Consider the following 72,089-nt stretch of genomic DNA (forward strand, 5'->3'; position numbering starts at 1 on the left):
ACCGGATATGAGTCAAACCGGTGAAGCGAGAAACCGGAGGGAGAAGGGAACGAGAGCATACATGAAGGCTTTCATTCTGAACCAGAGGGACGCTTGTCCGGAGCTAATCGGGGGGACCATTTGGTCCGGTTCCTTCATCGCCGAGTTGGTCGAGGTCGTTACCCCGAATATCCGTGTCGTTGGTCCGGTACAGCCGTTGCACACAGGCCACGTGTCAGTAGCGTCCTGCCATGGTCAACAACCAACCATGCATGTGTCAAACCGTACGTCCAACCTAATCCCACCAAATCCGCTCAGAGTTGTCCTTATTATTATTATTTCAATGATTTGTATTGTAGGAGGCCCATAGAGGCAACACTATAAATAGAGCTCATCCCCCTCCTTGGAGGGGGTTGGCTTCTCCATTTTCCCAAGAACACTTGTAATAGCAATACATATATACAAAATATTTCTCTCTCAATCATCTGCGTTCGGTCATATCTATTGCATTTATTTCTAGCATTATTACGATTGGGTAACATTCATGCATTAGAGAGCATACAAACAAATCGCAAATCACCGATTATCATTGCTCTCATCTTATTATATACACGTCTATACCTTTCTCTCATCAAGTGGATCTAGACTAAAGCCACATATCTTATACCCATTCACAAATTAAATTGATTATCCAAATTCGGGGTAAACAGACGACTGGTGGAGAATTCCTAAGTTTTTGTCCATTGAATTTATGACTTTATTCAGGTTTTGATTTGACTCCGAAGCAGCGCCGATGGCAACGTTATGATGCGATGAGTCCATAGCTTAAGAGAATTGCGAATTGGAGAGGGTGCAGTGATACAGATGACACTGCGAATTACAAAGTTATAACCTAAATGAACATAAGAGGTTGTGTGATCTGTTGTTCTAGCCGGGTAAGTCTTTTATAGACTTTGAGGAAAGCCTAGTTTGTGTAGGAATAGGAATCTAAAGTTTCCTAAATTGTCCTGGTTTAGGAAACTTTTAAAATAAAGGAAAGTATGATAACTATAGAAGCCTGATTTGTGTAGAAATAGGAATCTCAAGATTGGTAGTATGTTCAAATTTTAGAAAGTTTTGAAATAAAGGTAAAATTGGTAATTTGAGAAGAAGCAACAGAATTGTGGTCTTATGAAGTACAGTGTATACTAATGTAGCAAAAGGGACTTCAAGATTTTAATTTAATGAATTCAATCTTATTTTTAGCTCGGACTCCATTACAATTTAAAAATTATACGTTCAAATTTAATAAAAATTATTGAAATTTTTGTGAATGTTTATATTAAAATCTGTAGGTGATGTACAAGAAATGTTGGATCCGACCCGGTAAGGTTGGCTGTGAAGAATAAATTGGAAGAACAATTCATAAGGCAGATTTTCTTATTCTTCGAAATATTTTTTGTATGTGAGTGATCAGTTCCAAACCTTGTTGCTTTACCCTTTATCGCCTATGTTTTCCAAATATACTCCCATATTTTTTTCAGTGTAATTTATGTAAGAATTAGTTACTCTAGCTTGACCTGTTAAACATTTCTAATTCAATAAACCAGAAAAGTGAAAACCAGCAAATAGGTCTATCAATGCACTTGTTCTGTTTTTTGAGCTTCATTTATATAAGATGGAGAAGTAAAACTCTCCCTGCCGAGAATTGGTTTACTACATGCTACGAGATTCTCTCATCTGGGTACCATGTTAGTGGTGTAGACTTAACAGGCTTGTATCCCCCATCACACATTGAAACATTTTGCAGTGATTAGTGTTCTTCAAGTTTTTCCAGTGATTGATATAGTGGGATAACGTTGAAAGTATCAACTCATGTTGCCTGCTGATCGATTTGCTTATGATAATGTAACATGCTTTTCTGTATGAAATACACCTCATATGCTTCTTTAAATTTGCAACTTTGTTTTCGTTTACAATTGTTAAATATCAGAACCCTGTCCACCATTGCCATTTACTAGAAATTCTGTGCAACAAGACAAGCTGGTAGACACTCAGAACGTCCCTAACGTCTAAGGGTAAAGACTTAGCCACACAGTTGGTGCTTGCATCAAACAAATATTTGCATCTCTCTTTCATACATACATTTGTCACTTAACCATGGTTAAGTGCTAATGCCCCTCTCTAGAAAAACAGAAAGTGGCAAATAGCTATAGCTGTGGATGTGCCTTTTCCCCAGAATCTGACTCTGGGTTGCTGCTGAAATCCAGTAATCGGTTGATTCTCCAACATCCGCTGATATGATACCAATATATAAAAAATTTGTGATCATGGTATCGAGATTTATGACCAACTTGTATCACGCTCAGCAATGCAAGTTGCCCTAGACTATGTCCAAGAGGTCCTTCATCTTGACAAGGGACACACGTTTGGAGTCAACCTCTTTGAAAAGGCAGTTGAAGGGAAGCACCCTTGTATACGGAGGTGGGTCTAGGATATAAACTTCATGGGTTTGGAATGTCACTTTTCACTAACCATTTGGCCAACATCAAACATTTGACTGATGCAGGCAGCTTCGCCGGCAGAACATGAGAGTGAGTTCTTTCACCTCTTTGCTTTTACATACTACTCCATCTTTTTCAATTTATTTGTCTGGTTTTGACTTGGCACAATGTTTAAAAAAATAGAGAAGTCTGTTGAGTCTTGTGATCTTAAACTAAAGATAATTTAATTTTGTGGTCTTAAATTTGTCATGTGGAAAGATGTAATTAAAAAGTTACCAATAAAGGAAAGAGGCATTCTTTTTAAACGGGCTAAAAGGAAAGTAAGACAAATAAATTGAAGCAGGGGGAGTACCTTCTAACTAGAGTACTGCAGAGAAGGGTCGAGACCTCGAGAAGCATTTTCAGCTAGTTGAAGGATAAATTAATACAAGTTCCTCATGTGGTAGAACACAGATGCAATCCTTGTTCTCGGTCTCTCATAACGCTGCATTATTTTTGGCCATGTTATCACCATTGGTGGAGCTTTCCTAGCCTGAACCAATCAATTAAGACAAATTGTCAGCCATAAAGAAGAAAACTTCGGATTCCTTGCATGTAAATTTGCTATTGTCCCGTTGTGTGTTCGACACTGAATTCTAGAGAGAAAAAAAATGGGACAAGTATGATTACATTGCACCATCACAAAGATATCCTCTCTGTCCGCTCTACATATATTCTGCATAATTTAATTGTTAAAGCTACAATATTATGGCTTGCTGTATTATACTCTGGTAATAAATTAAATTATCTGATCACAAACCACATGAAATTTACAACTTGTATATAAACTGTTTGTGGCATCTACAAGTTCGTTTTCTTGGTCAGCCATTTTGTAAAGTTGACGATGATAATAAGAAGGTGCTTTGGTACTAAGGAGGCATTGGATGCTTCTAGAAGAAGATGAGATTAGTTCAAAACACAGCTGATATTGTTTATTTAACTCAAATGGCAGATTAGGATCTTGAAAAACTAGAAACATGTTCCTTGTGAATTGCAGATTCCAATTACATGTGAGACAAAAGTTTTTTCTACCTGAATGGGCGCGTTTTGCTGGATTATAACAAGAAAATGAAATATAACTAAGTTTGGACCCCCTTCCTGGTCCCCAGGGCCAGGGTGGCTACAATAAGCGATGGGATCTTCTTTCCCATTGATTCCATCATATGAACAGACAAAATTGACGGTAGTTCTGCTAATATCAATAACTCGCAAAAATCAACTGATGTTGGCCTTTACCTAATCATAATCATTACTTTTATGAAGTTGCCACACTGCACATGTCAATTTTCTTTTCAATTTGTTGCATGTATCAACGTGCAAGAAGATGGTAGTCTCAAGTTATGTATAAATACACCAGTACCAAAGTGTTACCTTGAAATTGAGTGCAAAAATTGAAGAAAATGGATAGTAAAAAATTGGAAGGTAAAATTGCTGTCATCACCGGAGGAGCAAGTGGTATCGGCGAAGCCCCGCCACGTCTCTTTGCTCAACATGGTGCTAAGATTGTGATTGCTGATATCCAAGAAGAAAAGGGTCGATAAGTTGAGGAATCCATCGGGCCCAGTCACTGCGCTTTCATCAAATGTGACGTCACAGACGAGAAACATGTTGGTCCATTCCCTTATTTTGAGGAAGAAAACATCTCCCCCATTTTAAGGAAAAAAACATCTCCCTTGTTTTGAGGAAGAAAGCATATTCTTTGTATTTGGCAAATTCACAAGTGCTTACTTGAGTCACTAATGACATCAATAGGTTCATCTCATCCCTATAAATAGGGAAGCTTTCTCATTTACTAGACACACCAAAAATTGAAGAAGACAACACATCCCAAAGAGAGAAAAAAAATCTAAGAGAAATACTCTTAGTGAAAGGCCTAAGTAAGAGAGAATTTTTTTTTTGAGAGAATTTTTTTTAGTAAAAATTTTTTGAGTGTAATTGGAATTGGGGTTGTGAGGTTGAGTGTTGTAAACACTTGTAATATTTCTTCTTTAATAAGATCTGCAGCAGCAACGTGGACGTAGCTCTCACATTGAGGGTGAACCACTATAAATCTGTGTGTGTTATTTATTCTTCGCTTACATCACAGCGTAAGTAGGTTCTGTCTAAGGAGGTTGGTATTTAAGTGGTCCAGCTGTGACCCTCCAATCTTTCCTGGGAACCTGCTTACAAAGGTCGGATTTGGGATTCAAATCCTAACAACTGGTATCAGAGCAACAGGTTGTGTTGTGATTTAGAAACGATGGGAGGCGAAGATGGTACGACGCACGGCATCGGTAAATTTGATGGTACAGATTTTGCGTTCTGGAGAATGCAAATTGAAGATTATTTATATGGCAGAAAGCTTCATGAACCTCTGAGTCTGAAACCAGAGGAAATGAAGCAAGCAGATTGGAAATCTCCTCGACAGACAAGTTTTGGGAGTCATTCGGCTGACGCTGTCGAAGAACGTTGCTCACAACGTGGCAAAGGAGAAGACCACCGCAGATATGATGAAGGTATTGTCTGACATGTATGAGAAATGTTAGATCCCGTATTTTCATACGTTGAGAAGCGTGCGAGTTAAATGATATTAGTAACAGACACGAGGTTGTCCCCCAAGCTTATAGGTGATTAAAGTGATGGTATGCATGTATCGTAAGGATTTGAAGTTAAACCAATTGAAGAAAATAAGTTTCGTCGAGGTTCAAAATTTATTTGAATGAAATACGGTGCAAGCTATAATATCCTGAATAATGGACCTGGAAATTTGACCATCCAACATGAGCAAATTTATACGAACCTCGAAGATTTGGTCATATTTAAGTATGGGAATCAAGAGATCAATGTGTAAAAGGAATGACGTCCCGAAATTATTTAGGACTCGAAAGTGGAATGATGGTGATTGGAAATAATATTTTGTGTGTACCAAGAGGGACTATGGACTACTGCTATGTCACATGATCATGATAATGAATATGGAGTGTATTAAAAATAATTACTATTTAAGTGATTTGAGATCAAGAAATTAGTTATGTTGATAATTGGTTATAGTTGAAGACAAAATGATTAATTAAAGTAATTACTTGGACAAGTGTCTAGATAGACATGCACGTGGAAGTTTGTAAGGAGAAACATCATGAAGAATCTGATATACACATATATCATTACATAAAATGACTAGGTGTCTTTATCTAGTGCAAAGGATAAAGGGAATGGACCCCACATCTATAAATAAATATTATGCACCTTTCCTTTTAAGTTAAAACAATTCTTAAAGTGTAGGACTCATATTCCATCTTCAGAATGTTCCCTAGCGTGTTCAAATGGAAATAAAAATAGGACAAAGTTTTGGGCAACAACAACGAGAAAGAAATCACGATTTGAAAACTATTCACATATCGGTTTCGTAATTCTATCACGATTTCCTCTGGATCATAGCAAATTGGAGATTTCTTTTTCTGAATTGAAGTAAAGTAGAAGAAGATTATCTCTTGACATATAAGGTAAGAATTATTCTCTCCTAGGTATATTTAAACTCATTCCGATTAAAGCTAAATTGTGAGATGAGACCTACGAAAGTTATATTGGAAATCGGATAAATTATTATTGTTATCATGTGGGCTGTTTGGTGGTTGTTATGAATTATTTTGTGGGCTGAAATATCGTGGGATTGGCTGTAGTTGGTGTTATTATGTTGTTGTTATATTATGTATATACCAAAATAAAGAAGTGTATACAAGTATTGGTATACGGATGTATATTGGGTTGTTTTGGAAATGATTTAAGAATGGATTTAATTCTGGTTTGATATGAAATTATTGGTATTGTTGTTGGTATTGCTGTGTCAACAGGACAGCAAATGGAAATTTTGGATAGGTGAAATACTGGGGAAGTGCTGCCGGATTTTCGCTAAATTTTAGATAATAGAAAATCTTAAACGAGAATATGTATAAGCTGGAATATAGGTTCGATAAGAAATAGGCTATGGATTTGTAAACTAGATAATATAGTTACTAACGATAACGTTACTTTTATATAAATAGGCTAAAAGAGCGACGAGACGAACGGGTTACGAAGAGTCGCTAACAAGGTATGTAAAGCCTACCTTTCTTTCTTTTGGCATGGCCTTTATGAAATGAACAAATGACACTTATGTATGCTTCTAAAGAAAATTATGTTCTTAGAGCCACTAGGATGGCCGATGTCTTTGACCTCCATAAGCTATCCCATATGGTTCGATACGCATTTATGATGTTCGAAGATTCTAGTTGATATGTTTCCGAATGATGTCCGAAAAATATTTGATATGGCTAAAGTTATGGATATATATATTTTGATACGTACATATGATCTTAAAGGTTCCATTTGATTTGCTCCATAGTAATGGTTGAAAGTTCCCCTAATATGAATGTCACTTGAATTTTCGAAAAGAGCTTCTGAAATGCTTTTAGAAAGTTCTGTACTTCAAAAGTTTGTAACTTTCGTATACTGACTCCGATTGACCCGAAACTGATTTCTGAGCCTTCGGATGTCGTAAATATATTTGCTCATTGAGTTTTGAAATTTATTTATTTATATGCATATGGTTTCCGCACTACTCCGCTCGTGCCTACTATTATGATATCGTTCGCCGGTTCCCGGGCTGGTTTTATGATCGTGCGCACTATGATATATTCGGTCGTATGCTGTGTTACGGTTCCCGAGACCTCGCCATAGGGCCGGGTACCGTTTATGGAGTTATGCTGTGATATGGCTTATGATATGATTTGATGATGTGATATGTTATGTTCGGAGATGTACGGAGATTTGAAACCTTCTGGAGTTATGCTGTGTGTGGCACCAGCGTCGGAGTGGTGACCACGTTCCTGAGCCTTATGCATGATTTTTTACTTGCACGATATATATATATATACATATGCTTTCAGCACAAACTCTGATGTACTGATTCGGTAATGTTTCTCTGTACCTTTTTATGTCAGTTATGGTTTGTATTTCTGTACTCTATGCGTTACATACTCAGTACATCTTTTGTACTGACCTCCTTTCTTCGGGGGGCTGCGTTTCATGCCCACAGGTACAGAGGTTCGTGATCCGTCAGAGTAAGCCACATATTCTGCTATCACAGAGTGCTCCTTTGATTCGGAGCCCATATGTTGGTACATATCTTTTATGATGTATATGTCTCCATATATTTGACTATTTGGGGTACGGCGGGGCCCTGTCCCGTCATATGATTCCGTTATGATTTGTAGAGGCCTGTAGTCATATATGTGGGTCATTGGTCAGGTGTGTATGTTCGTTTGTTTATGATCTGCGTCTTAATGCGGTCCTGTTTGCTATTATGGCCAAAACGACCCAGTTGTCTGTGTACGTGTATGTATCTGGCGATGTATATTCCGCCAACCTATCAGATTTGGATACGGCCAAAATGGCCTGTATATTTGTGTATGTATATATATTCGGCGATGTGTATTCCGTCGCCTCTTTTGGTTCTGATATGATAATTTGTACGCGCAATCGCGTAAGATAATATTTGTTTTTTTTTTTACCTCTGCTTAAAATGATGAATAAGCTATAATATGATGATTTGGTTTGTATGTCCGTTTGGGTGTCCAAGTAGGGCACCAATCGCGGCCCACGGGGCTGGGTCGTGACAAGAAACCTTCGGCAAATAATAAGGTATTTCTCATGAAGAAACTATTTCATCTAAAGATGATGGAAAATGTTCATGTTGTTGCACATGTAAATGAATTCAATACCATTGTAAATCAATTGTCATCGGTAAAAATTGATTTCGATGATGAAGTGCAAGCTCTAATTTTGTTGACATCCCTACCAAATAGCTGGGAGCCAATGAGAGCAACGGTTAGTAATTCTGTCGGCAGTGACAAACTAAAGTTCAACGATGTTAGGGATCGTATCCTTGCTGAGGAGGTGCGCAGGACAGATTTTGGAGAGGCATCGACGAGTTCTGCTTTTAATGTTGAAAACAGAAGAAGAAATTATGACAGAAACTACAACCGAAATAGGGGCAGATCGAAGTAAAGGAATGGCAGGGGTCAATCCAGACCAGGACGAACACTTGAGTGTTGGAACTAGGGGTGTTCATGGTTCGGTTTGGGTCGGTTATTGGTTAAAACCATAACCAAACCAATTTAGTCGGTTTTTAAATGTCTAAAACCATAACCAAACCAATTAAAATAATAACCACCGGTTTGGTTATTGTCGGTTTGGTTCGGTTTTTCGGTTTATGACTAGCCGTGACAATTCAAATATTCTCTCTCTACGTTCTTCAAATTTCTTATGAAGCTCTTTTTTCCTCACGGCCCACAAGGGTGAACTTTGCTGCATATTGAGGGAAAGACACGCTGTTGGCAAATCAGGTGGACCAAACTTGCAACGCAGTTTAGATTCAAAAGAACAAGTCAAACAGAGATTTCAAAATACAAACAACCCTTATGCTTACGACTTATTAGAGTTGGGCTTGGATTGTTGGACATATTCTTTTAAGACATAAATAAGTAGACCAAAATTAAATTAATAATTAAAAGGTATAAATATCTTTAATTATTTATGAAAAGCTAATATTATACATATAAATAATTATAAATTTTATGTATATAATTATCGGTTTGGTTCGGTTATTTATTCGGTTATTTTTTATTATAACCATAACCAAACCAAATATTATCGGTTTTTCAAATTTAAAACCAAACCAAACCAAACCAAACCAAACCAAATGTCGGTTATTTTATTCGGTTTGGTTAAATTTTCGGTTTGGTTTTGGTTTTAACCAAAACTGTGAACAGCCCTAGTTGGAACTGTGAAAAACCAGGTCACCTCAAGAAGAACTGCAGGGCGCCAAAGAAAGAGAACAACAAGGGGGCTGGAATCAACGCTGCTACAGAAGACATTGGCGATGCGTTATTGCTATCGGTTGACAGCCCGATAGACTCTTGGGTGCTTAACTCAGGAGCATCCTTTCATACCACCCCACATCATGATATAATGACAAACTACGTGGCTGGGAATCTCGACAAAGTTTATTTAGCTGATGGAGAGCCGCTAGACGTTGTTGGCACGGGAGACATTAATTTGAAGATGTCAAATGGATCCTCGTGGAAGATTACAAAATTTAGACATGTTCCAAAGCTGATGCGAAACCTGATCTCAGTAGGTCAGCTTGATGATGAGGGATATGATCTCAACTTTGGTAATGGGTCTTGGAAGGTGGCGAAAGGTGCTATGGTAGTTGGCCGAGGAAAGAAGATTGGCACTCTCTACATGACGACGAGCTGTCGTGATACTATTGTTGTGGTTGACAACACAAAGAAGACAGATTTGTGGCATTGTCGGCTGGGGCATATCAGCCAGAAGAGGATAAAGCTGTTGGTGACAAATGGCTTAATTCCGGAGCTGAAGACAGTGGACATTCATACGTGTGAGAGCTGCATTCTCGGAAAACAAAAGCGAGTAAGCTTCTCAAATGCAGGCAGGGAGTTGAAGGTCGAGAAGCTGGAATTGGTGCACACAGACGTGTGGAGACCTACCACTGTCCCCGTTCTTGGAGGATCACACTACTACGTGACCTTCATTGATGATTCAACCAGGAAGGTATGGGTTTACTTTATGAAAAATAAATCTGATGTGCTTAGTGTATTCAAAAGATGGAAAGCCATGGTCGAGAATGAAACAAACCTCAAGTTGAAGTGTTTGAGGTCCGACAACGACGGAGAATACACCGATGGTGATTTCAAATGGTACTGTGCCGATAATGGGATCAAGATGATGAAGACTATTCCTGGAACGCCGCAACAAAATGGAATAGCCGAAAGAATGAACAGAACGTTGAACGAGCGTGCTCGGAGTATGAGAATACACTCTGGACTGCCCAAGACATCCTGGGCAGATGCAGTCAATACCGCGGCCTTCTTAATTAACCGAGGACCGTCAGTTCCCTTGGATTTCAGAATTCCAGAAGAAGTTTGGAGTGGCAAGAAGGTAAATCTTTCATTTCTGAAAGTGTTCAACTGCTTATCATATGTTCATAATGATGACACGGCAAGAAGCAAGCTTGATCCAAAATCAAAGAAGTGTTACTTTATTGGCTATGGTGACACCGAACTTGGTTACCGATTTTGGGATGAACAAAATCGGAAGATCATCCGAAGCAGGAATGTTGTCTTCAACGAAGAGGTACTGTACAAAGACAAGTTGCAAAAAAATTCAGAATGTCAGGACAAGGAATCGGAAATAGTCGATTTGAGGGACTTCCCGACACCTGAGCCGCAGCCAGGTACAGCCAAGGCAGAGGAACAAACAATCTGAGAAGGTGCTGATGAAAGTGCTGATTCTGAAACAAATAAACAGATGTCAATCACAGAACTGCATAGATCATCCAGGATCAGGAAGCCGATTCACAGGTACTCTCCATCCCTCAACTACATTCTACTCACTGATAGAGGGGAGCCGGAATGTTATGAAGAAGCAATGCAAGTCGATAAATCGACTAAGTGGGAGCTGGCAATGAAAGATGAGATGGATTCACTATCGGAAAATCATACATGGGAGTTAGCCGAGTTGCCAAAGGATAAGAGGGCATTGCAAAACAAATGGGTTTATCGGATAAAGGAAGAACCCAATGGAAGCAAGCGTTATAAAGCAAGGCTGGTTGCAAAGGGATTTCAACAGAAAGAAGGCATCAAACTCTCACAAGAAAAATATGTGAGGAATGTTATCAAAAGGTTCAACATGCATGATGCCAAGCCAGTCAGCACTCCCTTGGCTGGACACCTTCGGTTGTCAAAGGATCAGTCGTCGACAACCGAGGATGAGAAGAAGCAGATGGACAAGATACCTTATGCATCTGCAATCGGTAGTCTTATGTATGCAATGATATGTACAAGGCCAGACATTGCACATGCAGTGGGAGTTGTCAGCCGATTTATGAGCAATCCGGGAAAGCAACACTGGGAGGCTGTGAAGTGGATATTCAGATATCTGAAAGGTAGCCCGAGTTCAGCTCTGTATTTCCGAAAATCAGAAACATGATTGCAAGGGTATGTTGATGCTGACAACGGTGGTGATGTTGATAGCAGAAAGAGCACATCCGGGTATGTTTACACCTTCGGAGGTACTGTAATCTCTTGGGTTTCCAAGTTGCAAAAGATAGTAGCTCTCTCTAGTTGTGAGGTTGAGTACGTTGCTGTGACGGAGGCCACAAAGGAAATGATGTGGCTACAATCTTTTCTGCGGGAATTGGATCAGGACCACGAGGTAAGTGTGATATATTGTGATAGCCAAAGTGTCATTCATTTGGCAAAGAACCCGGTCTACCATGCTCGAACAACGCACATACAACTCCGGTATCATTTCATTAGATCAGCTTTGGAAGATGGAGCGTTAGTGCTTGAGAAGATCGCAGGGAGTCAGAATCCAGCAGACATGCTGACAAAGGCAGTGACGATAGACAAACTGAAGCTATGTTCAGCTTCAGTTGGCCTGCACGAAGTATGAAACTAGGAAAGAGCTGCTGCATCGATCAAAGTGTGAAGACAAATTAAAATTAGTCTTCAAGTGGGAGATTTGTTGGGTCCATCCCCTTATTTTGAGGAAGAAAACATCTCCCTCATTTTAAGGAAGAAAACATCTCCCTTGTTTTGAGGAAGAAATCATATTCTTTGTATTTGGCAAATTCACAAGTGCTTGCTTGAGTCACTAATGACATCAATAGGTTCATCCCATCCCTATAAATAGGGAAGCTTTCTCATTTGCTAGACACACCAAAAATTGAAGAAGACAACACATCCCAAAGAGAGAAAAAAAATCTAAGAGAAATACTCTTAGTGAAAGGCCTAAGTAAGAGAGAATTTTTTTTTTTTTGAGAGAATTTTTTTTAGTAAAAATTTCTTGAGTGTAATTGGGATTGGGGTTGTGAGGTTGAGTGTTATAAACACTTGTAATATTTCTTCTTTAATAAGATCTGCAGCAGCAACGTGGACGTAGCTCTCACATTGAGGGTGAACCACTATAAATCTGTGTGTGTTATTTATTCTTCGCTTACATCACGGCGTAAGTAGGTTCTGTCTAAGGAGATTGGTATTTAAGTGGTCCAGCTGTGACCCTCCAATCTTTCCTGGGAACCTGCTTACAAAGGTCGGATTTGGGATTAAAATCCTAACAAAACAGGTTCAATCGTTGGTGCAATCGAAGGTGGAGATTCACGGTCGGGTTGACATCATGTTCAGTAATGCCGGAATTGCTAGCACACACGAGCATGAACAAGATATCCTAGGATTTAATCTGGATGCTTTAAACAAGCTACTTGTGATCAACGTACGCGGGTCAGTGGCGTGTGTGAAATACGTGGCGAAGGCCATGGTGGGGAGTGGTGTAAAAGGGAATATAATATGCACAGCGAGCTTGACGTCCACGATGAGGATAACAAAGCAAATTGACTACGCAATGTCGAAGCATGCAGTACTTGGATTGGTGAAGTGTGCAAGTAAGGGAATAGGTAAGTATGGTATATGTGTGAACTGTGTTTCTCCTGCGGCAGTGGCAACACCTTTGTTAGAGAAATCGATGAAGATGAGTGTAGAGGAGTTAGAGAGACTGTTCGAGTCTTTCAATTGCTTGAAAAATGGGACTTTAAGAGCTTCTCATGTAGCTGATGCAGTCTTGTTTTTTGGCTTCGGATGACTCTCAGTTTGTCACTGGCCATAATTTGGTCATCGATGGAGGCTTTCATCCTCCTGTGTGATTATTGTTGGGGCTTAGGTTTGGGCTCTAGTGGAAGATTTCTAAGATTGAGTGTCTGGCTTGGAAATTAAGATGCAGTCTGTTGGCTATGTAAAATTGTCCAAATTCCAATGTTTTGATTACATTCATGATTTGGCAAATTGCAAGTTACAATTCGAGTAGTAGGCAGGCATGTTGATACTAATGGTTAGTGCCCTGTACGACCAGTTTGGCTTACGAATCCATGGTCCATAGAGTGTGTTTTAGTACAGGTCTAGAGGGCAATAATTTAACAAGCATATAAAAGCAAGTGTAAAGTGCTCTACAAGTCCTGAAACTTTAGAAACCCAAGCATTGAACCCTTCAAACTATTTATAGAAATTATATTGAACTTCTTATTAATTCAAAGTTAGTTTCTCAAACTTTCCATAGGTTCGACTAGGTAACCCGTTAACTATTGAATACTAAATTTTTACTGATAGACAAAATAATTCTTGGGTGTTTTAGATAATTTTAAGGAGAAAATCCAAATATTAAATATTTCAGAAAAGATTAGTATTTGGTTCGATTTATATGCAGATACTAATATTTTGTCTATTCTTTGTGCCTAATGCAGTCTTAATGGAGTTGTCATACTTGAGTTGTTAAACTTGTAAACAATCATCGAATTGAAGTGTAGAGAAATATAGCAGAAGAAAAGTAAATTGGGGAGACTTTCTGCTAGCCCAAGATCGTTAACTAAGATCGGAAGATTCAACTAAAGAAGATGAAGTTATAGAAAGAAGAACTTTGAAATGGAAGAAGACTCTTGAATTGGGTTGAATGATTTTCAATTGGGTTAATTAGAAATGTACAAGACCATCCCTATTTATAGTTGTCTATGGATGATTCTAGATACTCTTCTAGATAAATCTACAAGAAAATTCTAGCAACCTTTATCTTCTAGTAATACTCTAGAATATATAGATATTTCTATAAGATAATCATCCAAGATGCTACACTAGACCATTCTAGATATTCTTTTAAATATCTATCATATTTATTCTTCCAAAAAATTAATTTTAATATTTCACACCGGGTGCATGAAGAACCTGGTCTATTAAAAGATACTCCGTATAATCTTCAAAACCAAAGTAATTGTGCAGAAAAGAAATTGCATGAAACGTATGTGAATCTCTGACACGCTAACTTATTATAAAAAAGGTGTATAAAGATGAATTGGAGTTGCAAGTGTAAAATTGAAATGCCTATAACGAGTATTGCAACCATGTGGCTTAAAGTCTAGAAAATACTGGATGAAACTAAAAACTAGAGTAGTAATCAAGATTATATATAGCAATTCTTCTCCTTGTAACTTTCTTGGTGCTGCTTCGTAAGTTAGATACTGTGCTAGGCTCCCTGTACCTTATACCTATATAGGGTTTAAGACAACCCTGCATCGGCATTCATCTTTTGGCATTTAGCCGTGGGCTCCTCCTCCTCAATCTCCGGTCTCCGACCAAATTTTCTCTCGTACGCAATGGCTGCGTCTCTGGGATCCCAACTAGTAACCGCAATGCCAAGAACAATAGGAAGCAGAGGGCGGCCCAAATTGGCAGGGTGAGACATAATGGTCCGAGCAAAGGAAGAGACGTCTCGGATGACTGGCAGCATTGATGAGTTGAGACGCATACCTACAGAGCTTAGTATTTCACCAATGCTATCATCAGCAGCATCGTCATGAACCACAGCATTACTCCGCAAATAGAAAGATTTCACAGTAAATGGACCTCGAGGTTCCTCCACGATGGAATTCCCTTTCTCTAGTAGATATTGAAGAAATTCTTGAACCCGAAGTTGATCAAGAATAAAGGAGTAGTAGAAGCGTTGTTGTTGTTGATGCTCTTCAAGTTGATCGTCTTTGGAATGATAAAATCGTCCGTCCAAACTTTCCACTCATAGGAGGTTTGTAGATTCTCCATCTTCAATTTTTGTTGGGACGATGCAACAGAGGACATATAGCGAATGAGGAAGGGTAAATGCAAGTTACTAAATGAACAGAAGAGGGTGTGTGACCAGTTGATCCAGCGGTGTAAAGCTTTTATAGACTTTGAGGAAAGCCTGGCTTGTGTAGGAATAGGATTCTCAACTTTTCCTAAATTGTCTAGGTTTCCAAAATTTTCAAATAAAGGAAAATATGGTAACTATAGAAGCCTGCAGGTTTGTGTAGAAATAGGAATCTCAAGATTCCGATATTGTCCAGGTTTTGGAAAGTTTTGAAATTAAAGAAAAGTTGGTAACTTGATTTGCAAGTAAAACAATTGTAACCTTACTAAGTATAAGCGTACGAATAATTTTCTCAAGAATAGAAAGGAAGAAAAAAAAAATCTAAGTAATGATTTCCCCATCATGTTTTCTTGTTGTTTTGTAAATAAATGGCTGTGGAGCAAAAAGAGAAACATGTATTTACGTTCTTTTTACTCTGGTCCACTTAATTTAATGGCGAATCCACAATTTAAGTTCTATTAGTTTAACCTTTAAAGTTCTGACAATGACCTTATTATTATTTAAGGGTTCATACCTATTATTTGTTAAACTTTAATATAAACAAAAAGTTATGCTATGCGTTAAACGTATTAAGTTTGAATGAATCTAATGTTGCAAGTCTGCAACGCTACACCCGTCTCTGAATTAATTGAAATCATGTGTCTTGTTATATCTGACTTCAAAAGGCAACACCACCACCTGTTGGTTTAATCTTGTTCTTGTAAACGACATGAAAATTATGAATGTGCACCCCACGGTTGAAGCTCCATGGAAGACAAAAGGTTTATGCAGTATTCTTGCTAAAAAATAAACAACATTCATTTCAAGAAAATGAAAATACTTTGTTCATTTATTAGGAAATTAATGAGGATGCATATATGATTTTTGTTCATAAACTAGGAAATAAAAAGTCTAGGATTAAATTAAGATATATGTATCAGAGTAGGTATATGCTAAAAAAATACTTAAATACCAAAACATTATAACCATTTAGAAGCAAGTTTGAGTGAAACAAAGAAAATCATTTCCTAATGCATAATACTGTGGGGTCCATCCCCATGATTGCAAAGAAAGAATTTGGCACAAGCCAAATTGCAAGTTTTGTCAAAAATAGATGCAAAAGTTGAATTTGGCACCAACCAAATTGCAACTTTTGTCAACAATAGTTGCAAAAGTTGAATTTGGCACCGGCCAAATTAAATGCAAGGATGAAAAATGGCACATTTCATCCCTATAAATAGCAAGCTCTCCATCATCTTTAAACACACCAAAAAAAAAAATTATAGAGAGCAAGGTATTTCATAGACTGTAAGAAAATAGTCTGTGAAGAAAAATAGAGTGTGAGTGATATTGTAGTGAGGTGAGAAAATCAAAAGAGTGTTATTTCTTTTGAGGGTGTAGTGATCTTAGGAGTATTTGTACTCATTACTACACATTGTAAAATTACTTGCTATAGTGATATCAGTTGCTCCTCTTGGCCGTGGTTTTTCCCTTATTCAGAAGGATTTCCGCGTAAAATTCCGATGTCATTATTGCTTCATTTTATTCTTGCTGACTTAACCATAACTTAGTGTTCCGCGTTTATCACTAATACCGTGAATATTATTTTTGCGGGGCTATTTTATTCCCAACAAGTGGTATTAGTGCCAAAGTTCTGTCTGAGTATGCTCTGTGGTTGCAGCACAGTCTGAACTTTCACATCAGAAAAGAATTACTTTGGTCTCTGAATAAATAGTATTTGTATTTGTGATAAACGATGGAAGTCAACACTAGTAGAATGGTTACTTTGAGTGGCGTAAATTATGTCATTTGCAACAGCAAAATGGAAGATTTGCTCTATGTCAAGAATTTTCATCAACCTGTATTTGCCACTAAAAAGTCTGATAATAAATCAGATGAAGAGTGGAATTTGTTGCATCGGTAGGTTTGCGGCTTTATTAGACAGTGGGTTGACGATAATGTGTTGAACCATATTTCTGGGGAGACACATGCTCGGACCCTATGGGAGCATCTTGAAAGTTTGTATACTCGGAAAACTGGTAACAACAGATGTTTTTGATGAAGCAAATGTTGGGTTTAAAATACCACGATGGTTCCGCAATGACAGATCATCTGAGTATTTTTCAGGGGATCATGAACCAGTTATCTGCTATGGGCATTAATTTTGATGAAGAAATTCAAGGGTTGTTTCTACTTGGTTCCCTACCAGATGCTTAGGAAATTATTAGAACTTCATTATCAAATTCTGCTCCGGATGGTGTGATCTCTATGGATCTTGCCAAGAGCAGTCTTTTAAATGAAGAGATGAGAAGAAAATCTCAAGGTTCCTCCTCATCAGATGTCTTGGTGGCTGACACTAGGGGGAGAGGCAAAAATCGTGGTTCCCAAAATAGAGAACATCGTAGAAGCAAATCCAGAAGCAGACTTAAAGATATTGAGTGCTATCATTGCGGGAAGAAAGGGCACACAAAGAATTTCTGCCAGATTTTGAAAAAAAAGAATAGAGAAAAGGAGGAAAAGAAAGAAGATGGCAATCGTGTTACCGCTGTCACTACAGAAGATCGTGTTGCTGTCCTTGATGCGGATCTGATAAATATTGCTTGTGATGAGTCAAGCTGGGTTGTGGACAGTGGTGTCGCATCTCATGTGACATCAAGGAAGGAACTTTTCTCATCCTATACTCCGGGTGACTTTGGAACTTTGAGTATGGGTAATGAGACTGTATCTAGGGTGGCTGGTGTTGGAACGATTTGTTTGAAAACTAGTATTAGAACTAAACTAGTTTAAACAATGTAAAGCATGCACCTGATGTTCGTTTGCACTTGATCTCTATTGGTGTTTTGGATGATGAGGGATATGTCAGTACCAATGGTGCTAGAAAGTGGAAGCTTACTAAAGGTTCCATGATTGTGGCTCGTGGCGAAAAGCGTCGTGGTCTATACTAGACTACGGCCTCTACCTGTGTTGATATGGTGAATGCAGTTGAGAGCAATAGCTCTTCAACGTTATGGCATAAGAGGCTTAGCCACATTAGCGAGAAAGGAATAAATGTTCTGGCCAAAAGGAAATTATTGTCAAATTTCGAAAGTGCTAAATTAGAAAAGTGTGAGCACTGTTTGGCTGGAAAACAAAATAGAGTTTCTTTCAAGTCTCATCCTCCTTCAAGAAAGACAGAGTTGCTTAAGTTGGTGCATTCAGATTTATGTGGTCCAATGAAGACAAGGACCTTGGGTGGTGCACTTTATTTTGCTACCTTTATTGATGATTGCTCAAGGAAACTTTGGGTCTACGTCTTGAAGACTAAAGACCAAGTGTTGGGTGTCTTTAAGCAGTTTCAGGCTTCAGTTGAAAGAGAAACTGGAAAGAAGCTGAAGTGTATTCGTACTGATAACGGTGGTGAATATTGTGGACCGTTTGACGAATACTGCAAGCAACAGGGTATCAGACACCAGAAGACTCCTCCTAAGACTCCTCAGCTTAATGGTTTAGCAGAGAGGATGAACGGGACCTTGATGGAAAGAGTCAGATGTTTGCTTTCTGAAGCAAAGTTGCCGAATTCCTTTTGGGGTGAGGCTTTATTGACCGTCGCACATGTTATTAATCTATCCCCTGCGGTTGCTTTGCAAAGTGATGTTCCAAACAGAGTTTGGTATGGCAAGGATTTTTCCTATGACCACTTGAAAGTGTTTAGTTGCAAAGCTTTTGTACATGTGCCTAAAGATGAGAGGTCAAAATTAACTGCCAAGACAAGGCAGTGCATCTTCATTGGTTATGGCCTTGATGAGTTTGGTTACAGGCTATATGATCCAATTGAGAAGAAGCTCGTAAAAATTCATGATGTTATCTTCGTGGAGGATCAAACCATTGAAGATATTAACAAAGCGGAGAAGATAAAATCTTCAAGTTCTGAAGGTTTAGTTAATCTTGATCAAGTTCCCCATAAAAATGCTGATGAAGTTGGTGGGCTCGATGACGATGGTGATGCCCAGAATCATGTTCCAGATCAGCATGTTGATGATGATAACGATGCTGCTATTGATGACGTAGATGCTCCTACTCATGAAGTCGTGGATGAGTCAAATATTCCACTTAAAAGGTCTACTAGACAGCATGTTCCTTCTTCCCGTTATTCACCTAATGAGTATGTATTACTCACTGATGGGGGAGAACCTGAATGTTATGAGGAGGCCATGGAAGATGAGCACAAGGATCAATGGATTGAAGCCATGCAAGATGAGATGAAATCTCTGCGTGAGAACCATACTTATGAGTTGGTGAAATTGCCTAAGGGCATGAGAGCTTTGAAGAACAAGTGGGTGTTCAAAGTTAAAGCCTAAGAACACGGCTTGAAGCCCAGATACAAAGCTAGATTGGTTGCTAAGGGATTTGGTCAAAGGAAAGGTATTGACTTTGACGAAATATTTTCTCCTGTCGTGAAAATGTCCTCCATTCGGACAGTTCTTGGTTTGACTGCTAGTCTTGATTTGGAGATTGAGCAAATGGATGTGAAGACTGTTTTTCTTCACGGTGACTTAGAAGAGGAGATTTATATGGAACAACCTGAGGGCTTCAAGGAAAAAGGTAAAGAAAATCCTGTATGCAAACTTAAGAAGAGTCTATATGGATTGAAGCAAGCTCCTAGACAGTGGTACAAGAAGTTTGAATCTATTATGGGGGAGCAAGGCTACAAGAAGACTTCTTTAGATCACTGTGTGTTTGTACAAAGATTCTCTGATGATGACTTTATCATCCTTCTACTATATGTGGATGATATGTTGATTGTAGGCAGGAATGCTTCCAAGATTGATGAGTTGAAGAAACAGTTGAGTGAGTCTTTTGCAATGAAAGACTTGGGTCACACTTAGCAGATTTTGGGCATGAGAATTACTCGTTCGAGAGATGAAAAGAAGCTTTATTTGTCGCAGAAAAAGTACATAGAACGTGTACTGAAGCGCTTCAATATGAAGAGTGCTAAGTGGGTTAGCACACCTTTTCCTGGTCATCTGAAACTGAGCAAAGAAATGTGTCCTACAACAACGGAGGAAAAAGAAAGAATGGCCAAGATTCCTTATTCCTCTGCCGTCGGAAGTTTGATGTATGCAATGGTATGCACTCGACCAGATATTGCTCATGCAGTCGGTATTGTTAGCAGATTTCTCGAAAATCCAGGGAAAGAGCATTGGGAAGTTGTGAAGTGGATACTCAGGTATCTAAGAGGAAGCTCAGATGAATGCTTGTGTTTTGGAGGATCAAATCCAATTTTGAAAGGCTATACAGATTCTGATATGGTAGGTGACCTTGATAACAGAAAATCCACTACTGGATATCTGTTTACTTTTTCAGGGGGAGCTATATCATGGCAGTCGAAGTTGCAGAAGTGTGTCGCACTGTCTACAACTGAAGCGGAGTATATTGCGGCTACTGAAGCTGGCAAAGAGATGATATGTCTCAAGAGATTCCTTCAAGAACTTGGATTGCAGCAAATGGAGTATGTTATCTATTGTGACAGTCAGAGTGCAATAGACTTGAGTAAGAACTCCATGTACCATGCGAGAACAAAGCACATCGACGTCAGATATCATTGGATTCGTGATCAGGTAGAGAACGAATTGTTCCAGGTCAAGAAGATTCACACGAGTGAAAATCCTGAAGATATGTTAACCAATGTGATTCCCAGAGACAAGTTCGAATTGTGCAAAGAACTTGTCGGCATTAACTCTATCTGAGAAGACGGAGATGCCTCCTTCAGTTGAATGGGTCTGGAAGGGGAGATTTGTGGGGTCTATCCCCATGATTGCAAAGAAAGAATTTGGCACAAGCCAAATTGCAAGTTTTGTCAAAAATAGATGCAAAAGTTGAATTTGGCACCAACCAAATTGCAACTTTTGTCAACAATAGTTGCAAAAGTTGAATTTGGCACCGGCCAAATTAAATGCAAGGATGAAAATTGGCACATTTCATCCCTATAAATAGCAAGCTCTCCATCATCTTTAAACACACCAAAAAAAAAAAAAGAGAAAAAAAATTATAGAGAGCAAGGTATTCCATAGACTGTAAGAAAATAGTCTGTGAAGAAAAATAGAGTGTGAGTAATATTGTAGTGAGGTGAGAAAATCAAAAGAGTGTTATTTCTTTTGAGGGTGTAGTGGTCTTAGGAGTATTTGTACTCGTTACTACACAGTGTAAAATTACTTGCTATAGTGATATCAGTTGCTCCTCTTGGCTGTGATTTTTCCTTTATTCAGAAGGGTTTCCACGTAAAATTCTGGTGTCATTATTGCTTCATTTTATTCTTACTGTCTTAACCATAACTTAGTGTTCCGCATTTATCACTAATACCGTGAATATTATTTTTGCGGGGCTATTTTATTCCCAACAAATACCAGTACTATTTGCGTGGTTTGATTCATATATAGTTAATATTCTGTCTCTTCTTTGCCTGATGCAGTTTTAATGGAGTTTGTCATACTTAATTTGAGTTATAATAAACTAACTGTCTAATTAACGAAAAATGTTTCAAGTGCATGAAGTACCTAATGATTTGTTTTTCCAAAAAGATATATAATCATCACAATCAAAGTAAATGTGCATATAAGAAATTGCATGAAACATATCTGGAAATTGGAGATCTTCAATACACTAACTTCTGATAGCAAAATATGAATAAAGATGAACTGGAAAATTGCAAGTGTAAATTTTTATTTTGGTCCTATATATAACGAGTATTACATCCAGCAAGACATGTAAGTACTGAAAAACCATATTTGGCTTACAGTCTACAAAAAAAAAATTGGTTAAGACTAAAAATTATATATAGCAATCTATCCTCCTTGTAACTTTCTTCAAGCTTCGTAGTGAATTAGCTGGCGGCTATGCTTCACCCATGTATCTAATACCTAATACCGGCGTAAGATAGACCTTGTATCTGTGTTCATTTTTAATTCTTTGGCGTTTAGCCGTGGGCTCCTCCTCCTCAATCTCTGGTGTCCGACCAAATTTTCTCTCGTACGCGGTTGCTGCGTCTCTGGGATCCCAACTGTAAACTTCAATGCCAAGAACAATAGGAAGCAGAGGGCGGCTCGAATTGGCAGGTAGAGACATCATACTCCGAGCAAAGGAAGAGACTTTTCGGATGATGGGAAGCATTCTGTAGAAAGGCACACCTACAGAGCTTAGTATTTTGCAGATGCTATCTTCCGCAGCATCGTCATGAATCACAGCATTACTTGGCAAATAGAAAGATTTCACGATAAATGGACCTCGAGGTTCCTCCATTATGCAATCCTCTTTCTCAGGCAGATATTGAAGAAATTCTTGAACCCGTAGTTCGATCATGAAAAACGTCGTAGTAGAAGGGTTGTTGTTGATGATGCTTTTCAAGTTCAGCGTCTTCGGAATGATAAAGTCGTCTGTCCAAACTTTGGACTCATAGGAGGTATGTAGATTCTCCATATTCTATTTTTGTTGGGGCAATGAAACAGAGGATATTGCGAATTAGAAATTTTAAGGTAACCTAAATGAATAGAAGAGGCAGGGTGACTAGTTGTTCAAGCCGTGTAATAGTCTCTTTGGCCAAGCTTATTTTTCCCCCAAAAGTATTTACTTTTTCAATAAGTGCTTATTTTAAAAAAAGTGAGGTGTTTGGCCAAGCTTTTGGGAGAAAATAAATACTTTTGGGGAGTAGCAGAAGCAGTTTTTCAGAAGCTAAAAAAAATAGTTTTTGTCCAAAAGCACTTTTTGAAAAGTACTTTTGAGAAAAATACACATAGAAGCACTTTTTAAAAGCTTGGTCAAACAATAATTGCTGCTCAAAAGTACTTTTTAAATTAATTGGTCAAACACAAACTGCTTTTAGTCAAAAGTACTTTTTTTGAAAAGTACTTTTTAAAATAAGCAGTTTTTAGAAGCTTGGCCAAACAGGCTATAAGTCTTTCATAGACTATGAGAAAGCTTAGTTTGTGCAGAAATAGAAATCTCTACTTTTCCTAAATTGTCCAGGTTTCCGCAAAATTTTGAAAATATAAAGGAAAATATGGTAACTATAGAAGCCTGGTTTGTGTAGAAATAGGAATCTCAAGATTCCAATATTGTCTAGGTTTTGGAAACTTTTGAAATAAAGAAAAGCCGAGGGTCTTTCGGAAACATCCTCCCTATCAAGGTGGGGGTAAGGTCTGCGTACATTTAACCCTCCCCAGACCCAGGGGCGGAGCCAGGATTTCCATCAAGGGTGTTCATATTTTAGGACAAGGGATGTGTGAGGAAAAAAAAAACAGCGCATGAAAAAAACACAATGCCTCTACCAACTATCAATATGGCCCGGTGTTGTGTCAAAATATTTGCAACACTGAATTATTCATTTAAGCTCCCACCGACACTCTACCCCTTCATAGAATTTATTACGAAATAAGCTCTACCATAGAACACTTTATCTGATGCAAGATAAAGAATAAATAAGTAACTTACACGTTCAATGGCCTCACGCTCTTCAGGTGTAACAGTCATAGCTTGTAGGAAGGAAAAACAAAAGAGTGTGACGCCGAGTCTTCAGGTGTAACCGTCCGAGCAACTTAGCCACAGAGTATCTCAACCGAAGATCATGAAATTCAACTTTGGTAGGAAGGAAAAACAAAAGAGTTGTAACATCAAGTTAGAATATGAAAAAATAGAATGGAGTCGGGAAGATACTTGTACAAAATAAAATTAACATAAAGAAGTCAACAACAAAAGATTCTATTACAAACTAATAAATTACAATTGCACTCGACGAGTCTTCATCCCACTCATTAGAAACAGCTTTAAATACTTTTTTTTCCACATAAGGTACTATGCAACCATCTAATAATTCATCGTCCATTCGATTCCGCAAGTCATTCTTGATAAACTTCATCGCCGAAAAAGCTCTTTCAACTGTTGCAGTGGCAACTGGTAGAAGCAAAGCAAACTTCACCAAAAGGAATACAAGAGAATAGGTTAAATGCTTCTTTGTCTCAACTAACTTTCTTGAAAGTTCCCCAAGTCCACCTAAATTGGAGAACCTTTGTCAATATCACGAACATCAATAATGTAATTAGCAAGTTGATTCTCAAGGGCCCTCATGCTAAATCCATCAAAGTCATCAGGATATAATTCAGCCATTCTCACTATCTTTTTTATGTCAAAACTAGAAAATGACTCAATGGGATTCAAGCAAGCTACTCCATTAAGCAAATCACTGGTCACCTCATTGAAACGCTCATTGAGTTCTTGTAGCTGCCAATCAATAATTTTATAAAACAATTCCACACGGTAATGATGCAAAGTAGTATAATCAACTACTTTACGTCGTGATCTTCCAGAGTTAGCATATGGATCATCATAATTAGGCAATGAAATTTTATGTTTGATGCAAAAAAATTCTACCTTTTCTTTAAGTGAATCCCATCCAGAATGATTTTCTAAGAGAGGATCCCATTCATTATCTCTTAAAGCCTGCAACCTTCTCTTGCAAACCTTAACAAGAATCATGGCATTTGCAATATCTTGTTCCTTATTCTGTAATGACCCATTAAGATCATATGTGATTCCTAAAACATCAGTCATCAAATGCAACAAGAAAACAGTCTCAAATGTTTGACAACTTCTAAGAAATCCCGATGCACTAGCTCTTTCATCCGGAGTACTTGCATTTACAACAAGAGCATCAAGTACATCAACAATAGAGGCAAAGTTACTAATAAAATTTCCAAACGACTTGTAGTGAGATCCCCAACGAGTATCACCGGCTTTAATAAGGCCAAGTTCTTGATTCAGGCCTCTACCCGTTTCTAGCTCACCCATATCTAATGCTTCCCGGAGTTTTTGTTTTTAAGATTCTCGAAATCCATCCACACGTTTAAAAGAAGCCCCCAACACATTCAAAACATTTGAAACCAAGAGTACAAGTTCTCCCACTTGAACACACTTTTTAGAAACGGCAACAAGAGTTAGTTGAAGTTGATGAGCAAAACAATGAACGGAATGAGCCGATCTACTTTCTTGTTTGATCAACGTTTTAAGACCACCTAGCTCACCTTGCATATTGCTTGCCCCATCATAACATTGCCCCCGTACATAAGATAAAGTTAAAGAATGGTGAGTGAGTACATCCACAATTGCTTTCTTTAGAGATAATGCACTAGTATCTTTAACATGAACAAGTCCAATAAATGCCTCCATCACAAATCCCCTTTTATCAACATATCATAAACAAATAGCCATTTGCTCTTTGCGTGACACATCTCTAGATTCATCAACCAATAGAGCAAAGTAGTCACCATTTATGTCCTCTAGTATAGCCTTAATTGTTTCAATCTTACAAGTACTCACAATATCTTTCTGGATATCATGAGAAGTCATTTTATTATTTTTTGGAGCTTTTCCTAACACATAAGGTTGAATTTGATCTGCGTGCCATGAAAGAACTTCAAGAAAATTACCTTTGTTCAATGACGATTTACTCTCATCATGACCGCGAAGTGCCAAACCTTGATTCAAGAGAAGTCGTACCACATCGATTGAAGCATTTAAGCGAACCCAATATTCATGCTTACCTTTATCATCCAACTTGTAAAATGCAGCCTGAATGGATTGTTCTTCTCGCATTAGATTTTTACACATTTTTTTTATTGATTATGAACACTATTTGGTGGACCAACGTGCGTTAGCAAGCTATCCTTTCTATACCAATTTTTAAAGCCTTTAGTCGAAAATACATTACCACCACCTTGATGAATGCTTTCACCTTGAAACAAATAACAACGCAAACAATAAGCTGCATCTGCACTTGTACTATATTCCAACCAATCAGGAAATTCATCAAACCATTTAGAAACAAAATGACGTGGTATTCCAGAAATATCAATTTTAGGAAACTCATGATCCTTAGGTTGGCAAGGACCTTTTTGAATGTATGCCCTCCTTACCTCATCACGAATGTTCGAATGATAATCCAAAATTGGAGTTCTTTCGGCCGGGTCAGCCTTTAGATCATTTACATCAAATTCTTGTCTCTGAGAATAGTGAGACGGTGGTATTTCTGTTTGGTTGGCATTTTCATCTCGGCCTAGTTGATTTTGATTCTGAGAAGAGTGAGACACCAAACTTTTTTTTGGGTACTTTCTGTAAATATTTCTCCATTCAAACTGAAATAACAGTCAAATGCGATGCACTTATTAGAAATCAGTCATACAAATTACTCGCTGAATATATAAAGAAATTAAAAAAACACAAAAATTGCAGCTAGTACATCTAACACTTCTACTGTTCTACAAGAAAAGTAGCAAAATATGGAGGAATAAAGTAGCAAACTGCCATCACCTAGAAATCAAAAAGATAGGACCTAACTACATAATTTTTCTTGCCATCAGCCCATCACCTAGAAATAAAAAAGATATCTCTACTGAAAAAGTAGCAATCTATGAAAATCCCTAATTTTTCTTCCCATCACCTAGAAATAATAGTAAAAAAAAAGATAGGTCCTAATTTGCTATGAAATAACAATGGGAAAAAAGAAAAAGCACAAATGATGAATCCAACTCTTGAATGAAAAATTAAAATCGATTCAGGTTAAAATGAATGTAAGAAATCCGATGGAATTTGGCAACTACCAAGTCGTTACTAACCCCCTAGCCCAGCTTACATACTTGAGTACAATTCTTTTTCATTTGTTTGCACTTGCTCTCACCCTCACCATCTCTGTTACTTGAAGTTGATATTAGACAATTGAAGAGTCAAAAGTACAACAAGATTTTCATGCTCTCAATGATGTTATTTACTTACATATATTAACTGGCGTTATGGTTGCGGACCTTGCGGTGATAGTTGATAGCGGACTAGCGGTGGTCGGTGGTGCAGGTGGTTTTGTCAGGGGCGGAGCCACGCCCACCCAAGGGTGGTCAGATGAACACCCTTCGTCCGAAAAAGTTTCCGAGTATATAGGTTAATTTTATGTTATTTTTGGATATATATTAGTTGTTGAACAACCTTGACAAAGAAAAGGGTGATGGTCCAGCGGCCAAGGGTGTGCAGATTCTCCTTCTGCGTGCGGGTTCGAGCCTCCGCTAGGACACCTTTTTTTCCTTTTCTTACAAGTGACGAAAACTCCCTTTCATTAATTAAAAATCAGCCAAGATGACGTCATTTAGACTCTAATGTTTGAATTTGTTTTTTTTTAATTAAAAAAGTAGTTACTCATCAAATAAAAGCTAGTCAATATTTGTCTTCTCCTACACTCTTTGGAGAAAGAAACAAGTTTCATTAATTAAAAATCAGCCAAGATGACGTCATTTAGACTCTAATGTTTGAATTTGTTTTTTTTAATTAAAAAAGTAGTTACTCATCAAATAAAAGCTAGTCAATATTTGTCTTCTCCTACACTCTTTGGAGAAAGAAACATAACTTGTCATTGCTGCATTGAAAGAAACAAAGAACCCTTCTCCCCTTCTCTTTCAAGTTTCAACCCTTTTCCCTCCACAACCATTATTATGTTTTTTCCTCAAAGACATTGCAGTGAAAAGGTATTCTTTAGTTCTTCTTATCCCTTAGTTATTTAACCAGATATTATTATTTTTTTGATAGCATTAATTCTTTTTCTCTCTGAAATTGATGTGTATTTCTTGAAATTGCTTTTGTGCATTTTTTCTTCTTTGTACAGAGTAGTTTCACATTTTAGTTTCTCTTAGTAGATAACTAATGGCCATATAATTAATAACTTACTAGTTTGTACTATTTGGGGGAATTGAACAAAGTTTCAAGAATTCTTGAATTCTACCACAATAGTATTGTCTTTATGTTGTGCTAGTAAAAACTTATTTTGTATGGATTGGATTCTGTTAAAAACTATCAATATGTTAGAGTAGATTTATATATCCAGGGAGTAATTTGTATGACTAATTTTTAACAAGTGTGATGCATTTAACTGTTATTTCAGTTTGAAGTTTCAATGAGCTTGAGAAATATTTCCGTAAAGTATCAAAAACAAGTTCGGTGTCTCAAAATCAAAATCAACTACATCGAGATGACAATGCGGACCAAATAGAAATACCATCTCACTTTTCTCTGAGACAAAAATTTGATGTAAATAATCTAAAGGCTGACCCGGCTGAAAGAACTCCAATTTTGGATTATCATCCAAACATTCGTGATGAGATAAGGAGGGCATACATTCAAAAACGTCCTTGCCAATCTCGGGGTCGTGTGTTCCCTCAAACTGACTTTTTTGGAATACCAGGTTGTTTTGTTTCTGGATGGTTTGATGAATATCCTGATTGGTTGGAGTATAGTACAAGTGCAAATGCAGCTTATTGTTTGCCTTTGCTTCTACTAGTTGCCACTGCGACAGTTGAAAGAGCTTTCTCAGCAATGAAGTTTATCAAGAATGACTTGCGGAATCGAATGGACGATGAATTCTCACCCACCCTGTTCTAAAAGTATGAACACCCTTGACAAAAATCCTGGCTCCGCCACTGGGTTTTCTGATGGAGTAAGAGAAGGCAGAAGGGCAGGCAGTGGCTGGAAAGAGAAGCAAAAGGGGGTTTTTAGTTTATGAGGAAAAAAGGTGCATTGCGTAGAAGATAAAATTTTGACTATGTTAATACAAAATAAGTTGGCTTCTGTTAGAAGATAAAAAGTTTAATGAGTACCTTTTTTTAATTTTAAAAGAAAAAGTCAAACACTTTTTAAATGTTATGGCAGTACGGCTTGTCTCATTCAGCGAAAAGATACTAGTTTCTCTAATGCAAAAATAAAAAATTTGTGCCACAGCCGAGATTTGAACTCGCATCCTCAGCGAGAGTTTGCGCACCCTTAGCCGCCGGGCTATCCTTCTTTCCTATGTCAAGGTTGTTCATTACTATTATATATCCACAAAGTTCTATATTTAATATAGGCATCCGACAATTTTTTCCGACGAAGGGTGTTCATACGACCACCCTTGAATAGGTGTGGCTCCGCCCCTGCCCAGACCCCACACTGTGGGATTCAACTGGGTATGTTGTTGTTGTTGTTGTTGTCGTTGAAATAAAGAAAAAGTTGATAACTTGATTTGCAAGTAAAGCAATTCTGGCCTTATGAAATACAGTACATGAATGCAGAGAGATCCAAGATTTTAATTTCTTTAATTCACCATTTATGGTTTTTAGTATTGAATCTATTGTAGTTTAAAAGCTATAGGTTCAAGTTTAAATTTATTACTAAATTTTTCCTGGATTTTAGGTAAAATTCTATGTCGATGCCCAAGATGTGTTGGATCCGCCCTGGAATGAGTGGTCGTGAATAGAAATTGGAAGTAAAAAATATCAAATCTAACTATGATTTCGCATCAAATTTCCGTACTTTAATTGTTAAACGACTGTTTATAGCAAAAATAGACGTTTGCCTTCTTTTGCTTTAATTTTACAAATTTCCTAGTACTATATTACTAGTATGCTAAATAATTATGCTGCACTGATTCACTTAATTAAACTCTAACTGTCTCCTTAACCTTAGAAATCATAGAACTTTGTTAAAGTCACATTCTGCCTCAATTATAAGTAGTATACTGGTACGTACTATATAGAGGAAAAGAAGAAATCAAGAGGCAATTTAGCTCTATCTGACCATGTTAACTTTAACTGCTCATGAAAGACAAATATATGAATTTCATAGATTAAAAGACCGAAAAGGAGTATAGCGATGGTGCGCCCAAAAAAAAAAAAAATAGTTAGCTAAAAAAAAAGATTGCCATATAAATCTTTTTATAAAGGTGATGGACAAATATAACAAATAATGTATGCGCGAAATTAACCACCTCCATCTTTCAGTCGCAATGAATTCTTAAGGCAGATTTCCTAGTGTGTGTGTGTGTGTGTGAGATCAATTCTAAATCTTGTGCAAGTTATGTAAGAATTACAGTAATTAATTCTTAACTAGGTCTCTCAATGCCCTTGTTCTGTTTTTGAGTTTCATTTATATAAGATGGAGAAGTAAACCGAATTACAGCTCACAATTATGTTTCCTGCTGATCAATTTGCTTATAAGTTATGATAATGAAACATGTTTTTTACTGTATGAAATACTCCTCATATGCTTGTTACAACTTTGTTTTCGTTTATGAGTATCAGAACCCTGTCAACTATGAGTTCGGCGCCGAAAGCGCACAAATTTGAAGCCAAAAACCAAAAATATGTAACAAATAAATAATAGAAGTATATAAATAGTGGACTTACTCATTTTTACAAATGGGCAACAACTCACACAAGTAGTAAGTAGTAATTATCCTTAGCTAAACCAATATTGTGACTAAGAAAGAAAAGTAGGGCAAATCGTGGAGAAAGAGGCGATATCAACTATGAACTCTTTTACCAAGATATTATTTATAAGGCAAATCGTGTAAGGCTCCATGATTTGCTATTGTTTTTTTTAAAAAATGCAAATCGTGGAGCCCTCCACGATTTGCTAATTCGTTTAAAAAAAAATCCTACAAATCGTGGAGCCCTATACGATTTATTATTTAATTTTATTTCTTTTAATTATGGGACGACGTTAGAACGTCCCCATTAAAGGAAATGCAAATCGTGGAGCACTAAACGATTTGGCCCTTTTGGTTTATCAAAAATGTAGTAACCCTTCTTGGTTTTTTGGCTTCAAATTTGTGACCTTTCGGCGTTCATAGGAGAAATCACTTGATTTTGTTGTTCATGAAAAGTATGAGAGTTTGTAATCTAAAAAAGTTCTTATATGGCTTGAAACAAAGTCCTCATGCTTTGTGCAGCAAGTTTAGTTAAAATAGTTTAGACGTTTATATTAAAAAGGGGCAAATGTGATCACTCGACCTTCCATAGGCAATCAACAATTGTCCTAATCCTCCTTGTTGTATATGCGATGATATTGTTATTACAAGAAGTGATTATGTAGAGATATATCCTCTCAAGTCTTCATGTATCTTGGCCAGCTAAAGTACTTCTTGGTAGTAGAAGTCTCTAGAAAGTAAGAAAGTTCCTGTCTCAGAGAAATAATATCCTTGACCTACTTGCAAAATTAGAAAGTTGGCAGCCAAGCCTCGCACGCAGTACTCTTAACGATTTTCAATGTGCATCTTATGAAAGATGATTATGGTCCATTTGATGATCTTGAAGAACATAGAAAGTTAGTCGACATTAAACTTATCTTACAATGACTAATTCAGATATTGTTTTTACAATAAGAGCGGTTAGCGGCTCATGTCTGTACCTATAGTCAAGCATTGGGCAGATCATATGTTACTTAAAAGGATCACCTCCACTTGACATATTTTATAGCTATAATAGTCAATATTATTATTTTTAATTTTTTTTTTTTTTTACAAAAGGGGATGCTCAGATGGTAAGCACCCTCCACCTCCAATCCGAAGGTTGTTGGTTCGAGTCATCAAGAGAGCAAAAAGGGTGAGCTCCTCAGGGAAGGTAAAAAAAAATGGTCTTTTTATTTAGGTAATACAGTCAAACGTCTCTATAACAGCATCATTGCGTCCTAATATTTGTGGCAGTTATAGAGGATGGTTGTTATTCACCTATACCAGCATTGTCATTTAACCGTTATAGGAAAAAAAGATGCATAAAATCTAATTTTTCGTTTAATTGTCAAATTCTAAGCTTAATCACAATTTGTATAACGAAGGAAAAAACTTTTAATGATGAAAACACATATATTCATATAATATTATGTCATAAATAGTGTATTAAATGATCAAAAATTTGGTCAAAATCTCTACATTTATTGTTGGTAATCATAGATATTCTATTTTTATAATGATGATTAATTATTATATTACCAAAAAAGGAAAATAGTTGTTATATGGGGGGTAATTTTACAAAGAGCGTACTGTTATAAAATTAATTGTTGCTGTTATAGATAAAATGTTGTTATATAACATAAAAAAACGATTCCGGAAAAATTTGGCTGTTACAAAGAGGTGCTTTACATATGCACATTGGACATAATCTAAGATTGATAGGAGGTGTACTACTAAGTACTGACTACTGTATTTTGTACTTTTGCCGGTGAAAACTTGGTATTAGTGGAGAAGAAACAAAATATTGTATCACAATTAGTGCAGAATCTACTTACGCGGCTATGGCACAGTCCAATGTGAGATTATGTGCATACATCATCTTTTAACTGAAATTGAAAGATAAAAGACATAAATTGACCTTTAAACTATACTCCAAAAGTCATTTTCCCACTTAAACTTTAGTAGTAACCTATTACACACCCAATATATGAAAAAGTGATATTATTTGCTCCCTGAGAGCTGATGTGACATAAAATGTAAAAATAATTAAAATATAGGCGCGTTTTAATTAAAATTAATTCATTTTTTCTTTTTTTAATACCAAATATATATATTTTTTAACCCCCCCACCCCCCACCCCTCCCACCTTGCTTCTCCATACTCACCCACCCACACCTTTCTTTTGCACTCCCTTTTCTTTCCTATCTTCTCTCCTCCCCCTCATTTCTCCATTTTTCTTATCATATCCATTATCTCCTTCACTGTAATTTTTCAGAGGATAAGAAAATCAAAATTAGTATTTCTTGGTGTTCATTGACGAAAATTAGAATTCAAGAATTCTTTAGGGACCAAAATAATTGAAAAGAAAAATTAAAAAATAAAAGTGCAAATGAAAGATGAATGTCTTTGCTCTCAAATCAATGATGACTTTCTATTGTGATTTATGGTGATGGGTTGGTGGGAAATGGTAAAGAGAAATTGATAGTGTTATTTTGATCTTGGTGGTGACCATTAAAATCATTGGATGTGATGGTAGATAAAATTAATGGTAACGATATCGTGACTTTCTGGAGTTGGTGGTGGTCTGAAATTGCAGTGGTGGGGGCGGCGTGACGGTGGTGCTGGTGGCCTGAAGGATTTGGGGGATGGGGGTGGCGTGAACGGATCTGGGGGTTAGGGGTGGCCTGAAGCATTTAGGGGGTGGGGGCGGCATGACGGTGGTGACTAGTGGCATGAAGGAGTTGGGGAGTGGGGGTGGCGTGAAGGTGGAGAAGAAAAGGGGTCGGTGGCAGGTGAAATGAAGAAGAAGGTGGAAAATCAATTTTGTTGTTAAAATTTAAAAATCATTGTTTACTTTAATTTTGTGAATAAAATTTAAAAAAAAGTAAAATTGTGAAAGAATAAATAAAATAAAATAAAATAAAAAATCGTGAAAGAATAAATGACGTGTCGCGCGCGTGTGGAGCACTTTCACATCTGAGACCAGTTATATGTGCGTTCGGGGGTAAATAATATCACTTTTTTATATATTAAGTGTGTAATAGGTCACTACTAAAGTTTAAGTGTGAAAATGACTTTTGAAGTATAGTTTAAGGGTCAATTTATGTCTTTTCCCGAAATTGAAATGAAGCATCCTATAACCACCACATTCAGGTGTGATAATAAAGTTGCTTTTAGAAAGGTTCAGAATTATGCAGGAAACATGAATATTTAGAATGGGGAGCGTTTTTCCATCGTAGAAATAGTAATTTTACAGCTCCATACAGATATTATCCAGTCAATTAAAACAGAAGAAAACAGTAAGTCCCTTTAGGAACAGATAGAAAAGCCACTAGAAAATAGAACTTGTAAGCCGCTTTTTCATACAAAAATAATAATGACCCACAAATATTTTCAAGAGTCATCCATACACTATTAAAGGTTACTTTAGAGCAACATTCACATTTAAAGAGGTGTCCGTCAAAATTATATCTTTGTTATTATCTGCTTTCGGATGGTTTGGACAATCAAACTTGAGTCTCACGTGTATCGGTCTTGTTATGATGACTTCTTCTAGATCTCTTTTTGATGTCAGCAAGAACTGAAGAATTACATCTCTGTTTACCCTTGTCCCAGGGTTCAACAGATCTGCTATCCTGGCTGCTTTACTCTGTCTACTGTCACTACACGCATCTGAATCCTTTTTCAGTCTCAGATATAGTGCAGCAGAAATAGTAACCTGGTGGGGAACCAAAGATATGAGGACAATCACATAATGAGTAAAGCAGCATTTTCGGATCTGGAATTCAGTATGAAATGCAAGTAATTTCTAGACTGGACAAAATCGTTTATCATTTTAAACTACTTAAACGAGAAATTTCACATAAATCTTGGAGAATCTCAGCAATTCGAGAATCCAAAGGAAATTGCTGGGAAGAATAATGTACCTCGCTTGTTCCAGGACTTGAGTTAACGGAGCAACTGATCTCGACTTTCCCTTCTGGAATTTCTTCACCACGGCTCATCGTTCCCTCTTCTATGGTTGCTTCTATTTCTGGTCTTGAAAAGGCAAGGTGGTCAATTTCATCATACCATTGCTGGGCAACACCAACCTGCATATCCCCATCAATTTAACTCTTTAAACTAATGGAAAGAAGGGACTATTGAAGTATGTGCTACTTATACTCCATTCATTGCAAACGGATCTCTTGGTTTGATTTTGTACTGCTACTGGAGGAGTTTTTAAAATGAATTAGTCAGCATTTGTTGAGATAAAATGTTGGACTATATTCTTCCTTTAAAAGTAGTCCCAGATAACTATTTGTCGTACATGGTATATACCTTCTTTCTGTGGAACTATCCAAAAATGGAAAGTGGAAATCAGCTTGGGATGAATGAAGTAGAATTTATGGGTGAATACAAATACATGAAGCCTAAAGGTGATCAGAAACCTTTTCTGAAGACGTATCCGTGCTATCTGCCTCGGATATTTCAGCTGCTGCCCCTCTAGTTTGCCGCCATATACAACTTTCACTCAGCGGTTCAATTAGATCAACATATTCTGGAATATCTACATTCAGTCGTATGTCAACTTTACCTGTTAAAAAATGAAGTGAGGTTATCATGCAGTGCTCCCTCTATCTGGAAAAACTTGGCCTACATTCTCTTTTTCCATCGATCCCTAAAACAACTTTTTTAACAGGAAGCAGTGACAATCAAATAACTACTTTCATTCATTGTAGCATTCTCCATTCCGGGACATCTCAAACTGCTCGAAAATATTAATAATATCATTGAATTTGATTGTTATAACCATTCAATTTCATCAAGTCATTAAATTTTAAACGTTGAAATAACACAGTAGTAAGATTAACATTTTAGCCTCCCGGCTTCGTCTATCTGCCGATCACATAAAATCTGTCATCAGAAGTACTTTATATGATTTCAAATTTGAGTTAAACATATATTAAATTAATTACTCACTGATGAGAGGTGCATGTAGCATACTGTCCTCTCATGTAGCATAAAATACACGGGTACTACTGAACCTACCATTTTCTGCACAGCGTATGGATATATATGTAAAAATCACTAAAATTTCAACAAACACTAATTGCCAGTTTAGCCAAAGCTTTTGAAAGGTCAAAAGTGCTTATATATTGAGAAAAAACACTTATTGGAAGGACTGAAGGTGTTTGGCCAGGTTCTTGATGAAGAAATAAGTGGTTTTGAGTAATAACAGAAACTGTTTTTCAGCTTTTAAGCAGCAGCTGAAAAAGTAGCTTCTCCAAAAAATAAGTGCTTTTGAAATTTTTTGGACAAGATTACTCATACCAAAAGTTAATATTTACCAAATCAAAATTAGTAGCAACATTCTTTTTCGTAAGTTGACACCTAAAAGCACTTTTTGGAAATATTGGCCAAACTACTAACAAAAGCACTTATCAAATAATATAGCCAAACTGTCAAACACAAATTGCTACTCTCCCAAAAAGCACTTTTGATAAGAAATAATTCTCAACATAAGTTGATTTCGACAACTTGGCCAAACAGCCCTTAAATTTGTAACCATAATTTCAAATGTGTAATGGGATCACTGGTAAAAACCTAAAATTTGATCCCAATAAAATTTAAACCCTGAATCCGTCTCTACCGGTGATTTACATTTCAAGTATTACTTTTTAATACTGATCTAACTCCTAACATATTGATCTATAACACACTTTCTAGTCCCACTCTCTGGAGTTGACAAAAAAAAAACATCTTTTTTTTTAAACGAAGACGAAAGTATCACAAAAATTGTATAAATTACAACCAGATTCTTGCAAGAATATATGATCCAGAAAAAGAATACAATATTGAAGATAAACAAATATAGGTATTGATAAACAACTGAAAGATTAGTAATATTTTTCCAGATAAGAGCTTTTTTAAATTTATTTGAACTTCATGTAACCAATAGGCTTTTACTACCTGGCAACAAGTTGAAAGATTCTATGTGATCAATTGAATTTGCTGCCAATGCTGCATCACTGTAACACAAGCATCAAACACAGTAAATTAATATAATCAATCAGATAAAGCAGAAAAGAACAATGGCTTAGAGCGTAAATTAATATAATCAACCAGATAAAGCAGAAAAGAACAATGGCTTAGAGCTTCTTTAATCTGTTACACTTACGCAGCACATACTCGTTCCAGAGGAGATGAGGACCAGTAAGGAAACCCAAGGATCCCCAAATTAGAAAACTGGAAGCTTGATATAGAACCGGAGTTTCTATTGAGTTTTAACACTGTCTGACCAACTACAGATAAGCAGAATACAAAATTGAATCAGGCAAGTAGATGTTACAACAGATGCAGTAATTGAAGACATGATTACCTGTATCACAAATGAGTATCTGATCCTGAAAAGTTTCCACAGAAGATATAAGCTCAACATACGGAATTCTCTTTGATGAACAATGTGTATCCACTTGCTGCTGCAACCAATCATTAGGTATTTGATTCAAAAGCATCGACTTCTCCAGGATCAATGGCTCACAGATCTCCAAAATATTTGAAAATCCTTTTAGAGTATGGGTGAGTCAATAACTGACAAGGCAAACTGATAGAAATAGAGACAACTTAAGAACATTTTGGCAATAATTTATACCTTTAACAACCTTTCTGATCACGCCGGAGGCTAAATCCATGATCCACAAGGTCTCACAGCTGCATGCAAAAAAAAAATGTATATATATATATATATATATATTAATAAAGTGAGGGCAGCCCAACAGCTCAAACTGTAAAATTTACAAATATGAGTGCAGAAATTGTCGAGATATTTACTATAAAAATACAGAAGACAATTTCTGCAATATATGAGTTCATAAAGAGCAATCTTGGGGCTTCTAATATTCCAATTTCCATGAAGGGGTCATAGAGACAAGATCACACGCTTGTTCATTATATTTAAATTGGAAGTTCATGAAATGTTGCCCAATTGGGTCAAAACAAAATTAACAACCAATGTTAGGGCATATATTCCGAGTATTTCCAATTTTTTAAACTTGTTATGTTATACCAGCATACATGGTTATGCTGCCCAAAGATAGATTACAAAGCTTAAGTCCTAAGCACGTACAGACTACATAGTTTAAGAACTATTAACGGACAAATAGTTACAAATGATGCATAGCATTCTGCTTAAAGAGAGAAAATGAACCAGTAAAGTCGAAGGGAAAAGAAGAAAATAGAAACTACAAGCCGGATGCCTGAAGATATTTTTCTCCTGTCTTAAAAGACGAATACGAATTAGTATGCCAGAACCAGCCAAGAGAACAAAAACGACAAGTTAAATGGGACATGCGTAACTGGTCACTGACAGTGTTTTGTGTTTTGGAAAACATGATTTTTCAACTTCCCCTATGAAGGCATCATATCTTATTTGAGCTTCGCGCCCGTTTCAATCTCGAAGAAAGGAGAGTTTTGGTAGGTTAACGATCAATGAAACAATAGTGAATTAGAAGAACTCATATCAAATATATACGTGGTAAAGAAATGGACCTTGGGCCTAACTCAACCCCAAAAGCTATCTCATGAGGGGAGGATTGCCAAAGACCGTATAAGGAGACCATGTACTCTTCAACCCACCGATATGGGACTCCAACACCCCCGCACGCCTAGGACTGGACATCTGGAGCGCGGACAATATAAGACGGGGGCCCAACATCGGAAAAAATGAATTGGATGGGTTGACTCTGATATCATGTTAAAGAAATAGACCTTAAATCAACTCCAAAAGCTAGCTCATGAGGGGAGGATTGCCCAAGAGTATATAAGGAGACCATGTGCCCTTTAACCCACTGATGTGGGACTCCAACTGTATCAATGTCATAAAGAATATGTACAAAGGAGCTATCACATGTGCAAAAAAAGGCAACGAGTGTAGCGGAATTTTGTATAGATGTGGAATTACATTCGATATCTACCTCGACTTTTATAGAACAGGTACGAGTCAAATAGCAATGATTCGAAGCATTTCTTTTTACACTTTCGGAAACACAAGGACTCAATCGGATATGTAAAATACAGGATTTCCAATCCTAGCAGGAAAGGGAGGGAAACTGATACTCAATTTAAAGTGAATAAACATAATTCCATACTCGATCTCATAGATACATATAGAATTCTACGGAAGGCCGTATTCGATGAAAGTAGTATGCACGGCTTGGAGGGAGATCTTTCATATCTTTCGAGATCCACCCTACAATTTGGGGTAAAAAAGCCAAAAAGGTGATTTTAGCCCTTCTCTTGAGGCTCACCTTATTTACCCTAATTGGATGAGCTAATCAGTAGTATAAAATATAAGGTACCATGGCGTATGCTATTTGGACAAGATGCGGTGTTAATTAACAAAACTAGCAAAGGAATGAACAGTTTTGAGTGTGAAAAAGCACTATGGATGGTAACAGTTATTTAGATTGTTAGTAGTAAGACAACATACATACATACTTTAAGTTTAGCCTGCATAAGAAAAATGAAATTGATGTGAGATTAAACGGACTGTGGTGCTCAAATGCAGACAATTTATTTATCTAACCTCAGTCTTCCGAGAGAAATGTATGATAGATGAAGATGCAATACCCTATTAATTAAATAGACCACTTAACTTGAGAAGTTCTATGTGAGGGTTATGAGATAGGAATATACCTGCCAAAGCAATTTTTGTAGGATGGTTGTGACACCAGCAATGTTATATATAGTGAATGTTGAGCGTCTAAGGTCCAACATATCCACAAGAAGATTATTTTAGAAATGTAGATGTTAAGAATCTTAAGATGGGTGTGAGGTGATAGGAAACAGAAAGATACATATATGAACCCATCCTACAAAAGGTTCAAGTAGGGCAAATATGAGAGAAGGTAGTTTGAGATTGTTTGACCATGTCTTACATAAACCTTGAAATGCACTTACATAAAGGTGTAACACTATAATGATGGAAAGTGTTACGCGGAATGAAGTACACCCAAACATCGGAAAGATGTGTTAGAAGGCTTCCAACCTCTTATTATCAATGAGGACTTAGCGAACAACAAAACATAATGAAACCAAATCTCTAATCAAATGACCTAATGTAAATATAACAATGACGACTAGATCATATGCATCTGATCTAAGGTAAGTATAATAACAGCAATTAGATCGGACGTGTATCACGACTAGATCAAAGTATGCATATGATATGGGTGTTGTTATTATATCCATGACAAAGTGTTAAAGGAGACGACGTAGCCCTAAAATCTGACCTAATAAAAAAATGATAACTAGATTGTAGGTGCGAAACCATGATTTACATGTTAAAAGGAGAGGAGGTAGTCTTAAAATCACATGAAGGAAGTTGTCTCAGCATACCTATAATCTCTTAGAATACATGCAGATTTAGCAAAAATAGAACAGACCGGAAGAAAAAATTCATATAGGCGATATGAACTAGTTGGCATTTATATGTCTAAATTATTAAATATTGAAATGAAACAAATTCAAATGAAGTGAAATGAATAGTGAGGATTCATATACCCGACCCTAACTAGCTAGGTTTTGAAGAATTATTGTTGTCATCATCTTGCTCCCATGTGCAATTGAAGAAAGTGCAAGAAAGAACCCCAGAAACAGATAATATTCCCAGCATCCATCAGGTGACCTACTGTAATAAGATAACTCTAAACTAAGCCTTCAGGATACTTAAATGTTCGAACAGACAATTAATCCATTTCATATAGATTGATAGAACCAATAAAAGGAACTTTTCTTTCCTGCTGCTGTATCAGAAAATCAACAAGCAAGATAATGCCTTTTCACCTAACCAAAGAACAAACGAAACAGTGAAAATTTCACAGCTAATCTTCTATGTTCATTAATACAAAGTCGTTGTGCAAAATATGTATGGCGTCCTTGCATTTAAAATATAAGTTAAAACCTGGTGAGGAAGAAATAGTACGAAATATATGCAGATCTATAAACTTGGAAGAAAAAATGGACTAGCTGTCACATCTACCTGCGGTTTAAAATGAGGAGATCGCCATTTGGAGATTTCAGAATGTGCCACGGAAACAACAATGCATCCGGATTCAATTCCTCAGACGGGGCATCTAGATCATTTCTAGGCCAAAGCTTTCCCAATATCCAGCTCCATATACTGCTATTTTTATTTGTTTTGCTTCTTGGGTACAAAGTCTCCACAACCCTCCTCCCCATATCAGCTCTCCTAATAGCATGATTCTTTCACAACAGGGACACATTTGTTAGCTTTATGGAGTATTAGGGACGCGACGCAACAAAAAAGGGAACAGTGAGGGTTGTCCTCAACCACTAGGACAAAAATCTAAAGGTTGTAAAGTAGTAGAACATTCTAAAATTCAAGCATAAGATAAAGGAGATGCATGAAAGCCATACTGTCTATTGAATAACACAGTATCTTCAGATCATTCTATATCTCATTTGACAGAGATTTTTATATCAACTAACCTAAAAACAGAAAGTTTTGACACTTGTAGGAGAGAACTGTATATTGAGGACTAATTCAACAACAATAGGACTTGTGGAGAAGCAAGGAAATACACAGATATTACACTGTGAAACCCAATTTGAATGCTCAGTTTTTACTTGACTTGATTATTAAGAGAATAATTAAAAGTTGTGTGTTCCGTAGGATTAAATGGGAAATGTGTAAGATCCCATGCAACATTGTGGTTGTCAGGAGAGGAATAAAAAAGACTAAAAAGTGAGCATACAATCTTTCATTCTTTTGTGACTATATGGTAGACCTCTCTTGTGAAAGAACTTGGACATAATCTTCAAAAGAACTAAAAGATATAAGGAAATTCACTTTGGGCAAAGTGGAAGTTCCTTTTCTAACTCACGTGACCTTTTACTGCAGCCAAAAGTCTGGAACTGAGTGCAGACTTATTTGCTATGAAAGAGACAAACAACATCACTCTTAAGTAGCATAACCACATTTGCCTTGCTTTTACCACTATCTTTCACTAAGTTCACTTGAATTAGTGGTGTAAACACGTAATCATGGTCATTGAAATTCATGTGTGCTCAAATGTTGAACGCTCAACCCTATAAATTTAGAAAATTGAGCTTCTCTTGATAAAGTAAACAAGCCTAAGCTTGAGTTCGCTTTACTGGAGCACAAATATAATTTAAAGAGTTCATTAAATTTTTACATGATTATACATATTTTAGAATTTTAGGGACGCTAGAACACTAATACTCGATAGGATCAGAACATTAATATTTTTTCACATAACCGAAAAAGATCTATTGACTTTCCAATATATATTTAGAAACAATACGCTCAATTAATTTATATCATTGCTTTTATTCTCAATAAATAAATATGTAGAAGTTGGAAGAAAAGACCCCAGGAACTTAAACGAGCCAAACTCGAACTTGCAAGCTCAAATTGCTGATCAATAATGAGCTTAAGCCCGGCTGTATTCACTCCCTCTATTCCTTTTATATAACAAATTGGAGACACATTTTATATATATATATATATATATATATATATATTACTTTTATAGTGAGAAAAAAAAAATTATTCACATTCAGAATATTTTCATAGTTTTGCATGGAACATAGCACGTAATTTTAAGAAATGAATAACTTAATGAATTCTACTCTTGAGACAACTTTTTTTCTGAAAGTGAGTTAACAAATTCGGGACATTCCAAAAAATTGAACTCTTGCGCGATGAAGTGGTTTTATTTTTCACTTTGTGCCAAATAAGACACATCCACACCCTTTCTTCTCTTTTTTTGTCCCTCTTAACCATCAATGTTAGACAATGAGACATAGGATATCATACCAAGAAACTTAAAGAGCTTCAACGCAATTACCTCCGAGTCCACAAGATACAGACAGTCCTCGGCGGCGTGATAAAAAGAAGCTGCCGGACGCCTTAACTTTGCAGATTCAAATTCTCCATCCTCATGACCAGGGGAAGAACCAATCTACATATCAAAATGATAATGTTGGCATTAAAAATTTTGGTCATGCTTTAATAGTAAGATATAACAATCAAAGATGATGAAGCCACCATGCATGCCTGACACATACAGAGTCTAAGATCATTCCATTGCCATCTAGTACAATAACTCTGTGGTGATTGGAGTCAGAAAGGAAAAGGCGATCGCCACTCTCATCAACTGAAATGCCACCTGCAAGAAAAGCCAGAAACTAAAGTATAAGTTAGAAATGCTGGGAACAAGGGACTTCAGGCAAACTATAATCCTCGCATTTTGTATATGCGAGCTTTCGTGTCTTTTTATCATCTCATGAAATTATCTAGACAAGGGAAGCTTTTTCAAAAGTAAATTGACACAGCTATCAGTATCAGATTTCAAAAATCTCCCACCATAACTCCAAGCTTCCTCATAGTGATTCAAAGAGAACACCAACTACATACCTCTTTACCTCTTTCTATCATAGCACTGTTTTATGGCACTGAACATCATCATCATTTATTTTGATAGTTCAGCAAAGTAGCCTTTGATGAATAACGCTGAATACAATGTTATTCCTCTACTTTTATCCTTGAACCACTAAATTGCACTAGGTTTACAGTCGCATTAGTCGTAAGAGCTATAATTTATCATTTCATACAAATTACACCTTAAATTCGGAACCTTCTTCAAGTGCTTAATTGTTCCTTTCTTGTCAGATTTTCCGTCATTTTACACAGCAACAAAAAGACGAGGGAGTAGGCAGAAGGAATCTGTAGATAAATGACATAAACACCAATTCAAAATTTTTTATTAAAGAGAGAGAAACAAGGTGCCCGTTTGAAGCAGAAAATTCTTGCAGCTCCCTAATAATTAATATATGAATGTCCATAATTATCTTCTGAAAAGGTGCTAAATCAACAGTATGGGACAGCTCAAAAGGTAACCTCTACCTGGAAAGTAAAGAAGCAGGTTTCGCAGGGGAAAACAGAGAGGAGATTCCTTGAAGTCATCAGTTGGCTTTACCCATGTGCTTGTCAGATTATGCATGGTCTTGGGGGTCTCACTCTCTTGTGCTCTGAAATCCTTGATTGCTGACATCGCAGAATGTGACAGAGAACCTTAGTATAAAGACAATAATAGAAGGAATATGGATAGATAGAGTTCCAATTCTCATCATGCCATACACTGACCATCACCATCACTGCAACCACTCCCCCAACAAAATTCACATTTTGTGATAAATATGCAATTCAGAAGTAATCAATTATACTACTTATCGAGAAAGAAAAAAAAAGGAATTTGTTATCCTTATTGATTAACTCTTTGGATAAAAGTAGTAACAGCTCCTAAAAAAACAGCTCAGTACTACCATTTATTCAGCATGCCAGATATTATATAATTAAAAAAAAAAAAAAAAACACCCTACCTTTGTCTAGAATCACCATATCTGCTTCCTTCCCATAATAGATTGAAGGACTTTTAGAACCTTTAAAGATCACATAGCAGGCCTGACTAGCAATCTAAAAAAGGTATAGTAAGTCAATTCATGGATGAATGGATCCAGTGACAATCAGAACATGAAAAACATGAAATAAAGGTTGCAGAAACTCGGACATCAAGTCGAAGAGCAAATATCACCCAAAAACAACTTATTAAGCATATGCGGCATTAAAATATATGGAGGGCAACAAAGTAATACTCAAGACCCAAAACGACATGGGCAAATTGCAAGAAACATAAGTCATATCTTAACCCTAGTACACAACCAACAATTTTTTGATGAAGATGCTGCAAGCTTAACAATTAAGCACAATATTTCCAATCCTGACACATATCAACATGTATATATGCCCAAAGGATATAAAAGATTGAATCTAGCTAAAATGGAATTGCCTATCAAAAACATGAAAAGAAAGATTGATGATGTGGACTTACCCCACAATATGTGTTGCATATTCTACCACAAGGCCAATTTGCTCTAATATAGACAAGATTCTAGGTTTAACTACCAGATAAGTACCACTTTACACAAAAGGAGATTTAAATGAGGCCGCCTAACACAAAACTCAAACTACTTAACCAATATTGTTAAAGAAGTCAAAATCTAATGATGAGGTTATGTTAAGTTCTGTACATTTATTTGGTCCACAATGGAACTCTCTAACAATGTTAAACAATCTTTGAAAGCACTGTTCCTTAGTTTATAATTTATCTCAGTTTTCATAGTTTCTGTTAGGACTTATAAGAGTTATAGGGACTTGCTAGTGTTTCTCTCCCTATTAAAATCATAGTGTTATAAACCCTATGACAGTATATGAAATAATGCTTCAACAACGTACCAAAAACTTTGAAATTATTCATTAACAGAATAGAGAAATAAACATAGAAGGGATTTGTCTATTGTTTTACGCATTATTATTTTCTTAAAACCAATGATAATCAAGTTGTACAACACTAAATATGGAAAACAAAAAAAGATTGAACACGATCTTTTGAACCGCACTAATTGAGCAACAAATTCTGTGAACATACCTCTAGAACATCCTTGTTAGCTAACAGAATAGGAAAGGTGATATATTCTTTCAAGGTTCTCCCAAGCAGATGTGTGCAAATATCACTGGAGCAAAGTGGGATCTTAGTATCCTGGAGACCAATTATTTGAAGGAAAGGATATCTGCAACATTGGAAGAAAGTACAGATTTGTGAAAAGCTGTATATAAGAAAATTAAAACGGAAGAAGTTTGCATCAGGATCTTCTCTACCTATGCTGGAGAAACTTTACTTTCTCAAGCATGCTAACAAAGTCTGCCTCTGTGATTGAGGAACTATCTACAAAGCCAGCTATGAGCACTAAGAAGATGCCATCTTTCAGAGATTTCTTATCAGGAATTCCATTTAACCAACAATGAGAATGGCCTGTACATTTCGTTCGAAAAGCAACAGAAAATCAGGCAATTATGCATATATATATCCAGTTCCACAAACCAGGCAGCAAACAAGTTAGTAGCACCATAAGTTAAGCAAAAAATGTTTAGTATATAGAACATAATAAAGAAAGATATTGATAGCACAACCAAGAATTTCAAGATTAACTTTGTCATAATCCACTGCTTAGTGCTTACGTATAGCATCATAAATAATCCACTGCATATAGACATCCCATTATTAACAAGTTGATGAGACAAGGATTCAAGAATGCAGAATTGACATTAAATATTCTATCAGGTAGAAGACATAAGATTTAATAAAAAGCAACCATCATTACATGCAGTAGAAAATGAATGCAAGCAACATGTTAGTTTTTGTTCTCTGATTCTTCTTGGCACCGTCACTGATGACTTCTTTAAAATGTTAAGAGTCCGACTATAGACCAATACTTTCACTTTTTACTAAGATTGGTATGACGTTATCTAAGAGTAGATTTGATAGACGGGCAGAATTTTACATGGGATACTCATGCTGCTGTATCACCTTCCCACAAATTTCATGGAGAGAGGACAGCAACATAAATTAACAATCACCTTGAGTCTGGAATTATTTTTTATTAGATGCTCTAGCGTTTTCATGATTCACCTATTAATGAGCTTGTCAACAAAGGGGCAACTAACTTAGAGCCTGTTTGGATGGGCTTATGCCTATAAGTTGTTTGCAGCTTATAAGCTAAAAAAAATAAGTTGGGGTAGTCTAACTTTTTTTTTTTTTTGGCTTATAAGCTGTTTTCAGCTTATAAGCTGCTTTAGATAAGCTAAGTCAAATGGGCCCAATTATTTTTTTGAGCTTATTTTAAGCACAAAATGACTTTAACCTGGCCAGTCAAACACTCAAAAAAGCTGAAAACAGCTTATAAGCAACTTATAAGCCAATCCAAACGGGCTCTTACAATGGATAATAACCATGTTTACCATGCAAGCTTGATTCAAACCTCATACTCCAGACATACACCATCTCATACTTCAAACATCTTCTCACCATCACCTCTCACTATGTGACTGTTTCACCTCCCCCCCCCCACCCCCACCCCCCCATGCACACACACAAGCAACCCCTTCAGTGTGTGTTAGGCATGTAGTCTATGATACATTGTCTGCTTCTACAGTTGCACAAATGGTACTATTTGGTATTCTTAATTGGTGAGGATTGATGGTCTTGGCGTGATTTGAATACGGCGAAGCAGTATATAATTTGTGGTTCTGCTTGATTCATTGTTAACAAATGTTAGAGTCAGTAAAAACAGTGCCGATTGGAAGAACAAAAAAAGGTAATTCATCAAATTGGAGGATAGGAGTTGATGGTCATTGGATATGTTATGATGTAGCAAGTTCATTAGATTGTGCTGATGTTCTCTCTTCTAACTTGATAGCAGAAATGCTTGATAAAAAGACTATTGATAGCAGATATGGAGCTAGGTGGGATCTAATGGCAGGAGGCTAACCTTCCTTGCTCAGGAAAGTCTTGCAAAAGATTGAACTGTTGCTAATTTTTAACTGATGAAGGGAAAAGGAAACGTAAGGCATGAAGGTTTTTGTGTTTGTTGCCGAAGCAGTCATCATGCTACTCAAGGAAGACTCGTAGATGATCTTCTGACCGATATGCTGGTAGGGAAGATAGACTGGTCACTGGTGACATGAAATCAGGATCATACCGTTCTTTATCGGAACAAAAAACAAATATGTACAGCTGCGGAAAGCAGATTACCACTCAGGCACGCTTGCTTTTGCTAAAAATAAGGTACAACAAGCCAAACTAGAAAATGAACTCAGAGTTCAGACATGCAATTCACCCATGACGAATACTAACAAAGCCTCAACTGAAAATCTACTAAACATTCAGCTGTCAGGACTCATTTCACAGATAAGATCCACAGAAGGCACATGATAAACTCAACCGCTGACAAGTTGGTCCAGTACAACAGTCATTTATTGTCCATTTGTACAAGTCTTTGCCGCATCATATAGGACAGGAGAAAGCATTTAAAATTTTCCTCCAGCTCAGGAAATATTTTCTTCTTTTCTTCCTAGGTAAGTTTCTTCAACTCGCCTTATTAGCTTAGATGGTCAGAAATTACATCAAAGTTTTAGATGTTAATCCTACCAAACCAGTGAAATTTCCCCAGAACATAATGAATTTTTTTTTTTTTTTTGAAACAGGTAACATTCAGAACATAATGAATTTTGCCTGCTAAAGCCTAATGGTAGCTAGACACATTCCACATGTGACCTCAGTATGTGTTTTCATCCTCACTACTTTACAAGAAATAAGTAAATCACATTTACCAAGTGAGAGTAGCTCACCTTCAGGTTTATCAATAGTAGACTTAATGAAGGAGGGGAAATCTAGTTGTACATGAGGTTCCAGCACTGCTTCTGATATAGTTGAATACCTGAAAGAGACTGTCAAGGACAAATGAAGACTACTACAACCTCCAACATAGTAGGCTGAAAAAATCCAAACTACTACATGGAGCAATAAAAACAAAAATATAGAATTAATGGTCAAACAAAGGTAATCTGCTTGTTCCTCCCCCCCCCCCCCCCCCCCCCCCCGAAAATCTCTTTTCTCTGATAAATATTAAACTGATAACAATTTCTTTATAGCAAGGTAGCCGAAATTTTCTCTATGTTAATAAATATACATGCATATACGGCTCTAGAAAGTAATAGTCCTCAAATAACTTTATCCAATAATCATGTATTACTTATTCCATCTTCTACCCTGCATAAATAAGACATAGATTCCCTCGAAACTTATAGATGTATTAGTTATGCATATGCGGGATTGTAAACTAGTAACCAAACATCGTATTTGGTGTGCTGAATTCTATACATAACAACTAAAACGTTACCAAACGCGGTACTTTAGTTATGCTGGTTTTAATCCACTTCCTAACTAGCAACAGACAAGAAACTATGCATCATCACATTGTATGTTTCATAACATATAGTGATAGAAAAACATTAACAAAATGATAAAAGAATCCACCCCCCCCCCCCCCCCACACACACAGACACAGACACACACCACCCAATACTTTGCTACCCAGACAGAGTAAGTCAAATGCAATTGCCTTCAAATAGAAAATCATGAATTCGTTGATGTTCAATCAATGAATAATTCATTGTTTAAATATACTGAAATTGGTGTACCCAACAAATAGAAATTGTTACCTATGATCCTGATGACATCTATATCCACACCTCGTATTAATGTCTGCAAATGAATTTTTCGAATGACTCAAAAGAGGAGGCAGCAGAAAATGGCTGTCATTTACTAGTAGGTTACACTTGTTTCCTGTCCATAATCACAAATTAAGATTAGCAGAAAAATTAAAGAGAACAATTAACATTAGGCAAATGTTGAAACAAAGTAGTATTGAAGTGGTTAAGTAAGTAAATACCAGGAGAAATAAGAGGGATTAGCGTATAAGCTTCTTTCAGTCGTCTTAGTCGCACAGCCATAGCCATTCTTTCTCTTCAAACTTAACAGCGGGGAAGCTTTTTGTATTTTTAGGGCTGAAATGTAGTACTGTACTCAAATATTTAACATAACGAGTATTCCTGCAAAATACAATTAAATTCAAGCTAAGAATCTAGGGAGTGTAACTTTTTTTACATTTCAACGAGATTTTAGAACCCGTTTGGCCACGAGAATTTTTTTTTTTTTTTTCGGAATTCTTTTCACTTTTTGCACGTGTTTGGCTATAAAAAATTTAAATACAACTTATTATATTTGAAATTTGAAAAATAATCAAAATCTTGATTTTTACTTTTTCCACTTTTTATTTTGGACCATTACTTCTTTTTTTTTTCAATTTTTACTCTAAAATTTTTTATGTTGCTCAATTTTTATCTTAAAAGTTCATACAACTTTTTTCACTGGTTAAAGTCAATTTATGTTGCTCAGTTGCTCTCCACTCCAACAACATTCAACATCATGTGCTAAAAAGCCTCTAAAAGAAAAGAAGCAGGTGGGAATTTTGCAACAAAGTCATATTTAGAGATGCTATATTTTCTGCGTACACCAGTAAGCCTCCTAGTTGCAGCCTTTTGATGGAAAAAAAACTATCAGTTTTGAACACTCCATAAGCTAATCTCGAATATAGTTGTTACATTTCTCGCACTGGTTATGTTTATTAATTGCTTTGGGTGATTTTGCTAGTTTTTAGAAATTGCATGTTTTTTTAGAAAATGTACATTTCAACAATCAAATATTATTTTCAAAAACTATGGCCAAACAGAACTCCAACTCCAACTTAAAAAATTCCAAGAAAAGTGATTTTTTTTTTTATTTCTATGGCCAAATGCCTACTTGGCTGCTATTGTGATACTCCCTCCGTTTCATAATAAGTGGTTTTTAGGCTTTTCAATTTTTTTCAAAATAAATGGTATTTTAGGAATTCAAGAAGACTTTGGGCAAATTCTTCTAATATTACCCTTATTTAAATAGTCAAGATTTATTAACTACTTTTTCTTTTTCTAGAAAGTACTAAAACTTAATTAGGGGTAAGTTAATAAAAATACTCTTAATTTTCTATGAGTAAGCGATTTCTTAAGGATGTGCATGAGCCTAAAAAATCACTTATTATGTAACGGAGAGAGTATTTTAATGTGGGTCTGCAGTTACCTGCAAAATGTTTTTAGTTTATCTCATTTCCTGGTTTTTTAATAATAGAAAATTGTTTATTACTTATTTGGTGGAAAGAAATGACAAAAAAATCTGCCAAGTTTTTTTCCTCCAATGTTAAAATCCTTTCGATAGATCACCCTCCAATCAAAAAAGAATTGGAATGGGATTAAAAGATTATTTGTTAAAGAAAAAGGATGAAGTATACACTAGCTGTGAGGTCGATTCTGCTAAGTGTTACCGTCCCCTTTGTAATGAATGGAATTTCTATAAGATAAAATTTATATATAATATAAAGTTAGGCATAGACAAGGTGATGTGCACCTCTCTATGACCTAGAAAACCATTTATTTTTTTTTGTGATATTTTAATTTCTAAATGTTTTTTTAATCTTTTCTCTTTCTCCTCCAATTAATGTGATTAATATATACCAAATGTTAGTAAAGCAAAAAAACTCATACTCTCTCCACGTCTAAGACTAATAACTCCTAAACTTTTTATTTATTTATTTATTTAAAGAGTTCACCTTTCTGTTATGTTCAAAAATTGTCTAAAATCTTTGCGTTCAATTAACAAAATTATTTTTCATTTTGTTCTCTTGGCCTTATTGTAATTATAAAATGACAATATCTCTTATTATGTTAAGTATTTTTCTCTTTTGCATTTAATATTTTTACTAGGAGTAACTACTCATAACTCACATCTCTTCAATTACTCTTAATAATATCCACAACTCTCATACTTTAATTTTCATGTCCATAACCTCCATATTTTAATTTGTAAGTTTGTGATACCTTACGGTATTCTTTCATTTTGCCTATATAAATTCATATTTTGTTTCATGAAGACTCTCATCCAAAGTTATCTTTTCTATTCTCTATCATTTTAGCTTTTTGGATTAACTAATGTGTCAAAAGGCAAGGACTATAAAGGTAAGAATTTTTTTCATTTTCAAGTCTTCCTTTTGAACTTTATGTGCTATGTATTATCATCCTTTAGGCTCCACCCAACCATGATCAAGAGGATTTTCTCGGTGAGGTACTTTTAGTAGTGGTGCTATTTTGCGATTGACACTTGTACGTGGTTTTTCGAAAGTTATTTTGCAACTAATACTAACTTTTTAATCATATAGTGTAGTTTGATTACGATATTTGTTAGATTTCAAGAAACTTTTGATAGTTAGTTACAACTAAAGAAATGGTTTGCAGAGGCTTGCATAGTTTAGATTTCTTTCCACTTTCCTCTCGTTCCCAGATAATTATTCTTTGGTTGGTATGATTAGAATAGAACTATGGTAAATATCATACGTGGTACTTAGTAGTATCATATTAACAGTTATCTAGATTGTTTATTCAAAAAAAGAAGAAGGAAAAAATGATTTGATATTTTTCGATATTTTATATAAAATTAGTTTATTTTTGTGTTTTATGTTATTTTAATTAGAGAATTCATTTTATTTATTCAAAATTGTATTAAAACCTTTTAGATTAACTGGAAGGATATGATGTGGAGTTTCATTATTCTCACAAAGAAAATTAAAGATGAACTAATTTATTCTATGATGTCATTGTTTATTTTATTTTTGTTTATTCTTTTGCGTATGTAACAATATGTTTTTTGTTGTTTTTTTTTTTGTGTAAATAGAAGTTATTTTAATATACATTTAACTACATAACTAAGAAAATTTATATATTGGATATTGAAATAGTGATGTGACACCTCTGTCATCAGATGCATTTTTTTCCGCCTTTTTTTCCATATTTTCCCATCATTTTTTTTTTTCATATTTTCCCCCTTTATCTATATTTTAAACCGAAAGATGAAGTAAAATGTTGGGAGAAAGGAAGAAAATATAATTGGTCTTCACTTTTTGTTCTCTTTTTTATGTTGCCATGTTTCTTCTCAAAGAGAACTTGTATTGATTTGCTGCTTTCTGTTGATCAGGAATATCAAATATATGATATTATAACTGAGTTATCTATTCTATTAAAAAAAACCAACGCTTAATGATTAATGTATTTAATGACTAATAAATATTATATATTGAATTTTATATAACTCACAAGTCCCATCTCATTATCTTCCTAACTTCAACTCTTAATTGGTATCCACCTCGTATGTGTTTCATTTTCATAACTCCTAAAAAAATAATTAATGTGTAAAAGATTGTAAAAATAAAAAGGGGGGGGGGGGGGTGTTGAAACAAAAAATAATGATTTGCAACTTAATACGGCAATTTTCTTTTTCAATATATGACCTCTTATTCCATTTACTTCACCACCCACCCATCCTAAATTATTACTTCTACTATGTACATAGATGAATGATCTGTAATTAAAAAGAAGTCAATATGTTACATACTCCTTAATTATAATAAGAAACTATGAATCTATGGAATTAGTTTTTGTATTTTTATAAAGTGCAAATATAATAAATTCATTAATATTCTAATAACCACCTGAAGAGCGGATAATTTCACCACTAGAATAGAAACCAACACCTTCAACTACACAAACATATCAATTCATCCTTTGGGCTGTAATAAAATTAGGGCTTAGCTGAGGGCCAAGTGCACAAATAGCCAATTTTGGTACCATTATTTATGTCATAGTCGTAGTATATAAAAGTTTACAAATTTAGCTGCTTCAGAACTAACGTCAAACATATGGGTGTCCAAAATTTGGCTTGGCAGTCTCAAACTTCCGACTTTTTAGTAATCCAAAATTTTAGACATTTTCATCTAAACTTTGTGTGCGCCTCAAATCTGGGGAGGCGTGGCCTGCACCCAGTGCCTTACTTGACCCCGAGCTTACCATATGCAATTCACAAACTCTTAACACACAAATACACAATCTAGGTTGGCAAGATCGTACTTTGAATAATATGTAATAACAACTATCTCAATTGCTATAGAAACAGTCCACAAGATATACTTACATATACACGCGTCTATGCGGGCCGACAAGACCACCATGGAGATCTACAAACTGCAATCCTAAAACAAGTACATCCAAGGGCCGACAAGGCCACTATGCTGATACACAATATATACAAGACATGTCTGTAAGCCTCTAGAAAGAACGTAATTGTGGTCTGGACAGGGCCCGCCTACACATCATGTCTGTATATACACAAAATGACTCTCAAAATCTGGACCTGGTAACTCTGGATAAGATGGAGCTTACCAATCACGCTGGGATTCGGCACTGGCTGTTGGGGAGGTCTCTATGTCTGTCTATCAGGACCTGCAGGCATGAAATGTAGCGCCCCCCGTAAAAAGGACATCAGTACGAAATAATGTACCAAGTATGTAAGGCAACTAAATAACTGTAACTGAAATAAGTAAACAACTGAGAATCAAAGATACTCTAGAATGCACTTACCTGCTTTGACTCAACTCTTACGTAATACAATAGTATAGCTAGCCGGCCATATATAGGGTTCAGTGAATCTCTCACCAATCATAAGGGCGGGATATATCTCACCAATCGTAAAGCCAAGGTATCTCTCACCAGCCGTAAGGCCAGGATATATCTCATCAGTCATAAGGCCAGGATATCTCTCACTAGCCATAAGGCCAAGATATATCTGTATATAATAGTAGTACCATATTTCTCTCTACTCTTACATAAAACAAATACAGGCTGTACATGGATTCCCGACAATGATAGCTAAGACGTGAGGAAAATTATGACAATATGAATATGAGAAATCTATGATATACACTTTTCTTATACGATTGTTCAACTCTTTCAGGTTATGGGTGCATGCCAATGAAAGGAAGGGTATAACCTTTACATACCTTTCGTTAAGCTCTCGCCAACAATAATGCACTCAGGTAGTATTGCAACTCAATCTACAATCAACGATAACAAGACTATCATCAATTAAGGGAAAATCTAGAGCCCTATATAGCAAGCAGCAAGCTTGTTTCACAACAATAACCAACATGCTTCTATAGCTTCCTTTCTCCTTAACATGCATAGTACAACAACAAAAATGTTCTCAAATCAATCCTTACATTTTCTAGCCATACAATACCATAAGAGCTACCTCAAAACAGTCGACAATACCACAACAACTTCAACATGATTTCCAACCTCTAATTCGCAAGTTCTTCACCAAACAAACTAACTAAGACATAGATATGCTCAAATACATGAAGAAGGGACATAATCTTACCTTAGAACACAAGAACAACTCCAAATCTGGAGTTACTTCACTTGGAAGAATACTCCAACTTAGCCACAAGAAGGATAAAGAACAATCTACAAGCACCACAGGAATCTCTAGGTCTAAATCACGTTGTTTGCCTTGAATTTCAACCCTTGGATCATAGATGAACCTTTGGAGAGAGTTTAAGAGGGTTTGGAATCTAGAAAAAGAGATAAATGAAGTCAAGAAGGTTAGCCACCGAATATATACAACTTTTTAAAGTTGCACCACCTCAAATATATTGTCCAATATACGGACTGTAGAACTGATATACGACCCGTACTTTGCACTCGTACTTTTACCCAAAAATCATGCCAAGCCTCTGAATCCATATACGGTCTGATGACCAATTATACGGTCTGTAGATCAAATGTACGGACCGTACATCCCACCATGAAATGAGCAACTTGTCGAAATCTGACAAAACGTATTATGTTCGATTCGTTTAGCACCTAAACCTTCTAATACTTACTAAACATGGTTATAAACCCTCTATAACCTTTAGGAACAACATGATTATCCTCTTATAACCTCGAAGACATCAAACTCACGTCGATTAATTTACGATGAACTTAACGTGTGAAAGTACGAGATGTAACACTTTGGCTAGGCAATGCATGTCTCAAGTTGGAAACTCTAATGTCTGAACTTTATTAATTTGTTCATTTCATTTTACTCATGGTTCCTCCTTTTCATTTCACTCATAGAGCCTCATTCATTACATTCATGATACCTCAATTTAATTTATTCATTACCACCCCACAATTTGTTTTTGTCATACATTCCATTTCACTCATAGTACCTCAATTTAATTTATTATGTTTATAACCCATAATTATTGTATCCATTCATTTCATTTCACTCATGCTACCTCATTTATTTCGTCCATGATATCTCAATTTATAATACAAATAACGAAAATATTGACATGAAATCTTTGTTAACCAATATCCAGCAAAACTCTTGAAGAAGGAGGAGGAGGAAAAGCGAAGGAGTAGTACTTTTGTTTGAATTTGCATAAGCTTCATACTTGTTATTTGTGCACAAAATTTAAAACGATGGTTATTGCTTAAACAGAAGTGTCCAGATAGGCCGCAACTAGGGGTGTTCACATGAGATTGAAGAAACGATTTGAACCGTTAAATCGGGTCAAACCGACTTAATGAACTAAAAACCTGCTCGGTTTGATTTGATTTGGTTTTAAATTTTGAAAAAATGATTCCCATTTGGTTTGGTTTGGTGTTACACAAAAAAAAAAAAAAAAAAAAATCAAACCGAACATAACTGATAAATATATACATATTTAAAATATTGTGTCGTGTGTGTGTGTGTGTGTCTCTCTCTCTCTCTCTCTCTCTCTCTATATATATATATATATATATATATATATATATATCTTGCATATTAATTAAAAAAATTATCTATCTTCTTTATAATTTTGATTCATTTCAAGTCCAATACTAATTCTTGGGTGGTGTTCTTATTATGTTTCCCCCACTTTCTTAGGAGAATGAAGCTAAGAGTTTTTTTTTTTTTTTTTAAATTAACATAGAGATGATGAGACAAATTTGTATAGTATCTGCTTGCATTTTTTGTTGTCTCTGCTGGTGGGAGAAGGAATAGAAACAAAATGGTTCCATAAGTGTAGGAGTATGTTTAAATATTTGATCCAATTTGGAGTTACTAGTCCCTCAAGCCTGGGGTCATATCTAATTCATGATTATCCAGTAATTCAAGGTTAACAACAAAAAACTTGAAGTCTTTAAACAAAAGAAGTCCTTAAAGAAAAATGATAGGGAATGAATGTGTTAGCATTGATATGAATGTGATACTATTTTCACCATAGTTGTTGTATCTCATTTTCATTTTTTGCACCTCAGTTGTACCAATTTCTTTGCATTATAAAATACTTCCTTAAAAATCGCAAAATCCAAACCAACCCGACAAAACCGAAACCGATTGAATTTATACTATAATGGTTTGGTTTGGTTTGAATATAAAAAAAAACTAGATTTAATTGGTTTGATTTGGTTTTAACCAAAAACCGAATCAGACCGGACCATGAACACCCCTAGCAGCAACCATGATTTTTTTTACCTTAGCCAAACCTTTTTCATAAATTTTTGTTGATTGTCCCTTTTTGGGATGCCCATTTAGTAAGAACCCGTTTGGCTATGAAATTTTTTCACTTTTTTCTCAGATTTTTTTTCACCTTATTTGAAAATCAGCGTTTGACCATGAACATTCCAAATACAACTTGAAGTTGTATTTGGAATTTTAGAAAACATCTAAAATCCTGTTTTCACTTTTAGTATATTCAAACAAGCAAATACTCTTTGCAAAAACTATAACCAAACACAATTCCATCTTCAACTCCAACTTCAAAATTCCAATTAAAGTGAAAAAAAATTGATTTTCATGGACAAACGCCTACTAAATTATCCATTTTTTTCTCTTTCAACTTATGTACCTTTTAGACCATGGTCTAAAGAGTTTCTTTGAGAAAACTGAAAATCTTATAAGAAAGCATTAGACTAAATTACAAACGTTTGACGACAATCTAATGTTTTATCTGTAAGATTGAGAAACATATGAACAAGCATTAGACTGAGTGTAACATTTTCCAAAAGGATAACTTTTCAAGAACTATATTTGCACGACTTTTAAAAATAGGAACAAAATCTAATCGGTAATCTAATTTTTAAATTTATTTCAACAAGGCCCATCAGTGGGTTCATAAATATCCTAGGCCCAAGGCATGTTTGGAGCCATTTTTTTGAGCGGATTGGCCTTCTTTCGGGGTGGTCTTTAATTTTTGACCCTAAAGTTGCTGGTTTTTAATTTTTTTTCCTTCGCTTAAAAAAGTGGCCGAAAATATCCGAGGTTCTGGGTTCGAATCCCACTTAGTAAAAAAAAAAAAAAATCGCAAGGCAAGGCTTTGGGAAAAGTCTGCCTTATACAACATAGTTGCCTTAAGGCATAGCTAAAAGTTTGCCTTATAAGGCAACCTATGTCGTCTCCGGCAGAGGTTGACTTGGCATAACTAAAAGTCTGTCTTATAAGACAACCTCTGCTGGATCCGGCAGAACTTTAGTTATGCCTTAAGGCTACCTATGCCGCATAAGACAGACTTTTTCAAAAGCCTTGCTTTGCGATTTTTTTTTTATGCCTGAGCCGGGGTTCGAACCCAGAACCTCAAGATATTCTAGGCGAAGGGCAAAAATTAAAAACCAGCAATTTGAGGGACAAAAATTAAAGATCACCCCGAATAAGGGGCATTCCTGCGAAATATACCCTCAAGAGAAAAAAAAGTTGTTCTTGCTAGGCAGCAGGTGGTAGCATACCGTTTTGGATAGAATCATGTACTACTACTAATGATGTGAAAAAAAGAAAAAAAAAAGAAAAAAAAAAAACTACTACCAATCATATGTAACTATATAAGTTCTTATGTTTTCAGATTATATTTACTTGAGATAATAAGTGTAGTTTTTCTTATAACAAGCTTGATATAGTAACATAAAAAATAAAGCATAACATGTTAATAACTGATTAAATTGTAACTAATTGCGTTAATTTTTTTTGCACGATTGTTCGTTCAAGTAATGTAAATCCTCTTAGATATGCCTAGGTCAACTGATCTTCACCTAAGATTTGAATAAGTTAGATATAACAATCAGGCGGATAGTAGTGTAACAGATAACTTAAATATAAGTATGAGCAATTTGCTATCACTGCTTAAACTACATTAATAATATAATTTTTTTTTTGCTCTGTTTGTATACATAAACTTAAATCATTTCGTTTACTAGGTAAATGACGATGAAAATATCACGGATCTCTAGCATATGAAGCAGGCCTCATTTGTTTGCACTTAATGGAAGTCTGAATCTTAATCATTCAGATCTAAGTCATTAAGTACGTTTGTTTATTAGGTTTGAATTTTAATCAATCAGATCCAGTCCATTAAGTGTGTTTGTTTAGCTCCCTTTTAAAAGCTCTTAATGAATCTTAATGGGCATGAACAAATCAGATCCCTAACAAAGTCTTAACACAATTCAGACTCTTAAAACTTATACAGCTTTATTTCCGCCGCCTTTCACACTTCCTCTCCTTCTTCTTCTCTGTAGAAAAAATTCACGCCTTTCTTCCCCCTTAACTATCAATCAGCAACCAAACTTTTTTAATTTCCTCTTAAACTGGTAAGATTATAAAATCTTGACAAGCATTTTACTTATTATTTTGTGAAATTCGCAACATTCTTGGGCTTACCGCTTCATTACGTGAAAGACATGTAGGAACAAATAGTGATAGCTGAAAAGGCTGAGAAAAAATTGGAGTTCTAATGGGTTTTAAGCTGATGAGGGTTGCTTATATGGTAGTGAAAAAAAGAGTTGCCTTCTAGTTTAGGTTTCAAGTCTCAGATTCTCTATAGGATTCAGCAAACACATGCTTGCTTCAATTCTTGTTCCAGAGTTTATGATAAATGAGATTTCTAATGGCTTGGATCAATTGTTCTTGCTAAAATCTCACGATTAAGAAAAATACATACAATAATTTAAACATTCAATCACAGAAGAGGACTATTGATGTCAACTTTGCAAAATTTATAATCTTAATTGTGATGCTAATATTTACTTTCAACTAATCTTAATTTATAATTTTATTATGTTTAAAAGGGTAAATTATGCAAATTCAGATGTTGAAAACAAACAGTCTTAATTATTTCGTGTTCAGATTTAGAGAGTACATCTTAATATTTCAGATGCGTATTCAGATTCAGACGTCTTAATCTTAATGCACATCTTAACATTTAGATGTGTATTCAGATTCAGACGTCTTAATCTTAATGCACATCTTAACATTTAGATGTGTATTCAGATTCAGACGTCTTAATCTTAATGGAAACAAATGAGGCCTAAGCGTCTAAAAGGTTAATAGTGTCTTTTCTTTTATTTTTAGATAATATAATGAAGGTGTGTTTGGTCAAACTTTGAGTAAAGAAAACAAAAGTTTTTTAAGTAGTAACTAAAGCTATTTTCAGCTTTTAAGCATAAGCTGCAAAAGTTCCTTTTTCAAAAACAAGTGCTCTTAATTTTTTAGGATAAGGTTATCCAAAAATTCATATTTACCAAATTAACATTACTGTAACATTTTTTTTTTTGGTTGAGGGGTTGGTGTGGGTGCGGGGGGGGGGGGGGGGGGGAGGGTAATTTGGTGTTTAAAAACACATTTTGAAAATACTGCCCAAACATAAATTACTAAGAAAAATAGTTTTCAAATGATTAAGTCAAACAGAAAATACTACTATTCCAAAGAATTTAAAACGAAACACATTTTAATAAGAAGTATTTTTCAAAATAAGCTAATTTGAGCTGCTTGATCAAACAAGCTACTCTTCTCTACAATTTGTAAATTAATACCGGGATAAATAAGAAGAAAAATAGGAGTTGATCATCATATTGATTCTATAACAAGTACTGCTACAACCTTTTCTTTTGGTCTTTTTTGTCTTTCCGCAAGCTAAGATAGTCAGTTTTTTGTATTTTTTTTTTTTTGCAAGACAGGTGAGAGCCTAATTATCGAGTTCTTTTTGTACGTGAAGCGAAATCATGATTATCAATCTACGATAAGAAAAATGTCTGCCTGATTGCTCAAAACTAATTCAGTACAAATAAAAAAAGATGGAGATCATACAAAATGCATTATCAGTGCTAGCTTGCTCTGATCAGGTATAATTCGAATAAATTAGAAAGAACAAAAATGTTATAGTTTGACCGTTTCATTTATTTCCAGAACGAGAATCGCTCACCAAATAATATCTTAACTTTACAGCTTGTCTAGTTTAGATGGTACTTTTTCTAGTTTTATTATTACTTATTTCACATTTACTGACTTGACTAATTATATTGAGCTAAGTATGCCTACTAAGTATTTTTATTTTCAGGACTCAATGTCAAAGTTATAGGTCAAAGATAGAGGAATATCAAACATAGGGATATCAAACATCCTACCATACTCTTCGTGGCCGTTTAGATGGCGAAGCCAGAATTTTCACGAAAGAGATTTAAAATATGAAAAAGTAAACATGCAAAGAAGCCAAGGGTATTTAATATCTACTATATATACATAAAAATAATTTTAATCTTGTATATATAATGTAATTTTTCGATAAAGGGGTTCGGTATAACTTGTTTTACTTTAAAAAGTCATCAAAATTTCCAATGGAGCTCTTTAGAGTAATGTAGATGGAGGAACTACTATGAACGTATACAGAAAAATGTTTGCACCCAAAAATGTGTGTAGCAATTTACGTTGGATGCTCTATTGTGAGTGCTTTATCAGCAGCTGGCAAAGGCATATTAATAAAAACATATTATAAATAAAGGATGACAAAAGAATAAAGAAAATTCCACAGTATCATTAGCGATAGACTGGAGATTTCCCCAAGAAAAAGTTGAGATGTATCTTCATAAGAATATATTCCTTATTCTCCTTTTAATTAACACTTAAAAGTCGTTTGGACATAATAAACTATAATATTTGGAAATATGTAGTATCTGAAGGTAAGTTTTAAAATGATATTTAAAGTCGTGTTTGAATGTGAATTTTAATATATTTTTAAAAGTATCAAAATTTAATGAGAGAAAAAAAAATATTAACTGAAAAAACTGATTTGAAAAAGTCATCTTCAAGAAAAGAAATTCTATAAACAAACCACTCCTTAGATTTGATGTACAATATATCAGGTTGAATATGGAATAATTAATGAAAGTGTGATGATTCTCAAATCATGCCTCATAATATGCTGGATAGGCATCCGCTTTCTTGAATTTTGTGCACTGAGAAGACAAAAAGTAAAATGTCCAAAGTAGTGATTCAAATCAAATAATGGCAAAATCAAAAAAGGTCCCTCTTCTCCTATTCACCCTCACCTACCCACCCCCTAAAGATTTACCATCTTTCCTTCTCTACACTGAAAAAAACCCTAATCATAAAACACCATTAACTAGATCCAGTCAACAACAATTTTCATTTAGTGCTTCAATTTCTTTTTTAAACATTTAATTTATTCACAGAGAGAGAATCTAAAAGCTTTAATTATATGACAACAATTAATGATCTTGATCTTGAGGATGATTCATATAGCAGAGATGAAAAAAATTGAATCCATCATCACACAATAGAAGTAAATCAATTTCTAACAAAAAAAAAAAAAGAAGCTTGATTTGCAAACTCAACTTTGGCAAACTTTAGACATGTAAACGCCATCTATTTTGTGGTGTAGTAATAACCAAAAAAAAGGGGCAATTCACTAATGAATTCATAAAAGCACCAATATATGTTCAAGACACAACAAAAGATTTGGTACCTACATATAATATTTTTTTATATATATATTACTCCATATGAATATATATTAAAATTGTCTCTTGCTATACAAGTCCAAAACAGAAAAACCGGTGGATGAAAAGAAACCAAAAAAAAAAAAGCTAGCTAAGAATGGTGACGATAATAGCAAAGCTAATAGTAGTAACAAACTTTCTCACTGAAGAAGATGAAGACAAGTAGCATTAATGGCGAATACCCGTTTTCTGATGAGCCATAAAAAAACAAGTAATCACCGTTACAAACTCCAGCTGCTATAATCTTTTCTTCTAATCTTCTCTTTAATTAGCGGTTTGATATAGGATTTGGACCACTAGGAACTTCATGAGCAGCAGCACCATATTCTTTACGAGAAGGGTTGTGATGATTTTTTGGTATTTTTCTTGGGTGCAACTTCATTGTTGCTGTAGTAGTACTAGGTGATTTAGGATCTGAATTCTTGAAAGGATGATGATCATCAGAATTAGAAGAATGAACAAGGATGAGGCAAATGAAGAAAAGGGTAACGAAGTAAAGGAAAGATTGAGAGATATGTGAGGTTTTCAATGTTGCCATGCAATAATCTGATAGAAAAAATAACACCCCCCCAAGAGTCCACCAGAGATCAATATCCATCAACCACTCAAACACCCACCAAAATAATAATAATAATAATAATGGCTTAGGGAGAAGTAGAAAATAAAAGAGAGAAAGGGAGGAGAGGTTTCAACTTAGAGAGGAAGAAATGACAAATTTAAAGTGGATTTTTCTTTATCAAAATTCGATGCACATTTATTCAGAGAGAACAAAAGAACCTACTTATCGTGGAAGTATATATGAAAGGTGCTTCCAAATACTGGCCCAAGTTATTGACTTTGGTGTCCTTCCTTTTTAATCCGCATTTATACCTTTATTAACCAAAGAGATTACCCATATCTACTCTACGAAAAGACCAACAAATTAATGTTAACTTAATGAGCTTAACTTTTATAAACTTTCAACTTTTACACCATCAAGTCAATAGTTGTTAAATAATGAAGAAAATCTTAGAAAATATGATATATTACCTGCTATAACAAGTTGAAATGCACCAAAAGTGTATTGCTTTTTTATGCGTTCAGTATATATTATGCGAGGATTTATATAGTTGTGTTCCTTATTCGGTTGAACTAAGGGGTAGTTATTATTTTTGTCACTAATTTATATAAGTCAAATCTAAACTTTAACTAATTATCTCATTTATATCACGAAGACTCTTTTCTTTTTTCCCCACTAAACCTTACACTAAGTTACAATTAGGATTGGATACTATATATTTGGATCTTTCTTATTCAGTCCCTTCTTCGGGTTTAACGTGGACTCAAGCAAGTTTTTTTACTTTTATACATTGACAAGCTCACGTACGTTAGAGGAAGTTTCTTGATTGTGATTTTTTGTTTTTTTGTTTTTGTTTTTAGGAGGTAGCGATTTAAACATTCTCCCTCCGGTCCAAAATAATTGAGGTTTTAGTTTATCAAGAAGATATTTTATTCTTTTTTCAAAATTAATCTTGACAAATTCTTAATTCAATGAATAAATTTAATGCTTGCTATAGTTTCGAAACCCCTCTTAATTAAGGGTATTTTAGTCAATACACCTCTTAATTTTTAGAAGTAAGTGAATTCCTTAATCCATGTGCCCAAGTCTAAAACCTCAATTATTTTGGATGGGATGGAGTACTAATTAATACTAACAATGCATATTTCCATCACCTGTGGCTTTATTTATGTGAGTACAAGTTAAAAATAGACGGAAGAGAGCAAAAAAATGGTGAGGTAATTAATTTCTAAAATAGGGCTCCCATATATATAGCTGCAGTAACCAATAATTCATATTCAACATTATGAGTTGGCTATATATATCTACAATCAGGAAAACAGGTTTTGACAAGACTCAAATGGACAAAAATGTCGTGTCTTAATAATTCCCTCTTTCACCAACTCATAACATATTTTCAGCTTTCTTGTACGTTTATGATGTTCAATTTCGAGTGCTTAATTTTCCAGAGTCTAAGTTCAGCACTATAACAAGACAATAATCTAGCTCGAAATATGATGTATATAGGATATCAAATGCACTCTATTTTAAACTGTGACTAAGCATAAATAAAATACTTTATTGACATTATTAATCAAATTTCCTGTTCATTATATTAAGCTGATTGCTCCTAAGATGGCATTATGGTGATTTTCCCAAACCCAATTTACCTTGTCGGGCCAAGAAAGAATCTTAGAAAGAAAGAGAAGTCATTTTGAAAAGAAAAATAAAGTAATTAATTAAAGAATTAAAGGGGGTGGTGGAAGTTGGAAGAAAATGATGATGGCTTTTTCTTGAGGGTTAGCAGGTTGCTCAAGAAATCTTTGTTTGACTTAGGCTATATATATATAGCCCCAAGTTTGGAAAACTAATGTTTCTTTAGCTTTCCATTACTTTTATTTATCAATTTATATATGTTCCCTTTTGACTATCCTTGCCTCAATCTTGGGAATTCAAAAGTATACTCAATTTGAATTTAACGTAATCTTTTTGCTTCATTTTATATACATACATATATCATTCAATTTGACTGGACATAAAATTTAAAATGTGATCTGAAAAATGTTATAATATTTATGTGAATATAAGACTTTGAAATTTGTGATCTACGTTGATATAAAACCTTGTTATTAAGATTAAAATGATAAATTTAAGTTAAACTATTTTCAAATCTAAAAAGAGAGATTATTCTTTTTAGACATAGTACAAAAGAAATAAGGTTACATAAACGGGAACGTATGATATATATACATATACACTCTAATATCGTAAAAATATTACTATCATTATAATTTAATCTATTATAGCAGGTTATTTGCTTATTTTCAGGGTACACTAGTTCCACCTTTCATGAGCGGTTACTTATAATTAGAATTATATTTCAGGTGTGAAAATTCTTTTGCATCGTCTTTGTAAAGAAGTTAAATTCAATTTACAGAATCTTTTTTAATTTAAAGCTCCAGGTTAAAGATAAAGTTCCGCCACCCTTTGACCAAAACTATAGCTTATAACATCGTCAAAGCAGCAATAATTCAGGTTAAAAGGTGCTACTTAACAAATATCATAATGGTGGGGTCTTTTATATAAAATTCCAATGTACGTACCCTCTTTAAAGTAGAAGCATATATAGTCTTAATTAATTCTGGTTAGTAATTAAGAAAGGCTATTCGGAATATCAACATGCGTCCTTTTCCTTGAAATATATATGCCATTCTCATTACTGTTCCAAAAAAAAAAGGGAGCGTTTTTTGTTTTTGTTTTTTTTTAACTTGTTTATTTAAAAACTCAATATGGGCAGCCATATTCACAAATTATTTATCACTATTTGGTTTTGAATTATTCTATTGGAGATCAATATTTGATTAAGTATCCGTGTTGTTAGTTATTGCGAAAGTTGTTCATATATATGGCTAATATTTTAATGATAAACTTAATAACACAAGAATCTATAATTGTGATTTATAAGGTTCATTTTTTATGTTGAAAATATCAAATTTATAATGTTGTGTTTTCGTTCAAATTAGCTGTACGCATACGAAATAAACTCGAAATATAACTTTGAAGAGCGTTAGTACCAGTTTACATATCATTTAATTTGTGGTATAACCAAACCGTTGAAATCACTCGGTTGCTTTTCTATTCTAGTACTCCCTCTATTCACTTTTACCTGTCCACTTTAGACTTTTCACGTTGTTTAAGAAATAATAAATGAAGTGCATAATTTATCAATATACCCATATTAATTGGTGCATACTTTTATTGGATTTGAAAAATGATATGAAGTGAGTAATTAATACTATGGGTAAAACAGGAAAAAATAAATTGTCTTATCTTGATATATTGAAATCGACAAGTAAAAGTGAAAATCTATTTTTAAAATATTGAACAAGTAAAAGTGAACGGAGGGAGTAATTAACTTATTTCTGTTTGCTTTCATTTCTTTATCATGTTCAACTTTATTTGGTTCTGCGGGATAGATATTGAGGATGGTAAAAGGTGTATAGTGGGTCTTTACTAGTTGTTTATTTCTATTTTCATGTTAATGAAAAGAAAAAGGATTTCAAGTTATAACACTAACAGGTTTAAGAATTTTTAAACTATCATCACAACTCTTCTGATTATGACAGATCAGAGGCAGAATTAAGATTTAAAGTTTATGAGTTCTATACGCTAGAAAAGAAAGTTAATATATTCTTAATAAAGTTATTTATACATATTAAGTAGATTTTTTAACACAAACTAGAATATGCAGCAAAGTTACTAGATACTGCCGAATCTGTACGTAAGCGGAATGCTAGCTCCACCCTGCAAATAATTTTATACTACTTTTTAGTTTTTTCAACATATCAAATTTGTCATAAAAAAGCTATCTGCTAAGATAAATTTGACTAAATCAAATAGTATAAAGGAACTAATTTAATTTAATACTAATATGGAAAATTTATATGCTAATAGTGTATAATTGTGAACTACTCCCTTGTCTCATAATAAGTGTCACCTTAGTCAAAAAATTTTGTCTCATAATAAGTGTTACTTTAGGAAATTAAGATATAAATTGATTAGTTTTTTTCAATTCTACCCTTAGACAATAAAGTAACATCTAAATAATGATTGAAAAAGCCATATAGTAACTTGGTATTGTTGGATTCTTAATGTCAAAATGTTTTTTTTTTTGCATGTTCTAACCAAAAGATAAAAGTAATTTATTTTTATTATATAGGGGTAATTTTGTGAATTTCACATTACATTATTAATTTCTTGATATACATATTTGTTTTTTACTAAAGTGACACTTATTATGGAACGGAAGGAGTATATTGTATTAAAGGGGAAAAAAAAAGGAGACAAAAAGCAAAGCATCGCATTCCATCCACCGGCACAAAAACGATTGAATAGGCTTTCGTGTTGTCTCCATGATGTTCCCATGCATGGGTCCCATCCCCCTCTCTATTTTTACTGAGCAAATGTGGGGACTTTTGTAGTCTTCACAATAATTTTCCAATTTTTTTAAAATTTTTTAATTAATTACTTTTAGATCCTAATCTTATTTATTAAGTCAATTTTTTTGTTTTTTGTTTTTAAGGTCTACTTTTCAAAAGCTATCGAATCTGGGGACTTTTGTAGTCCTCACAATAATTTTCAATTTTTTTTAAAACTTTTTAATTAATTACTTTTAGGTCCTAATCTTATTTATTTAAGTTAATTTTTTTATTTTTTGTTTTTAAGGTCTATTTTTGAAAAGCTATCGAACCTCCTACCTCATTTTTCATGTTCTTTGATTTTCTGGTTGGTGCTCGATATCCTCATTTGAGCCCAATTAATCCAGATAATTCGCACTATATCACGCCTATTCGGGGGGAGCGCTTCCTCCAAAGATTTTTTTCCATATCCATGTTCGAACCCCTAATCCCTAATTAAGAGAGTAGCAGCTCCATCCGCTGCACAAGTTAAATTATGTATTTGTCTTAAAAGTTCATTAACTATGTATAAATTATTATATTTCTTTAGTTAAAATATCTACTTTTATATCTTGAGTTTGGGCCCGGGCTTAGCACGGGCCTCACATAACTAGTATCAATATAAAAAGATTTACTTTGCAACCCGCCTACTACAAAAATTTAATTAGTACGTTAAGGTTATTTTTGTCATTCACTAATTCTCAAATTAAAATCATTTTCGGTCTTTTTCTTGTACAAGAATTTAATTAAATTTTGTCAAAACCCTTTGCCATGCATCACTTGGATGATAAGTAGCTCTTTGGTAACGAATGCATCCAAAGTCAGTATTTTTTATACGAAAACAATTAGATTTGATTCCATATATAATTTTAAAAGTTCAATGAGACATTTTTACATTTTTTTTAATCTCTATTCAAAATTTTGATTTCGATACTAATGGGTTCATTAAATTTAAATTCTAGATTCGTCTTTACACTGTACGTTCTTGGATGCAATTTTACATTCTCTTCAAATAAATAGCTTCAAAATTACTATATGATATAGCATGTTTCAACGTATTCATTTATCATGAACCGGTCATAAACTAATCCATTATTTTGGATGGAAATGAAATAAATGAACTTTCGTAAGCATGACACAACAATTATAAAGTTGAAGGAAGAGGTGGATATGAAAAAAACAAAAGAAAGGAGAAGGAGCAAAGGTAAGCAAACACATATAATTCAAATGATGAGTCTCAAAAATAGGGTACAAGAGGGGGTTGCATCACATGTGACAGTCTGCCTAATTAGCATAACCCAGAGAGCCGAAAGTCAACAAGAATGAACCATTGACAAGATTATTACAATATTATATGATTTGTGAATTAATTAGCACCAAAAAAGTCAGAAATCATTTTCAACTTTTTCCAAGAAAAGACGACACCCCCTCATCCATATCTGTGCCTAATTGCCTCCTCAACCTTCTACATGTATTATGTATAAGCTAGTACTATATGGCAGTAAGTTCCAACGCCCACAACTGCGTGTCCTAAAATGTCAACAACCTTAGATAAGCAATCTTGCTGGCATTATTTGAATATCATTGATCCCCAATCCATGCCCCCCACCAATGTCTTTCATTAATTTGATTACGTACTACCTACCTGATAGCCCAAAGAATTGAGGCTAAAGTAGTCTAAGAAATTCTTAATATGGTGGGATATATACTGTTCGGTTTGATCCAAGCACGATTTTTCTTAAAAAGTCTCACATCATTAATTAAAAATATCAGAGACCCTATAAGTAATTTAATTTTCATTTTCAACTACTAATGTGGGGCTCATAAGCGGGTTGATTGATTAAAAATATTTAGGACTTGCTCACAGAATAAAAAGGGCTAATTTTTTTATTTAATCATCTGATACCTAAAGTTTAATTTGTTGGTTAGATTAATTCAAATTCATGTCGGGTGGGTCTACAAAAATTTAAAACGCTTTATATTGAAAGTTTTTTTTCATAATAAGAGCTCGAACCTCAAAACCTTTAATTAACGGAGAAGGAATTTCAATCATTCCGCCTTACTCTATTTTCATGGTGATGGTTTTTTGGTAGAGGTGTGTTACATGAGTTTTCAAAGTCAATTAACTCGAGCGGATCTATTTTCTTTTCTTTTGTTTATTTTGTTTTACTGTTTTTCTACTTCAATATCCTGGTGGAATATGGCTACTCGGCCAAAAAATTTCTTTGTTCAATTATTTTTGTCATTTTATGTCTATAGTACAGATACATATATACCTGTAACCTGTAGGACATTTTTTTTCTCTTTCTTCATTTTCATAGAGGGGAGGGGTGGTGGAGGCAAGAAATAATGGAATGGCATGGAAAGCTCACAAGTCATAGAGAATGGAGATATTTTTGGGAAAAGAGTCAAAAATACCTCTCTATTTTGGGAAAAGAGCTAAAAATATCATCCGAACTAATTTTGGATAAAAAATATCCCTCCCGCCATTAAAATTTTCAAGTATACCCCTCTCTTAACGGAAAATCTCAATCTTCCTAAAATAATCCGATTTCATTTTAAACCCGCTCCATTATTTAACACAACCCAACTAAATAATAACACGTCCCCTTATTCCCCTCCAATTCTCTCAAAGAAATGAAATCGGGTAATTATTAGTTGGGTCGGCTTAAATAATGGAACGAGTTTATGAAATGAAATCAGGTTATTTTGGGAAGTTTGAGAATTTCCGTTAAGAAGGGGTATATTTGAAAACTTTAATGGCGGGAGCGGTATTTTTGACCCAAAATTAGTTCGAAAGATATTTTTAACTCTTTTCCCAAAGTAGAGGTGTATTTTTGACCCCTTTCCCATATTTTTTTGACGTGTGATACCGAACCACGAAGATAAATATTAATTAAATCGAATAGGTAAAAATAAGAGAATCGTGAATTTCTACAATATCAAGGTCAAACAATTCTTTCTTTAATGCATGATACCACTTTTATCTCCCTAACTTTCATTCCAAAATAGAAATTTAATTCTCTTTTCTAAAGACAGGAGAAATAGCATATATTCCTCAACAAATCAATTGTTGACATCAAGAATCGCTATCCTTAACATATTTTTTATTTAGGTTGCAACCTTTTGGCCATCCTATTAAAAAAACCAATTTCTCCAGTTTTTGTTATGCTGATACAACCATCTTGGAGAGTGAATAGTATAATACAACTGTCCATTTTAAGGGAGAGTTACAACTTGCCAGTAGAATCAGGGTCCCTGTAAGGACTTGTAGGTAATTATATGCAATAATATTATGTATAATGCCAATTAGGCCATTAGTTATTTTTTAAGAATTTCAGTTATATAAATGTAAATAAGTTTTTACACCCATCAGTTCATTCAAAGAATATCTACAAATAATATTTTTAAAATGTGAGATATATAATCTTGAAAATAAGATAAAAATATTTTTTTGGTGCAAAAATATTTTACACTAACGATATATATAACTTTAACGGATTACTACATAACATAACTAACATTACTACATATTTATATTTAGTAGCTATAGTTTAAAATAATTACATTTCATAACTAATAATTATATGTTAAATACATCTTATAGCTATATATATACAAAGTAAAATACCCTATCATCACATTATTCACTTCCAACCCAATCCTCCCATCTCTCTCTCTCCCCTCTCCCCCACCCCTGCTCTGTCGCCGACCACCACGACTTTCTCCGGCAAACTTTTACGATCAGATCCGGTCAGATCTTGGCCGGATCTGACCGGATATACATGAATACAGTCATGAATACAACGAGCTTTTACGATCAGATTCGGTCAGATCTTGGCCGGATCTGACCGGATATAAATCAGATCTGATCCGATTGGCCTCTCGTCCTTCTCCGACGAACTTTTACGGGCAGATCTTGGCCAAATCTGACCGGATATAAATCAGATCTGATCCGATTGGCCTTCCATCCTTCTCCGGCGAACTTTGACGGTCAGATCTAGTCCGACGGTGGCTTTTCCGGTCAAATTCTAGTACCAGATCTGAAAAATCACATTTCTTTTTCAGTGTATTCATTAATTTTTTAGCATACAATTCATTGTATTCATTAATTTTTTTCGTTATATTTGTTGTATATTTACCGTGTATACAATGTTTTTCGCTTGTTTTTGTTAATTTTTTGGTGTATCTATGTTGTATACAGTATTTTTCGCCTGTATCTGTTGTATACATATCGGAAAATATGATGCATTTGTGTAATTATTGGTGTATATGCATTCAGTTTTTTACTTCTTGTATTCATGAATAAAATAAGCCAATTTATGAATACAGATAATTATTTCATGAATACAGTGGGAAAAAATATATTTTAGTCATGAATACAGCGAAAATAAAAATTGAATACAGACGAAAAAAATGAATACAGCAAACAAAAAAGTAGCTACGAGCTGTAAATAAGCAAAATGTTGCTATGCCAGATTTTTAACCCTTAAAATGTAGTCATTTATGAAATTTTCCCTAACTTTAACGCGTTTTTAAAGGTATAAGCCCTAAAGATGGATTATAAACCAAGACTTAAAACTGGAGGAGTCTGTGAAGGTGGGTGGGGGGAGTCTGTCCCCATAAAGGTGATAATGGCACTTCATGATCTAAAGCTTCATCACCTCTTTTTCCTTTTTTCTTTTATCTTTGATGGAGTGTATATGTGTTGTGGGGGTGGGAGAGATATATGGCACACATGCATTAGTCACATTTAAAGAGCTAATCTTGAGTTGCAGGTTAATCGAGCTAATCTTGAGTTGCAGGTTAATCAAATGATTGCTCCCCCCACCCCCACGCCCCCTCCCTCCTTTTTTTCTTCTTTTGCGGAGGGTCATCTCAAACTCATTTTCTTTCTACTTTAGTCACAACTCATAATTGCCTCTAAGGTTTGATTAAAAAAAATTACATTGTGGAATATGGATAGGTGAAATATGTATAGTAGATTCCAAATTAATTAACAGAAGGAAAGCTTCCAATATGTTGTCAAAGGAGATTCATAAAATGTTTTATTAGATCATGGATTCGACTCCCAGTCCCAGCTATGCCATCTTATCATTTTTTTTAATGCCCTTGTCCCCAAATTCTGCTTCCCCCTGCTGATCACATCAAAGTTTGAAACTTTTCCCTTTTAAGTATAACATGAAGCCATAAACAATCAATGAAGAAGTGTTGAGGATATAAATAACTTAGGAAAGTAAGCTGTCTCTAACAGTTTAAGCTTTTAGATGTGTTGATCACATACTTTAATATAATAATAGAGTAGACAAAGGTTCTAATTTTGAGTCCGGCTCTTAAAAAAATAAAAAAATAAAGCCCAAACATG

At 35.0% G+C, this 72,089-nt stretch overlaps 4 protein-coding genes, 1 long non-coding RNA gene and 1 pseudogene across 7 annotated transcripts; 3 read left to right on the forward strand and 3 right to left on the reverse strand.

Moving 5' to 3' along the window:
• Positions 1-3,022: 3,022 nt before the first annotated feature.
• Positions 3,023-13,381, forward strand: LOC132610965 (short-chain dehydrogenase reductase 3b-like; annotated as a pseudogene).
• LOC132610966 (uncharacterized) lies at positions 5,637-7,996 on the forward strand. Its single transcript, XR_009571384.1, has 3 exons — positions 5,637-5,983; positions 6,524-6,570; positions 7,555-7,996. It is a non-coding gene; the product is annotated as an uncharacterized LOC132610966 (long non-coding RNA).
• Positions 13,382-23,985: 10,604 nt separating the features above from the next.
• LOC132611759 (uncharacterized) lies at positions 23,986-25,061 on the reverse strand. Its single transcript, XM_060326136.1, has 2 exons — positions 24,281-25,061; positions 23,986-24,167 (listed from the first exon to the last, which is right to left on the reverse strand). Exons 1-2 carry the CDS (start codon positions 25,059-25,061, stop codon positions 23,986-23,988), a joined length of 963 nt encoding a protein of 320 aa, XP_060182119.1.
• Positions 25,062-25,885: 824 nt separating this feature from the next.
• Positions 25,886-26,955, reverse strand: LOC132611760 (uncharacterized). Its single transcript, XM_060326137.1, has 2 exons — positions 26,947-26,955; positions 25,886-26,404 (listed from the first exon to the last, which is right to left on the reverse strand). Exons 1-2 carry the CDS (start codon positions 26,953-26,955, stop codon positions 25,886-25,888), a joined length of 528 nt encoding a protein of 175 aa, XP_060182120.1.
• Positions 26,956-27,058: 103 nt separating this feature from the next.
• LOC132611761 (uncharacterized) lies at positions 27,059-28,688 on the forward strand. Its single transcript, XM_060326138.1, has 2 exons — positions 27,059-27,192; positions 28,199-28,688. The coding sequence occupies exons 1-2, from the start codon at positions 27,059-27,061 to the stop codon at positions 28,686-28,688; spliced, it is 624 nt and encodes a 207-aa protein (XP_060182121.1).
• Positions 28,689-33,719: 5,031 nt separating this feature from the next.
• On the reverse strand, positions 33,720-49,097 carry LOC132610132 (uncharacterized). 3 transcript variants are annotated; one of them, XM_060324410.1, is made up of 17 exons: positions 48,886-49,097; positions 48,656-48,779; positions 47,783-47,871; positions 45,254-45,407; positions 45,024-45,165; positions 43,918-44,011; positions 43,442-43,582; positions 42,604-42,704; positions 42,384-42,497; positions 40,532-40,755; positions 37,145-37,203; positions 36,872-37,057; positions 36,671-36,794; positions 36,463-36,521; positions 34,941-35,086; positions 34,437-34,601; positions 33,720-34,228 (listed from the first exon to the last, which is right to left on the reverse strand). In XM_060324410.1, exons 1-17 carry the CDS (start codon positions 48,950-48,952, stop codon positions 33,932-33,934), a joined length of 2,286 nt encoding a protein of 761 aa, XP_060180393.1. In that variant the 5' UTR covers positions 48,953-49,097; the 3' UTR covers positions 33,720-33,931. The 3 variants fall into 3 exon arrangements, with proteins under 3 accessions (XP_060180393.1, XP_060180394.1, XP_060180395.1); XM_060324411.1 differs by lacking the exon at positions 48,886-49,097 and having other exon boundaries at positions 47,783-47,881; XM_060324412.1 differs by lacking the exon at positions 48,886-49,097 and having other exon boundaries at positions 47,783-47,854; positions 48,656-48,768.
• Between the last annotated feature and the right edge of the window lie 22,992 nt (positions 49,098-72,089).

The sequence above is a fragment of the Lycium barbarum genome, chromosome 9 (assembly GCF_019175385.1).
Source record: "Lycium barbarum isolate Lr01 chromosome 9, ASM1917538v2, whole genome shotgun sequence".
NCBI classification, from domain to species: Eukaryota; Viridiplantae; Streptophyta; class Magnoliopsida; order Solanales; family Solanaceae; genus Lycium; species Lycium barbarum.

What these genes read in the sequence shown, in the direction of transcription:
- LOC132611759 (XM_060326136.1), bottom strand. Translation starts at nt 25,061, where the DNA reads ATGGGTGAGCTAGAAACGGGTAGAGGCCTGAATCAAGAACTTGGCCTT. An exon ending in TGTTCGTGATATTGACAAAG is followed by an intron (nt 24,168 to 24,280) that starts GTTCTCCAATTT and finishes TGCTTCTACCAG; the next exon opens with TTGCCACTGCAACAGTTGAA.
- LOC132611761 (XM_060326138.1), top strand. Translation starts at nt 27,059, where the DNA reads ATGGTTGCGGACCTTGCGGTGATAGTTGATAGCGGACTAGCGGTGGTC. An exon ending in TCGTCCGAAAAAGTTTCCGA is followed by an intron (nt 27,193 to 28,198) that starts GTATATAGGTTA and finishes TTCAGTTTGAAG; the next exon opens with TTTCAATGAGCTTGAGAAAT.
- LOC132610132 (XM_060324410.1), bottom strand. Translation starts at nt 48,952, where the DNA reads ATGGCTATGGCTGTGCGACTAAGACGACTGAAAGAAGCTTATACGCTA. An exon ending in GATCAGAAAGGTTGTTAAAG is followed by an intron (nt 37,058 to 37,144) that starts GTATAAATTATT and finishes ATACTCTAAAAG; the next exon opens with GATTTTCAAATATTTTGGAG. An exon ending in CGGATACGTCTTCAGAAAAG is followed by an intron (nt 34,602 to 34,940) that starts GTTTCTGATCAC and finishes GGGGATATGCAG; the next exon opens with GTTGGTGTTGCCCAGCAATG.